We start from the raw sequence: 72,089 nt of genomic DNA, 5'->3' as shown, positions 1-72,089 counted from the left end.
TAAATTTCAATAACTGTTCAAAATGACCTCCATTTTGTGCCAAAGTATTTATCAATTTGTTGATATCGGTAAACGTATTCCTTCCTTTACTCTGAGATTTAAAAACCTAAATTAATCAGGGCTGACATAAGATTTACACTATTTGCTGTTGAAGGTCTCTATAATGCATCATCATTTAAACCAAGAGCCAGCCATGCTTGGGTATTTATATATTTGGGCGGAAATATGATCCGCGCTTGGAAAACTGGCAAGTGTGTCATTTTACAACGATGATGGGGGAGGGCGTAGCAAATGTTACAGGGGCTTTTTAACCTCAAAAATATTTTCAAATTCAAATTCAAAAAAGGCTTTATTGGCATGAGAAAATTAAAATTAAGTTTTGCCAAAGCACTTACACAACAAACATAAACAAAGATAAAATACATACAGATACCCCCAAGGCAAATTCATGGGGCGCATATAGGACTGGTAGAGCCCCTACTGCTCGGAGGACCACGCTCTGGTGGCCTGGATAGACTCAGCTTCCCAAGGGGCAGAAAGGTATCAGACCTGGAAACAGAAAGAGTGAGCCCTGAAGGGACCTGTGAAAAAGAAGACAGTTAAAGGCCAGAGCTGCGAGAGTTGAGCTTGGCTAGTAGAGATTAGGATAGAGCCTATGTAGAGGCAGAGCGCATGAGCTGTGAAAGTACAGGTGTGGCCAGGGGTCCCCTCTGGCTTCCCGTGAGAGCCTCTGCCATATAGGCATATGGGTGGCGCAGCCAGAACCCGAGGCAGGGGGAGTGAGCTTCACTGTCCCCCCAATGATAGGACCCCAGGCTTCTGTAAACCTAACCATGAAGAAAAGAAATGACAACATAAAAGGTTAGTAAAATGACTATGTATTGGATGCCGTCTGCACTGTGGAGAGGAAAAAACCCTTTCTTTAACTTTTTAAAAGGGGGAAAACCTCTGGTGGACCTGGCAGAGAGGGCACCCCCACATCTGGGCATGCTAACAATTAATTGCTGGGCTACTGCAATGCCTGAGGAAGATGTTCTGATGTAAGTCTCTACAGCTGCTGAAGATCAGCACCCCATGTTCTTGATAGGGTGCTGGTTTACTCCTGCTCTTGCTGCTGAGGTAGCTACTCCTATCCAGAAGGAGTGTGGTGTATAGAATTGAGGGGACAAGCCTTCCCTTGAGGTGAGTACAGATAGATGAGAGGAAAACCAGTGTCTCGTGATAATTGTCCTGGATACATCCGTGAACAGCGGGTCAGATGGGAGAGCATAGTTCCTTGTGGCTAGATATTTAGATAGGGATGAAAAAGGGCATTTTTGAAAGTTGAATAAGCTGCCCTTGCCGGAGTTAATCAGTCTTGAATATTCTGAGATATAGAAGGATGTGGCTGTCAGGGACCAGTGACAAGTCAAAGATGGAAAACTGTTCATTGATGGAACTGTGAACTCGGCGCATCGCATGAAGCCGAAAAATGCTGTTAACCCTTTCCGGTCCAATGTCAGACCCTGTCCGACATCATCAAAAAGACGTAAAAAACAGGCCTCTAGTCATTTTTTTCTCCAGAAAAAGCCAAGAAAACCATTCAATGGCCAAGTGAGACCGATAGGGACCGAGAGAAGCTAAAAAAGGGCCATATCTGAGATAACATGGACATAAACAAACAAGATAGCTGCTTCTGCATCCAGCGCTCAAAGAATATCACAGACATTTGCAGAGCTTTTTGAGATGTTATAGTAATAAAATAATGACTTGGATCGCATTATTGAGGAGTTTGGTGATAAAACAAGTGATCAGGAGATAATTTATCGATATGCACTAATATGAAGATGTATGTGAAAAATAACGGACAAGGGGTGGGCTGGGGTGGGCGATGCAGTACTGAGTGTCCTGTTGATATGCAGTGCCTTTTAACCCTTTGCGGTCCATTTATTAACTGCGCGTCAGGCACGCCAGGTCTAATTAATTTTCACACGCGCAGTTAATTTTATACGCGCTGTTTAAAAGTATTTTTTTTCACAGTCAAACGGGTTTAAATGGCCCTGCATATCAACAAAGCACTCACTAGGCATCTCCAGCACTGCCCCACCCTTTTGTTTGCTATAGCGTTCACCTATGTAAGAAATAAATAATAATAATAATAATAGTCGTACATACCGATCGATCATCTCCGGATCACTCGTTTTATCACCAAACTCCTCAATAATCAAAGTCATTATTTTATTATTATAACATCTGAAAAAAGCTCTGCAAATGTCCATGATAGTCTCTGTGCGCTGACGCACTCAGCCAGCTTGTTTACTATGAACACCCCATTATCTGATACCTGATACCATGTATGACTATTCATGAGATATGCTTTTTTTTTCCGACTTGTCTCGGCTCCTGTCGCTCCCACTCGGCAATTGAATGGTTTTCTCTGCTTTTTCCGGAGAAAAAACGACTAAACACCCGTTTATTGCGTTGCTATAATGATGTCGGACCCAGTCCGACAAAGGACCTGTGAGGAATAATTGCAATGTCGGACCCAGTCCGACAATGGACCGCAAAGGGTTAAACCTGTTTTACTGTGAAAAAAATACTTTTAAACAGTGCATCTAAATTAAACTGCACGTGTGAAAATAAATTGGACCTGACGCGCCTGAGACGTGCTGAATAAATGGACCGCAAAGGGTTAAGCATAGTGTTTCCATCGTGAGGTCGTCAGCTGAGTTGAAGCAACCACTTCACAATGTATTGATCAGTTTGGAGAGAATGTCCAACGTTATCGGCTGTCTTGTTGGAGAGGATGCAGGAAGGCTCATTTCCATCCCTCAGAGCGTTAGGCATACTGCTGGAATTGAAAGCAAGGGAGGAGATGAAATAGACTTGGGGCAATACTGGTACTGGATGCTGGAGATATATGACTGGATTGATGATGGAGCCAGTTTCAGAATGTCTCTGAGATAGACTATAAATGCTAACAGGATTTCTTGATTCTGAGCGCAGACGTTGGAGAAGGCTGCCCATGCTGTCGTGTAGGTAGCTCTGGTGGATGGAGCCAGAGCTGTAGCCATGTATTGGTGTGCCGACTGAAGCAGGTTGGATAGAGTTGAGTTCATCAGAATGTCAGACAGCTGAAGGGGGGGGACATGGAGTGATGAGGGATCTGCTGCTGGAACCAGGCTGAGGAATTTCTGGATCTGAAAATGGGACAAAGCATTGGCAGCGTTATTGAGGATGCCCGATATGTGGCGAGCTTGAATAATAAAGTTATTTGCAACTGATATCCAGACTAGGCGTCTTTGTAGTTGCACGATTATAGGGGAAGAGGAGTGCCCTTTATTGATTATGTGCACCGTGGATGTATTGTCACTGAAAAACAAAATTGATTTCCAGGGGGCATAGATGACCCCATAGAGAGACGGCCATGACAATGGGGCATAGTTCCAGCAAGGGTGATGATTTTTGATGAGATGGGAGTGATTGAATCTCCTGTGGCCATGAAGAACCATTGGGACCCGAAGAGACCCTGTAGCCAGGCTGAGGTCAGGAGCTGCTATGAGTTCCAGTTTTCAAACAGTGTGATCCACATCTCTATGTCCCTCCTGGCTTCTGCGGGGATATGGATGGAGGCGTTGAGATTTTGCATGGTTGTTGAGAGGGTAGGAGATGTGATATGAAGGTCATGCCTTGGGGGATGATGCGTATTGCATAATTGAAGTGTCCGAGGAAACTTTCTTTTTGATTGTTTTTGCTTTTTGGAAAGTTTTGATGAGCTGGCACAGACGTTCCAATTTGTCAGGGGGAGGCGGGCCTCGAACTTGATTGTGTCGAGGATAATTCCAAGGAATTTGAGGCAGTTGGTGGGTCCAATGGTTTTCTCTTCTGGCGACCAGTCAGTCTTTATACATGAATTGTTTTGACGCTGGAGCTTGTCTTTGCCTGGAACCCCATTGTTTTGGATGGGACAGCGCCGGATTGGGGCTTGGTGTTGCAGGTGAAAGACTGTATTGGACCAGCCGTGGTGTTAAGTTGCCGGGTGGAGATGGCTGCTCGGGCTGGATATCCGCAGACTCCACCGAGGGTAGATCAGACAGGTTGTCCATATCAAGGTTTGGATATTCAAGATGTTATTCGATAGGAGATGTTGTTTCCACTTATTTTTTAATAGCTCGGCCGGTCAAGGCAAATTGAATTGCTGAATGCTAAAAGACAAACGCAAGACGAAACCCGGGAGTTGTGATCAAGCTTTTATAGGAGAGTATAGATTGACAGGTGAGACAGCCAAAGAGAGTCCCTGCTCGCCCCCTCCCCCCCGAACTGACATTTCAGCAGGCGTGTACCTGGAATCAGGAATAAAAGATGGGGCTCGGGCACGAGGCGGACCTTTCGTCTGGAAATGCATGCATTAACTTGGCCAGAGTGTTTGGGAAAGGCTGCATCAAAGCAGAATTGAGGTAAGGATAGGAATCACAGTGGGAAAGAGTCCCTCTCCTGTGCCCTCCGAATTATGCCTAAGGCCGACACTAAAATAAAATAAATTAATAAACCAGAATAATAAACAGACCCCCCCCTTCAAATAAGAAACAGAACTGGAAAACCCCTTCCCTAAAATAATATAACCCCTCCACCCCATCCCTCCTAATGCAGTGTGTCTTCATACTGTTCCTCAGGCTGTGGCAGGCAGACATGTATGGAGCTGCTACCTCTGCTCTCCGTTCTCCCTCTCCTAGCAGGGTTGGCAGTTTCTTTGAGTCAGGAAGGTGTGGAAACTCTTTTACCTGACTTAATTTTGGAAAATATGATTCCCTTATTTTTGAATATTTGGGGCAGTGTAATAGGAAGTGCATCTCTGTCTCGACCTCTCCTCTGTCTCGACCTCTCCAGTGACGGCACAGCCTGTTTTCTGTGGCAGTCCATGATTTTTTGTGCCGTCCAGTTCTATGACCAGGCAGTTAACGTTTGTTTTTATTTCGAGTCTTTTGCCTTGACCAAGTATTCTGCCAGTTCAAAATTTCTATTCAGGGCCCCGATATGATTCAAGTTTATTTTGTGATTTTATTTCATTATTTCATTGTCATGTATGTTTTTTTTATTATTTATGTCAATTTTTGTTATTAATGTTGGGAGTATTTGGTTGGTATTGCTCTAAAGCTCGTTGGCTTGTGATTGGTTCAGATCTGTAAGCCTCAATACTAGTTGGCCAAGGGGGTCATTCTTTGGTGACAGCTGGTTGCTCTGTAGTGCTTTCTTGTGGAAGGCATTTGTGTCAGACTGGTTGAGATGGTTCCAGAATTTGGCTGCTCTTTTTTGTATTGGCAGTATTACTGGGAAAAGGCCCAGTTCGGCCTAGCATACGGTATTTGAGATGTTTCTGTGAACTTTTTTACAGAATTCTAATTGAAAAGTTTCAGTTGGACTTTTTCCCAGTTATTGTGATTAAAATTTGTGAGTGGGCCCCATACTTCACTGCCTTAAAAGGAGAATTGGTTGAATTATGCTACTATACATTTTGAGCCAGATTTTTAATGGGGATTTTATACCATGGAACTGGTTCTTTATGGCATAGTAGGCCCTGTTTGCTTTTTCTTTGAATGCTTTGATAGCCTAGTTGAAGTTCCCAGAAGCACTAATGGTCAGACTCAGGTAGGTGTAACTGGTGCAGTACTCCAGTGTGGTGTTACCTAGGGTGAAGTGGTACCTGTTTCCCAGAGATCTGGATTTCTTCTGGAATACCATAACTCTGGTCTTGTCCAGGTTTACTGTCAGGGCCCATGTCTGACAGTATTGCTCTAGCAGTGATAGGCTCTGCTGCAGCCCCTGTTCAGTGGGCGATAGCAAGATCAGGTCATCTGCTTAGTGCAAGAAATTAATTTGTGTGTCATGTATAGTGAGGCCAGGGACTACAGACTGCTCCAACACTGTAGCCAACTCGTTGATGTAGATGTTGAACAGTGTTGGGCTCAGGCTGCTGCCCTCTCTCTCCATGACCCTGTGTGAAGAATTCTGTTCTTTTGTTACCAATTTTCACACCACACTTATTATCTGAGAACATCAATTTTATGATGTCATAGACTTTACCCCCTACACCAGTTTGAAGAAGTTTATAAAATAGTCCTTTGTGCCAAATTGTGTATATACTGTAAAAGGTTTTGCTGCACAGGGATAATAATATATATTTTTTAATGGACTAATACATCACATTTTAAACAAGACTATAATAATTGTGTTTTGATATATAGTATACAAAACCAATGCCTTTAAAAGTGACATAGAGTAGAGTCCTGTATCGGGTCGAGTGCCCGCGGGTGACACGGAAAAGTGGTTTGTGGTTCGGGTGCGGGTCAAAAAAATTTAAATTTTGGGTCTGAATTTGAAACACCAAAAACGTCCTTTCAGTGTACTCGTCTGTAACTCTTTCCCAAATAATATATTAGAAGGTAAATGTACTGGTATTTTCTGCACTAAAGCAGGAGGGGATTAGCTGACTAAGCAGTGTTCTTGCTTGTTTGATACGCCACAAGGTCCTTTATCATGTCTGCTTGGTGATATTAAACATGTTTGTGAATGAGGTGAAGCAAAAGATAGCACAGGGTTTATATCATGTAGTGGATAATAGTTTGAGAGGTAAATCAGAAATGTGGAATTCTTTTGGAATCATAGCGAATGAAAATAATGAACATGTGACTGGATTCGTTGCTTGTAAAAACTGTCATTATGTTTTTGTGTACGACAGCCACAAAACTGGTACATCTGGTGGCACGAAAGGAACAAACAAGTATTTTATAGTAAAGTAAGTAGAGATAGTTAATGTTACAATGTTAAAATATATCCAGACCACTAGAGAAAGCTATAGCCTATTGTATAAACTCAATCTTTGGAGAATGGTAGAGATATCTGCGTGTGAATGTGAGAGCGTGAGAGAGTCAGTTGACACAGGCAGTAGGTAAAGGACAAACACTTACGGGTTCGGGTCGAATTGCAGCTCTTATTAAAGCTAGTCGGGTCGTGGGTAAGAAGACTGTGTTGCAGCAGGTTGCGGGTTCGGGTCGGGTCCTGTAGTAGCGGGTCCGGGTCGGAAGTGGGTAGTGCCCATGACATGCCATCCTTGCCAGTCTGGCAAGATAGCCACCTGATAAATTTTACATGATTTCAGATATTTTTAAGTTAGGTAAAAACTAAATGTAATAATCTATTTTGAATTTTGTTTGTTGAAATCTAAAATTCTGTTTGACCACCCTACTTCTAACCTTGACTGCCATTAAATTAAGCGCAGTAGCTGGTTGGTTAATAAGAATTAAATTAGGTTTCAGTCAAAAAAGCTTCTTGTTTAAACCCAGAACATAGTGATAATTCCGAGTGAATGAGTTCCTAGCAGGAATTATAATCTTATAAAACTCAAGTACACCATCACCATAAGGTGTGTTCTGTCAACCACAGAATGTGAGACCTACAACGGGAAGTGCAATGAAGGTAGGATTTGTAGAATTATCAGCGTTGTGAACTTTAGAAAAAAAAAGGAACTCTTTACAGTTACAGTGCAGTGCAGTGCATTTTGCTTAAGAAAATGTGGTGTCTTTGTGAGGATTAACTGTACATGACACACAGAGAGTGTTGTTTTAAACCAAGTACATTTTTATGTTTATATTTACAGGAACAATGTATTCCAGACAGAAATGAATACTGTGCCACTGACATGTTAATTCATTTACAGTACATGGAGCGCTTTGCTTTGTAGGCATTTTTCCCATGGATTTGCTGCACCTTGCATTCATTATCTTCCTGGCAGAGGCAACACTCTTTGATTTCCACATGGCCACACAACAGCTTCCAAAATGATTATTGATTTATCCTACTTTACTAAGTTCTTTCAGCAATACATAATGCTTGTTGAAAGATGTAACACTGTTTTCATATGTTTTCCCCTCATTTTGCTCAAACTACATTACATACTGTACAGTACTTTATAATTGAAACACCATTACATGTTTTAAACAGCATCTCATGGTTTCCTGTATTAAAAATACTTTATATGATGGATTAAAGGCATGGTTCCAGAAAATGCTGCACCATCATCATGGTTTCCTGAGATAAGGCCTACATGGCCTAGATGGGCAGGAGTGTGGAGTAGTGGTTAGGGCTCTGGACTCTTGACCGGAGGGTTGTGGATTCAATCCCTGGTGGGGGACACTGCTGCTGTACCCTTGGTACTTTACCTAGATTGCTCCAGTAAAAAAACCAACTGTATAAATGGGTAATTGTATGTAAAAAAAAAAAAAAAAAGTGATATCTGTATAATGTATAATGTGATATCTTGTAACAACTGTAAGTCGCTCTGGATAAGGGCATCTGCTAAGAAATAAAATAATAATCATAATAATATGTAGAACACACATTGCTGTAGATTACTTTCTGGTTGGACATTTAAGCATCTAACGCTTTCATTGCCTCTGTATACCTTCAGTTTCTTAAACATGGTAGAACAACATGACCATACAGCTACAATCAATTTAGAAAATGCATTTTTTTAAATAAGTTGTATCTATTTGACTTCTAAACCCAGGCTTCCATTACTTATGTTTATATAGAAGTACAGTATATTTTACACTGCCTCAACTCACTAGGGCAGTATCATGTGTTGACCTACTGAATTAGGTTGTAAATACTTATCCTGGCTGTGCCTGTCCAGCTGGGATCCAAACTCTGCCTAGAAATACAGCATTGCTGCCTAAACATGGCAGGAGGTTAACATTGATTGGGGGTTAGTGGTTGCCTGTTGGGATAAGAAAAATACTTAAAACTGCAGCACAGTTTACAAGGAATGTGTCAAAGAGTGCTGTGTAATACCTGGGAGTGGGACATCTCCTCTATAATAACTGATAACTGGTCTACAGTGACAAGTGTACATTTTGTTTTATTATATTGCATCTATCTAGAGTGGCAGTAGAGGTAATATCAATATGTGTGATCATATTACTTTGTACAAGGTTCAATACAACATTTCACAAAATGTACCACCAAATTGTCCACATATATAACTATTATATAGTTCCATATTAAGAAGCAGTGTCCTTTGGATCAAAGGTGGCATTGTATATGGAATTTTGTAGTAAACAATACAACTCTTCCCAAAATAGCCTAGCTATTTTTAACAAACAGCAACTTGGTATTACATTAAATTACCTCAAACTTCACTTTGTAAACTAGCTTTATAGTTCATGTTGTGGGAATATTCAGTCTCCATCCATATTTTGGTATTGGAACCAGTCATTGTGTGAAGGCTAGACTTTTTACACAAAAGTAACAACATGCTTCAAGATGTGTGTACAGGGATATATATTGCAAACCTCCTGTTGTTCTCACCACATCTTTAACATGCATGTTTCTAATTAATTTTGACATATTCCATAGCATCAGGGGTAGATTACAGTCAATTGATAAAATATTAAATGAATATAACACATGTATCAAAATGACATGACCTAACATATGGTCACTAATTCCATGTATACTTCAATTAATAATTCTCCAGGATATAAAATAAAAAAGGGAATGATAAACATCTGAATTGCATTGGATGTACATAATTCTGTCATCTTTTTGATACAATAATGGATGCTTAGCCACTGCTTATCCTCCATCCTTACAGTGACGATAAACCAAATGTCCAAAGGAATGTTTTGAGGAATTCAGAATTGAACCACCTCCCCACGTAGCTATAAGCCTTTTGAAAACTTGTTCTAAAGTCAACATACTGAAATTGAAACTTTAAAAAGCCTGACATCGTTAACATTGAAAAGAAAATTGCTGTAGGATTTCACAGAGTAAAGAAGCTAGCCCCTGGCTGTGTCCTGCAGAGAGAATTTCACTGTGCATAGAGAGGGCAGATCCTTGACAGCATTTTGATGTACTGTTTCCTTGGTGAATTGGAACACCACTAGATAGTTTAAGTGTCCAGTGTTCAGTGGAGCAGTTCTGAAGTTCAAGTTTAAGGAAAGCATTAAAAGATCCCATTGAATTCATAAAATGGGTAACTTTCTATAGCATTTGTGCTTACTGCATTCATTAACGCAGGGTATGATGACATGACATGTAAAATAAATAATTTAGTGACATTTATTTTACTCAGGTGTCTCATTTGTATCCAAAGTTCATTTCTACTGGTGTTTCTGCACCATTGTCTTGCTTTTGTGGTACCACTAAAGACTCAGTTTTTATTCCTTATTAAGGGGGTTTGTCTGAATCTGAAGTACAAAATGGTGTTTTGAAGATTTTATAGTTTTACAGACAAATACACTCAAGAGATTTGTGCATGGTTAAATGTAATTTTTTTCTTTACATTGGTCTTTTTTAAATTATCTAAACATTTGTTTACTAGGTATTTTAGATCCCAAACTGTTTAGATTAATTGAGTAAGATACACCGAGGACTGTTTGGACAAGGACATTTTTCTCCTGTGGCTACACCAACATTGTTTTTTTAAAGTGGCATAAGGTGTGAATGCCAGTAAGACATTACAGACCACAAGACAACATTAAATATGGGAAGAAGCAGTCTGGTGCTTTCCATCAAAAGTAGACAGTTTACCTTTTATATTACTGTATGAAGTTTCCATATGGGCCCATTGAATAAATAAAAACACACCCAATTGCAGTGTAGGTTTATTATTATTATTATTATTATTATTATTATTATTATTACCTGTTGGGAAGCGTTTGTTAGAATTTGATTGCTTAAAGTTTTTTTTTTTTTTGGCGTTTAAACAAAACAAAAATCTGATTGCAAATGAGTTGCAGAATATTTGTTTTCAGTACTGTAACTGTTTAATAGATTTCAGACCACCTACGAATGTATTTATGTAAACAGACAAGTGTAAACAAATTTGATGTATAAATTCACAAGATGATTGTGATGAGGTTATATAAATGGAGGTTTCTGTTACAATTTGATCATAAATATCCCTGCCAATGAGAATAGAGTCATAATTCAAGTGTGTATGGATGTGACATTTTGCTTCAGAATGTCCATCCAAATTTGAAATATAAAATGATTAAACAGTGACTCTGTTCCATTTTGCAAATACAATTATGTGAATGGGAAGTTAATTTGGGACTAATTTTCATGAAATGCAAAAAGTAACTTAATAAATTCAATGGCAGATGTTTTGACTACAAGCCTGTCTCGGTTGTCTCTAAATTGTTGTTTCTTTCAGTATTTCTAAATGTAGCCCTATTTACGCAATAGAACCTGAAGAAGAGGGTTTAACCGTCTGGCAAGGCCCGTCTCATGCAGTTAAATGTCCTGAGCCAAAGAAAAATGGCTGCGTAAAAAAATTAAAAGCATTTTAAAAAAATGTTATTTTTCGTGATTTTATGCTGCACTGGTTTTTGTTGCTAATGAATACAGACATTTTCCTCAATATTCCATGTTTAAGATGTTTGCTCAGAATTCTATATGTTGTCTGGTAGTCTTCAGGCTTCTATATCCCAGCGTTGGATGATGTTGCATCGTGGGTATTTCCAATATCCTAAATAATAATACTAAAAATAAATCTTCTGCTTATATGGAGCTGTTCACTTCAGGTACCTCGTATACAAACATGGTTTGTGAAATATTTGTTTTTATCTACCTCTTTAAAATAATGTAAAACATATAGAATAATAAAAGTATATGAAACTTTGAGTGAAAGGATTTGAGTGGAGATTAGTCTATTTGTGTAAGTTTCAGTATTTAAGTTAGTGTTAGGTCCTGAAATTTAATAGAAAGTAAAAATAAATCAAATAAAAATTATAATTAAAAATATCTAGTAATGCTGATTGCGGATACTGTTTGTTCAGTAACTTCACAGTGTGTTCATAAAGTTTATTCAAAGCCTCCTGGCTTTGTTAGAGAAGAGAGCATATTACCTGTATGATATGTTGACATAAAGTTGTTGAAAATAATCAATCTGCATCTAGATGTCTAATTTCTACATATCATTCAAACCGGCGACTAGTTGCTATTGCTGTTGTGGTTACTGTATTGCTGCTGACAGCAAACACAATTCTCAAATTTTGCTATTTTTTTTTTTTTAAATGTTGCTATACTAAATTTAAATACCGGTAGGACAGCGAAGAAGCAGGCTTTAGTGTACATTAAAGTAAACAAAGTAAAACAGATGTTTATAAACATTCAATATGGTAAAGCCAGCTATCATCATTGCAGAAATTCATTTTTATGAGTAAAATGTCCCACCCAGTCATTCTGCAATCATAGACAAGTGCAGACATTTTGGGATATAACTACTAAAATATTTTGCATAGATTTGATTAAATGAATATATATTGAGGGATATAAAGCTGCTGGGTTTGGTATGCAATGGGGCAGAGTAGGGTAAAACGGTCAACAGCTGCCTATCTCATCCCAATACTTGTGTATACTAGTATTTAATTAAGAGTGGCTCGCAGGGCCCTAGGTAGGTGCTGTTACCATTACTGTTCAGATCTGTATTCAGTATGTTGAGCAGATTTCCGCACTGAAAGGCAACAGACAGGGGCTGATTTAAAGGAGTCCAGACATGCCCTAACAAAAGGCTCATTTAAGTACTATATGTGTGATATTTTCAAATGTATTACCTTATGAACAAAAATACTTAAAACTTGAATATTACCACACTGGGTAAAGTGTAAAGTGGGTAAAGTGTTGACATCAACAACCATTATTTATGAAAGGAAAAGTGAGATTTTTTGTCTCCTTAGAAACACATACTACATTGTGTTGCTACAACATGAATGGAAGCTCTATGTTCTTCAGCCCTGTTCCCATGTAAATGTAGCCATGCTGTGGAGTCACTGGGATGTGATAAAATATGAGACCCCCCCAGAGTAAACTCCTGAGCACAAGCACACTGCTGCCTTTCTCAAATTGCAGACCCCAAGATCCTGAAACGAAACAACAACAACAAATTATTTTAACCCTAGATTTCCAAATAATACTTAACATAGCATAGCATGCCTCTTTAGTTGGTGTAGTGTGGCTGGAATAAGTAGTGTGCTGCCAGAAGTTGGGGTTAATTGAAATGCAAGATTGTCAATTACTTAAAGCAGGATGGGATACAAGATATAACTGTTGTAATCCTAACTTGTAGCACCCTAGTTCATATTGTATTCTCGTAGTATTGCTGCACTTATTGTAAATCTTACTATATTTAAATATCAATCTCACATTGTAATCCTGTACTGCCCCGTAACACCTGTAAGTCACCTTGAATAAATAAATAATAATAATATTTGAAAAACGTAATATTATTGTATATGGAATCTATTAAATACAGTTTCCAATACTGCAGAATCCCAATTTCCAAAAAAATATTTGTGTAAATAGGTCTGTAGCAGGGCTGGGGCCATGCACATAAGGAGGGGCTTATTAGTGTATAACTAAGAGTGGGATTGGTTTTAATGGGGAACCTGATGCTCTGTGTAGCAGCCTGCCTGCTGTGTTTAGTTGCGGGAACGAGCAGCATGTGTGTGTTTACCAGCTATGAGCTCCCAATCAGCAGAATGGTAGCTCTTCCTTCTCTCGGACATCAGTTCCTTGTTTCGGCCGGCAGCCACGCCTACTTTGGCCTTCGGGACCAGCAGCTCCGCCTACTTTGCCTTCGGGGATAGTAGCACCTCCCTTGCCTGCTTTTGGGGACAGTAACTCCTCCCTCTGTTGCTCTCGGGATGGCAGCTCCTCCCTCTCTCGCGCTCCCTCAGCAGCACTGATGACATGGATGCGTGTTCGCTGTGTGAGTAACAGGAAACTGAGACTAGAAGGTTGAGATTGATACAGACAGACAGAAACCCCATGTGACTCTACCACGTGGGACATAAGGCCCGGCGTACAAAAGGTAAAATAACATTGTACAAAAACTATCAAACAAAAGGTGCCGTGAAGACGGCTCATGCTACTCCGCTAACAAATGGAGGTCCCACTTACACACCTGCCTGCTATACTGTGTGGGAGCTATTATCCCAAAGCTACTGAGCTACTGTCCCTCAGGCTATTCACCCAACTCCAACCTTGGAATATCCACACGATCGTTGATTTTTGCAGCTTCTCATGGAACAAAACCCCCGACCACCTCCCGACCTCGGTATATACACACGATCGTCGTTACAGGTGGTCACTTTGTTTCCTGAAACCAGTCGTTCAGCAGCACAGACGGACCGATGCTTTGGCAGCAGTAGCGCTCTGACCCCTATGGCAGCCTTGATCTATATAATCGGGACCCTTTTATTCTTGGTGCTCTGCTGCACCACGCCTACCTCCTGATTAGGAGCTCGCAGCTAGTTAACACACACACACTGCTCATTCCCGTAACTAAGCACAGCAGGCTACAAACAGAGCGTCAGGTTCCCCATTAAAACCAATCCCATTCTTAATTATACAATCGCTACATTCTTATTTACAATACACACTCACAGAAGCCCCCTCCTTATATGTATGGCTCCAGCCCTACTAAAAGTGCACATAAGGGTAAACTATTGAAGAATGCAATATCAAATTGAACATTGTGGATAGTGTTTAACACTTTCCTGTCTAAATAGAATGAAAGGCATTAAGTAGCTGTTTCCAATGATATGGTGTATTTTGTTGTGGAAACATTTGTATATAAGCTACGCCCAACAAAAAATCATAGCAACATTTATAATAAATAATATTTGTAAAAACTGTCAATTTCGACCCCTCGCTAAGTTAGAAATAGAAAAAAATATTGTGACATTACAGTTTTATGAGGATTTAAAATAAAAAAAATCAGATTTGAAATATCTTCTACCGTTGTGGAGCTACAAGATTTTGTCCGAGCCATGGTCTGTATGACAAAACGGCCCTAGTTACAGGCAATCAGCTTTCTTATGGAAGTAGCCCAGATTAAACAAATTACATGGGTGAAAGTGAAAGTGGGGGGGGGGGGCCTTGCAGCAGCTGACAAATATTTGCAAACTAGATTCTCCTGGGCCATCTGGGGGCCACAAGGAGAATTGTCTCTTTCTCTCTCCTGACCTTCTCAAGGAAGGCAGGGAGCAGCGGTATCGGCGGGAAAACATACAAAAGCGCTTTCTTTGGCTAGGGTGTCGACGTCTAGTGGACCTCCACAACAGTGGAGGGAGAACAACAGGGGGCAATGAGTCGTCTCTGCCGAGGCAAAGAGATCGACTTGGGCTTTCCCTGAAGCGATCCCAAATGCGCTGCACCACCTGAGGGTGGAGTTGCCATTCTGATGGGTGAGGACCTTCCCTCGAAAGGAGGTCCGCTGCCCAGTTCACCACTCCGGGGAGGTAAACAGCCCGGAGGGGTAATAAATGCTTCTGTGCCCAGATCAACAGCTGAAAGGCTGTGCGGTCTAACCCCTGGGACCGAAGTCCACTCTGGTGGTTCACGTACACCACTACTGACATGTTGTCAGTGCGCACAAGGACATGTCTGTTCTGGAAGGAAATGCTGGAGAGCAAGGTGCACTGCTCGGAGCTCCAGTGTATTTATGTGCAGGTAAGTCTAGCAGCCTGTCCAGGACCTGTTGACTCTGCCTGCCCGGACCGCACCCCAACCCAGGTTGGATGCGTCTGTTGTCACCACTTGATGGCTGTGTATCACTCCCATCACTACACCTTCATGTAGATGGGAGGTTTGTCTCCACCAGCGTAAGGCTTCCCAGCATGAGTGAGACACTGTCAGATGACGGTGTCTGTCTCGCTTGGGGTGTAACCGAAAGGCACTGAGTCACGCTTGAATGGGGTGCATGTGCAGTAACCCCAGTTGGATAGCTGATGAGGTTGCGGCCATCAGACCCAATATTTTTTGACACAACACCAGTTGCAGTCTGGACCCCTGTTGATACAGGGCCAGACAGTTTTGAATGGCCGCTACTCTGTCACCTGACAGGTAGGCTCGCAAAGTGAGGGAATCCTGCCAGAGACCCAAAAAGACTGTACTCTGCACCGGTTTTAATTGGCTCTTGGCCTTGTTAAGAGTGAGACCTAGTCTCGCTAGATGGTTTGTCACTGTTACCATGTGGGACACTGCTCCTTCCTGCGACTGGGAAAAGATCAACCAGTCGTCCAGGTAGTTCAGCACCCTGATCCCTTGCAGCCGCAAGGGAGCTAGGATGACATCCATGCACTTCGAAAAGGTGCGAGGGGCTAAGAAGAGGCAGAATGGCAACACAAAAAACTCAAATACGCTCCCCTGAAAGGTGAAGCGGAGATATTTCCTGTGCGCTAGATGGATAGGAATGTGAAAATATGCATCCTATCCACTGCTGTAAACCAATCGCCCGGCAAGACAGATTGGAGGACATGGCGATGTGTGACCATTTGGAACATCCTCTCCCTCAAGAAACCATTGAGGTGTCTCAGGTCTAGGATGGGGCAAAGGCCGGTGTCCTTTTTTGGCACCAAAAAGACGGATGGCTTGTTTGAGAAATAGTTTCTCTACTTCTTGCCTGAGGGCCAGAACCTGGAGAGGGTCATTCATGGATGTATTGTGAGCCCTCAAAAGAGAGACGGTCCCGCATGGAACTGCAGTGCATAACTGGTGTGTACGGTGGTGAGAATCGGAGGTGCAATTGCGCCAGTATTGCAGCTGATGCTGTGTGAACTGCTGGGGCTGCTGAAGTCGGGGCGGAGCATGTTTGAGGCGGCTGCCTAGGGCGACAGCCCTGGAACTGCCTTCTGGAACGCTGCTGTTTGGGTGCACCACGCCCTGCGTTCCCTTTTCCATGCAGAAGGGTCAGGTTGCCTTCAGGCGGTGCCTCAGGTCACCCAGTGGAACCGTGGGAATCGTGACTGTCCGGGTTATCGTGTGCCTGGGGAGACTGCCAGCTGCTCGACATGCCCCACACCGGAGCACAGGGAGGGAGTAGCGCTGCCACTTGCCGAGATGCCCACTTGCTGAGACGCCTTGTGTTCTCCATGGGAGCACTGCAGGATCTCCTCCACTGCTGGCCCAAAGGTATGCCCCAGGGATATCGGTGTATCCAACAGCGCCGTCTTATCCGCATCGGGAAGCCTCGCCTGTGACAGCCATAGCTGTCTGCAAGCCACCACCAGGCTTCGACCTAGGGCTTGCCCTTGAAGGCTAGAGATCTGGAGCAGCGTGCCTGAAAGGAGGCGTAACTCGCAAGCCACCGGCTCAGGGAGCGGGGCTTCCAGTAATATGCCACCCATATAGGCGGTCAGGATACTCAATGTATTCTTTAGCGAGTCATCTGTGCTTCCGTTGCGTAAGCCCTCTTCAAGTGTGTTTCTGTGACCCTCCATTGCAGGTTCAGGCACACAGGGTCCTTGGGCAAGCTCCCCACTGGCGGAGCCTTGACCAAGGCCACAATGGTGGAGTCCACTGGGGGAAAACCCACCAGGCCCAGCTTGTCCGCACCTTCTAAGGAAGAGAGCGTGACCACTTGCTCCAGAACACTGGGCGCTGAGGCCGAATGATCCCAAGAGAAGTGTACCTCCTCCATGAAACCTCTGAACGCTGGGAAGGGCTGAGGGTGGGGAGCTCGAAAACGGGGGCGCACTAGCCTCCGAGGCATCCTCGGAGCTGGGCTGTGTCTCAGTAGAGTGTGCAGGCTCCTCTCCTTCCTCCATCTCAGTGGGGAAGGAGTCCTCGTTCCAGGAGGCCGCTATCGAGAGCACGTCCTCCTCCTCTGCCATCCGTACAGATGACTCCAGCTCTCTTTGAACTCCTGTGGGGGAGACAGGGGCTGTGTCACAAAGACGGCCGGAGTGGGTGGCGTCAGACCAGAAGCAGGAAATAAACAGACAGAGATTTGGGGTTTGGTGAAGCTGAGCGAATGCTTTCGCTCAGCATTTAATAACAGAACAGAAAATAAAAGGTTTGAACAGACAAAAACACTGGACACGGCACTTGCGCCAAAATAAATAGACAAACAAAACGTACTAACACACAAACGGTGCACGGAGACAAACACGGTGAGTAAAGCCAAAACAAACGTTACGATCTTTCTTTTTCTTTCTCCTCTCTCTCTCACCCGTTCTCCACTCACGAACACTCAACCCCGACTGAATGAAAATGTGCATCTATATATACTGTTGTGCTGGGATTCAATTACTAATTAATTATTCACTTGAATCCCAGCACGTGAATTAATTCTGTGCAACCCCGTGCTCACATATTACATTTAACCAGCACGTGAAGTGATTTGTGCCCTCCTCGTGCCTAAATACAAATCTACCTTTTAAATCACACGTGAAACACAGACCCGTTTATATCCCGTGTATACACCGACATTTACACACAACACGTAACATACAACACATAATAAGCACACAGGGGTGGGGCACATTGCCACAGGCTGGTATTGGGACGGGCGCTGGCGGAGCCCCGCCAACAACTCCAGGACCTGGGCCATCTGTGCATTCAGGTCCATTATGTCCCTCGTCTGCCTCGAGCGCTTGACCCGCTTCGCCACCTGTGGAGATGGGAAATGGCTGTGAGAGGGTGGCGGCTGAGCCTGTGCGCATGGAATACCCTGCGAAGGGCTCTGGGACAGTTGGAGAAGGGGGGGGAGCCGGGGCTCCTATGGCCTCTGATGGCTCGGTCACAGGGGCTGAAAATTCTCGTCTCGTTCCCTAGGGCTGAAGTGGTGTGCTGGATACCCAAGCACCGCGCGCACAATGTATGCCCATCCTCCTGGGGCATGTTCTCCCTGCAGGACGTGCAAACATGGAACCAAGACATGCTAGCTGGGGTATAACCCTGGGCACTGCACACTGTCTTGCACTGAGTGCAAAGCCCATGAGAGCCTAAGCCTGCGTGCACCGAGGTACAGAAGCTTAGAGGGCACCATGCATATCAAGCACCATGTGCACTGAATGTACTGAGCACCATGCGCACTGAGCGCATCGAGTGAACTGAGTATCATGTGCACCGAGCACCATGTGCACTGAGTGCCATGTGCACCGAGAACAGAGTGCACCACGTGCACCGAGGCGCTATAAGCACCGAGCACCGTATACACCGAGTACCATGTGGACCAAGTGTACTGAGCACCGAGTGCACCAAGCACACCGAGCACGAGGTGCTATGCGCACCAAGGCATCGAAGCACCGTGCGCACCGAGCACCATGTTCACATAGTGCACCGAATACTGTGCACACCGGATGCACCGAGCACCGAGTGCACCGAAGTACCAAGGGCTGAGCATGCACCGTGGTACTGAAGCACTGGGGGGGCAGCTAATGCAGCGGTGCCTACCCTAACTGCGTGTAGTCAGCTACCTGGTCAGTGCGCAGCATGCACCAGGGGAGACACACGGGCCGAAGCCACGGAGGACGAGAGCTCAGTTAGTTGAGAGAAAAAAGAGAAAGGAGAACACACTTTTTTGAAGGCCGAGGCACACCGAGGTGGGAGGACCGAGGCAGCCGGCAAGGTCTACTCAACAGCGGGGCAGGCTAAAACACAGCCCCGGTGGATGAATATATGGCTGACTGACTGTTGTTTATTTTGCCCAAGCTGCGCGAATGACAACTGGCAGAGTCACTCCACGGCGGGGGCGGCAAACCAAGCCCTGGCGGAGGAAAGGTATTCTCCCTGAAGGTGTAGGTTGAAAGACAACACACCCACACACCAATACTGCACAGGCAGTCACACATACGATGGACAGCCGAAAGAAGACGGCCTGCGACACAAGCGAAGCAGACCGTGAAGAAGAAGGAAAAAAAGACACTCAAAATGGAGCTGCTGATTCTGCGAGAGTGGCAAGCATGAATGCAAGGGAATTACAGTCGACTCAGAGGAGCTCTTTCAAAAACACACTCGGGTTAATGACACAGAAGCGTACCTTACCGTTGGTGAGAGGCAAAAGAGGAAGTGGGCTCCACGGCAGGTGGGACCGAGGACATCACTCCACGGAGGGGCCTATTGGCAGGTCTGACATAAAATGCTCAGCGAATTGAAAGGGAACTATATATTTTGCCACTCTACTTTTTTTGCTCTTTGTAAAAACAGTATTATTCTATGTTTTGTTATGGTTTTGCCTATTAACAGTTTAAAATGTAAAAATAAGTCCAACATTAAAAATAAATAAATAAAACTCCACAATAAAACAGCCCCTACATGAACATTGGTTTGACCCACCATAGTGGGCTCTGCACTATTTACAGCAGCTAAAGTTAGCAGCGGTGTGACTGCAACAGAAGATGCTGGGCAGTTTGGATACTGCACAAAATTATTAATTAAATATATGTTATGTAATTGTTAGTTTAGTTTGTTTTATTCTCTATTAATTAAATTATATTCAGAGGGTTATTTATGTATTTTTTTTAAATAAGGACATTAGTAGGTTTGTGTTGCTGCGGGGCTATGAATGGCTTTAAGTTCAACAACAACTCTAAATAAAATGTTACTGCTATTAAGCACTGATAATAATCTGAAGCAGTGGTATTGCAAAATAACAGAATTCTATTTTTACTTTATAAATGTTTTTTTTCCATTAAAAACTTGTCATTTCTTGGTTCAAATTAATTTTCAGCTTTCATATTGAAGCTTGTTGTGTACTACTCATTAAAGCAAACCAAGTAGGAATTTGCTTAAGACGTTTTTCAAGTCAAGTAAGCTTATTTGTGTATAAATAATGACAACAGTTTAATCTTACTTTAAAGGCACGCACCTGAATTGTAAGGTAATTAAACTGTTTGCTTATACTCTCCCCGCTGTTCTGTGCACTGTCAGCCCTGGTTAAAGATATAAATAATGTACCCGATCCGAAGCAAGTGGAAAACTTGCCTAAATATTAAAGTAAAAAAATATATATTTTAAAACTAGCAAGAAATGACTTGTTGCACTAGCAGCAGTTACATATACACATTTATATACAAACGTTATAGAATTCAATATAACCATGAATAGCAACTATAAAAAAAATGAACTATAACAACTACAAAAAGTATATAGATGGGCTCCTGAGTGGCACTTCCAGTAAAGGCACTCCGCTCAGAGTGCAGGATGTGCCCTATAGCTTGGGGATCGCCAGTTCAAATCCAGGCTATGCCACTGCCAACCGTAGCCGGGGCGGGGAGGGTTTAGGTCGGCTGGGGAATCCTTGGCTCACTGCTACTTCAGCGACCCCTGTGGCTGGCTGTGTGCAACTCAGAACTTGTGGTCCTCTGACACTGTAGTTCTGTAATGGCTTCATGGCAGGCTTGCAATGAAGTGCAGGGGTTGCCAAGGGCCCGCGTTATGGGCGGGCCTTAGGGGGGCTGGCCCGTCCAGTTTAGGTCCAGTGCACCCCCAGTTTCAGATTCTAAATTGATTCAGTACCGTCAGTTTCCAGTTCTAGCGGTAGATGCCCGCTGGAATGTCTCAATACCAACTGTGAATCAAATTTAAAATCAACCCGCACAAGTGCTAGCTTTTTCTTTTTGACTTGCTGTATTTTTAAGCGTAGTTCACTATTGGACAATAAATACTAAACAAAGACACAATTGGTCCAAATTATTATCCATCAAAACCAGCCAATCAATACTTTGCATCGACGAAAGCAGCCAATACTGTACCTGCAACTGCAGAGAGCCAATCACAGACTGTCAGCTCGACTGGAGCACAGACACAGCATCTTTCAACAACAACAAAGTGAGACGCGGACAGTTCAGTAATATTGCTCCATTCATATGTAGATTCAGGAGAGAAAGGTTTTGGCTGAAGGTAGAAACATGGTGAGGTAGGAGGCATTTTAGAGTGGTATTTTTTTTTTTTAATTTAGTTGTCGCCAATTTTTTACCCCAGTTTTCTCCCCAATTTAGTATGCCCAATTATTATCTGTATCCTCCGATCACCGCTCGCAACCCCCCCGCCGACTAGGGAAAGGCGGCTGGAACACACGTCCTCCGAAACGTGCTCCTGCCAAGCCGTCATTTTTAGTCACGGTCGGCTGTGACATAGCCTGGATTCGAACCTGTGATCTCCAGGCTATAGGGCACATCCTGCACTCTGCGCGGAGCGCCTTTACTGGATGCGCCTGGATTGCGCTAAGTAGGGTACATCTCTGGGGTCTTCAAGTGGGCACCTTCCATCCTCGGTGTTTCGTCGACTAGCCCACGACACCTCAAGAAATAGATAAAAAAAAAAAAAGATCACGTCATTGGGGCTTAAGCTCCGAAATAAGAGCAGTCTGGCGCATAGGGGTTAAACAATTTAAACAGTACAAAGTGAAGCTTCACATTTGTATTACAATCAGTGATCATATTTAGCAATTTGACATCCAATTAATTGTGCATCTAGTTGCTGACTAGGCATCTAGATATAAAAAAAATAAATAATAATAGCAGCATCAATGGTGGAGTTTCCATACTTGTTTTGTTTTAGCTCGTGACATTTGCTTGAGAAAAATGACCCGATGTCATGCAAATGAAGGGGAAAGGTGGGGGTTGATATGTAAATTAGCTATGCATAAAGTACTTGTGCTGTTTTTGAAGATTACTAGTGAAATTTTGTGAAAATGTGGTTTCCATGCGCAGAGAACTGGTACATGAGTGAATCTAAGCTTCTGTAATAAAGCAAAATACATTGTGCCTGGTTTGTTAATAATGTGTTTTACTGCTCTTGCTCAAATTGTTTTTTAAATGTCATTGGAGGGGTGGCATGTCTTTAGTATTGAATCCATTTCAGCTAATTTATCTTACGACTCATTTATTAAAAATTGACTGAGAGGTATTAAATGAAACTTTCCAACACGGCTATTGCAGATCACCATGGCTGAAAACCGGTGGAGACGTTATATATATTTCTTCTCTTTCTTTCAGAACAAAATCGTCAACATCTATTCTATGCTTGCCCACCACAAACCCAGTTTACTACTTGACCACCTTGACGCTCCTCCGGTTGCCCTCTCCTCTATCCATTGCTGATGGTTTCGGCTTACTATTGAAATCAACTACTGCCACGTGCCCCCTGGACCCCTGGCCGACTAACCTTGTCCGTCTCTGTGCTTCTGATCTTGCTCCTTCCATTATGCACACTCTCAACCTGTCATTGGACTCTGGCTCGGTTCCTGCTGCCCTTAAGCTTGCATGGGTTACGCCGGTACTCAAAAAATCCTCCCTTGACCGGCTGACTTATCTAATTTCCACCCTATCTCCAATCTCCCATTTCTCTCAAAAACTCTCGAAAGGGCTGTACCCAGTCAGCTGATGAAACATCTCATGGACAACAATCTGCTTGAATCTCTACAGTCTGGTTTCCGGCCGCATCACAGTACTGAAACTGCGGTGCTCCGGATTGTGAATGATCTGTTGTTCAATGCTGATGCTGGTGCGCCCTCTGTCCTTGTCCTCCTTGACCTAACAGCTGCTTTTGACACCATAGATCATGGCATTCTTCTTGACCACCTTCAGAAATATACTGGGATCTCTGGAACCTGTCTCCCCTGGATGTCCACTTACCAATCTGGACGCATGCAGTCTGTTTTCTATGTTGGACACAGTGGTGTTGCAAACCCAGTCAGTTGTGGTGTCCCCCAAGGATCTGTTCTTGGGCCCCTTCTCTTCAATATCTACATGCTTCACTTGGGTCACCTCATCCGCCAACACAACCTCATGTTTCACCCCTATGCTGACAACACCCAGCTCTACTTAAAACTCGACCCTGGAAGCCCCTCTGCCATGGCTCGGCTCTCGGCTTGCATTCAAAATATTGAGGCCTGGATGTCTGCCAATTTTCTTCAGCTGAACACTACCAAATCTGAACTCCTTTTAAACTGTCTGCTGCTGCCTTCCCCCACAGTACGAAGCCTTGGTGTACTTCTAGACAGCAACCTCTCCTTTGATGCCCACATCTCCTCCATGGTCAAATCTTCTTTCTACCATCTTCAAAAGACCTCCAAAGTCCATCCCTACCTTTCCCTCCCGGATGCGGAGATACTGTCATGCATTAGTCTCCTCTCGACTCAACTACTGCAACTATATAATGGTCTCCCGGCACGCACCTCAAAACGACTGCAGCTAGTTCAGAATGCCGCTGCCAGGATCCTTAACAGATGTTAAAAAATGTGATCACATCACCCCCCATCTTGCCCAGCTGCACTGGCTACCTGTAAAGTTCAGGATTATTTTCAAAACTCTCCTGCTCACCTACAATGCCCTTCATCACACAGGTCCCGAGTACCTCCTCAACCTGCTGAGCCGCTATGTCCGTGCCCTCAAGCTGAGGTCCTCCAACTCTGGCCTGTTTGTTATCCCCAAGCAAAAGTGCACCACACTTGGAGAACGCTCGTTTAGCTTCATGGCTCCGACTCTTTGGAACTCTCTCCCAGCTTTGGTGCGTGATGCTCCCATCGTCGCTTGCTTTAAATCAACTCTCAAGACCCACCTGTTCTCTCTTGCTTTCCATGCTCTTTAAGCCTGGTATCTGCTATTAGCTGCTGTGTTGCAAATACTATTTCATGTATTATGCTACTATCATTTACTATGCACTTTCCACTGTATTTAATGTATTATGCATTGCTTTTTACTGTATATCATGTATTATGCATTTCTCTGCATTTCAAGTATTATGGATTTTCTTGTTGTTACTGCATCTTGTAAAGCGCTTTGTGATGGTGGTCCACTATGAAAGGCGCCATATGAAATAAAGATTGATTGATTGATTGATTGATTGATTGATTTCTCGTTCATTCAGGCAATATGGCATATAGGGGATCAGGTGATGCTGCGTATACTACCCTGGCTTAGAAACCCTACCCGTCTGGACGGCTGACACCTCCTGAGGAAGCATTCAACACCACGCTTGGGCAAATACTGGTAGTGGGCACTTGAAAGGGAGGTGGTGGATACTGATGAAACGGACTGAAGTGCAGCATTAGTTAGTTCCCAAAATTCCCACTGCCTGTTGTATCCTGCACAAAATCTTGTCAACAACAAAATGAGGCATTCAGGAATCAGTGGCTGCCTGTGAGACAGACAGGGAAGGTTACCAGTGTTGCCAAATCTCATGAAAAAAAAGCGGCACTGCCTTCCAAAAAAAGCCCAAAACAAGCACAATCCATGTTAGATTGTGGGTGTTTATGCAAATTCCAATCCGCGATTCTCAAAAAGCAAGCCCAATCCCGCTTATTATAAGCGGACTTGGCAACTGTGAAGGTTACCTCAGCCAGTTTCAATTGGACAGCAGCGATCGAGGAGGCTCGTGCTGTCAGAGATTCTCTCATTTTTTAAAATTGTGTTGGATTTACTGTTGTGTTAAATATTAATGATACAAGCAAATAAAACACAATCAATAAGGTCATTTGCAATTTTATTTGATCAGTTCTGAGTGGGCATTAACAACTTGTTGGTATATATGTTGTTGTGCTGTTTTGGGCGATCGAGCTGGCTCATGACATCCAGTTCACCAACTATATTTATTAATGTGGAGGGCGGACATGCGTTGTCTTCGGACATAGTTGGGATAAAAAAAAAGGATGTGAATTAATTCAGTTAGACATTTAAGCAGCTCACTTGCTCTTCGTGCTGCTTTAATACTATAACAAGGGCATAATGCAGTTCATGGTACATGGTTTTATATAGAACTGTAAACCCACAAGAGATGTACAACATGACAGACCAGACACAGCAAAAAACAATATTAAAAAAGCCGCCCGCATTATCTAAGGTGAAATACAATTGCTAACCATAAAACCGCCCATCAGCCACTTACTCTTAGAATCCACAGTAACAACTGACCTGCTTCCTTGCAATATTTATAGTGATGTCACTTAAGGGTAAACAAGCCCATTCACATTTACACGTAAAATGCAGGTTTCCATGCAAAACTAGGCATGGATTTTCCAGTTTTTCGTCATTTCCACGAGTAAATGAGATTTACCCTATCCCTCTCTTTGGCCGTTTTTTTTGGCCACAAACCCCATTTACAAGAGTAATTCTCCCAAACGTTCACGCACATCGCCATTTCACATGTAAATTGCCCCGCATGGAAACCCCATGATTGTAACTTGGGTGGACCGGGCTCCTGCCGCTCGAGCATTCCGGCTGGACACTCCTCCCTCCCAGTCCTTCGGACACGACGTTCCACCCTCTCTGACGCTCGGATTGAAGCTGATGGTCGTTGGCTTGCTCCTGCTCGCCTCCAAAAAAATTCAGGGGTTTGCTCCTCAATGTCTCTCTGTCACGGGTCGATTTTGCATTGCGCAGGATACAGCAATCCCTTTCTGACACCAAATTGTGGTAGAGTCCTGGTATACTTGCCTCAGGGCAGCCAAGGAGAACACAGAAGAAGAGGTAGAGAGATTGACGTTGATACGCCGACACAGACGCACAGGATTTAATCAATAAACATAAACAAAAAGTAAACAATAATGTCATGCGATGCTACCAGCGATGGTAGCGCACAGAGGACGATACATGACTGTACAAACACTCAAAATAAAACACAATACAATAAACTATAAATCAAAGGTGCCGTGAAAACAGCAGGCCTTGCAGCAGCCCCGATCACAGTGATCGCTATGTTTTTATACTGACGCTCCGCTGAGACACGCCCACCTGCCTGCTGGAACAGCTGATTGCTTTCAGCTGCTGCTCCACGCAGACAGGTAATCGTCCCCAGCGGAGCGCCACAGCAGTTAAACAATTAATTGAATCAATTTACAACAAATAACGCAAAAATATACAATAAAACTACATATTTCCCATGTGTAGGGCTTCCGCCCTGCCACATTGAACTGCAGGGCAACATCCGTTAACGTACACCTAAAATGTATAAAGGGAATAAAACAGAAAGCCGTAACAGTAATCAGTTCATTCATGCCTTTACATTAAGTTATTAATTACCTGTTTCAATATACTGTAAATGCACAGTGCGATGAACATACAGCTGTGGCCAAAAGATTAGCATCACCAAGAATTTTATGACTGAGAAAAAGAAAAAGAAACTATATGAATATTATTTAGATATTTTATTTAACATCATGTAACCAAATAAACAACAAAATTATATTGTAAAAGTCTACCGGAAGCCATAACAGCAGTACAGTATTTCATGTTAGATTTCAAAATTATACATTTCATTTTTTGTCAGTTTTTCATTAATTATATGGAAAACTATACAAAGCAGTATGTAGTTCAATATGTAAAATTATTCAGTAAGTTTCATTTGACTTTATGAAGCTAAATTAGTTAATTATATCGGGTTAAGCAAACATTTTGGCCATAGCTGTACATTAAATAACATTAGAACAAAGATATTTTGTAAATTATTAACATGTTAATTATTATTTGAAGATGTGCATAACCAGTTAATTCAAACTTACTAAGTTAGATTTTTTTTTACAATGTAAATAAAAAAAGAAAAATCACAAAAAATGAAGAGCTTTCCATAGATGGCATAAACTGTAACCTTAATTCTGCTCTCCCCCCTTCTGACTGCTTTGAAATTGACACAGTAAGACATCAAAAAATAAAATAAAATAAACAAATAAGACACTAGTGAATTTTCTGACAGCTGTAAGAGTTCAAAGATTCTTGTTTTAGGTACATACTGCATAAACACTGCTTGGCAGAGTGTGATACAGTATCTCCACACTTAAGTTTATACTCCTGCTGTTTTTACATACTTGCAAGACTGATATCAGGAAATGATAATCTTAGCTACATTGTGCCATTATGTCTGAAGAATTTCTTGGAAAATAATGTTTACCTTTAAACATGGTAATGTATTTAAAGTATTACCAGTAAATGTTTTAAATAAGAATGTATTAATAATTAGAATACACAAAAATGAAGACGGTGATATCCATGGTTGCCAAAATAAACATTTTATAATCAGCTTTTTATACTTTATGAAGAGATGTTGAAAAGGGATGAAAGATGACATTTTATCAGATAAAAGGCACAGAAAAAAACCCGACTGAATAAATGATATGCTCCATTTGTTACCAGAGTAGCTTTTTATATAAAATATGCCACCCACAAACAGAAACAAACCAGCAACAGTAATGCAACAACATAAGTAATAGTTATGATATTAAAGTCAAGTTATATTAAGTCAAGTTGATGTGGAACACAAATACCTTGTTTCCATGAGCATAGATTGACCGCCAGTCTGGGTTCTCATGCATTCCTCCTGATCTCCCTTTGATAGTCTACCCCAGTTGAGACTCAGTTTCCACGCAATGCGAGTTTCATTTATTTATTTACAACAGCACAAGGATGGAAGCTTTTCTTCCGATAACCCAAACAATTCTTTGGAGCTTTTTGTTACTAACTCGTCTCTTGATTGGTCAGTGGTGTGATGTACTTCCATTCTGCTTTGGACCGCTTTGGGAAAGGGTCTGAAAAAAAATCAGGGGCAGCTCGAACTGGCAGCCAATTCAAGTTGGCTTAATTAACATGGAAATGCAGTATCAGGGGAAGCACGGTTTTCAACCCGGGTTGAGTGGTCTAAAAGGTGCTGGTCACTGGCTACGCAGTGGTTCTGGCTGTGGTGTTCAATTTGATAATATTACCCTGTTGGAATAGTTTGGCAAAATAAACAACAAAAACATTAAAAGCTAACACCTCCATGCTTTTAGTTCCAATCTAATCTGGACTTCAAGAAATCCAAAGTTTGAATTGAATTTTTACATTACTGCAAATCTGCATCTTCAGCTTTTCATGTAGGTTTATTACTACTTGGCCATCACAGGAAAACAGATTATGTTTATCATTAGAAGTTTGGAGAGGTAGCTTGAGAAGAGCTAGGCTAAACATCTGTATAATGTTAGAAATCGGTGAAAGTCGGTGGGCTGCCAAAATGCAACGCTTCTTGGCTTTAGTGGGATCACTGGGGGATTGTGGACTGTTTGACCCTGATAAAGTGAGCATTATTGCTGTAATTCACAGGGCTGTAAATGCCTCATTCATCAGTCTCTTAGGTAATTTAATTTTCTGTACTTGATAGGGAGATTTAGGTCTACTTTTGTACAATACTTACAGGGTATTAATTAGCAAAGCAAAAGGACAAGCCTGATAAGCAAAGAGACAGGATTCTGCAAATAAAAGAATTCTGGTCCAAACAGTTGACATCCCCACAACCACAATCAGTTGTGAAATAAACAATGTGTTCCACTGATAAAAAGTTGTTTTTGTTTGTTTTTTAAAAGCCACATGATAGCAGAAAACCCTACAATATCTCTAGCAAGGAGGTTTGATTAAGTGGTTTTACAAGTTGAATTCCTGAAAGATTAAGGCTGCCCAACACAAACATTATCCAAAAAACAAAGGGCCCTATTCTCACTTGGTTTGTGCACTATTTACACCCTGGAAGGGCTTACGCACCCTCTGAACTGCTACGCGCGCACAAACACACACACATCTATCTATATATCTATCTATCTATAAGACAATATAGATAGATAGATAAGACAATATGTGATATCTATAAAATCTGAATCTACAAATCATTTTGTTGTAAGACTACTATAATACTATAGGCTACTATAATAGTGTGTGTGTGGGTGTGTGTGTATGTGTGTATTATTCACAGTGAATGTGCACAAAACACATGTCTAATAACCTCTAAATTATTTTTCAGACGATAAAGGCTACTCACTCCTACCTTGACTGATGACCCCTTTTGCATCCCCATCTACCCGACTGGAAGAAAACTTCAACACCGATCACTGAGCCGCTAGATCGGTCATGGGGAGAAGTTTCTAGACAGATCTGGTGGTGCAATACAGCTTGTATATACTATGTGTGCTGTGTGTTTGTTGTGTGCTGTATGCTACACAACATTGTCATACAATACCATATTCCTATTATGGATAGACAGCATGAGAATGAAGTGGAGGAGGATGAAGGATTTCTGCCCGATGACCAGGCGCCAGTTGAAGGAGCTGAACGATATTTCGAAGAGGTAATATATTTATTTATCCTTCTCCTGACCAACTTTAATAAGAAAAAAAATTGAGTCAAGGCTCAGGTATGTGAAAGGTTTTTATTTACAACATTAAAAAAGATCTCTGTCCACAACCTCGTCTCATTTGCATTCGCAGACCCTTTCAATGCAGCGGAATGTCTTTGCTTCCAGGGGACGCTGAACTCTCTCCCCGCTGTACAAGTGACCCTGGGGCTGTGCTAGGTGGATTCTCACTGGACCGTAGGATCGGCACTAATTCGCTCAGCTTACGGTCAAGGGTGGTATTCAGGTTTTGAATCCCCCTGTCAATTGATTGCAGTGTTTCCTGGACAAATGTTGTAAATTGTTGCATAAAACATTGAATCCACATTTATGTTAAGGACAACTATTAAGGGGAAATATCTACATCTTGTGTATATATGTATAACAATGAAAAACAACAGTTACTAGTACAATAATAATAGTGTACATCTTTTGTAATACAGTGCACTCCATTTATAAGAATTACTGATATAAGAATCAACCGCATATAGTGATCAAAACCACTGGGACAAAATCATTCCTATACTAACCATGTTAAAATACTCTGCTTGTAAGAATCAAGAAATCCGCTTATAAGAATAATTTCGGAGCAAACTGACTACATGTAATACAGTACTGTATCAAGTGAAATGACATGTACAGCCAGTAAAGCTGTTTTTGAATTTTAATTTGATCACATCTCACGTGATTAGGCACTTATGCAGCGTGGATCGTGCAATGATGCAGGAAACACTGCATGTTTGTAATAAGACATTGTGCAGGTATGTTTTTTTTGTGTTTTCTGTAAGTGAAAATGAGTTTCAATAAAGTGAATGCACATTCATTGAATACATACAGAGTACAGCAGTGTTATTGTGTGATATGCATGTAGAGGGGGGGCGGGGGGGTTGCGGCGTGGTGAGGAGGAGGGGAGGGGGGATTGCAGAGCTTTGCATCTCTGCTTAGTGAAAAACTGTGAGATTTGCATCACAACTGAAAATAAGTAAGCCACAGATGCTTAAATGCTTAAGGTAGTCCTGGCAGTAAAATACTGTACTGTAATGTCATTTTAATTAAAATGCCATTACACGTAAGACCGCACGGCAGTTTAACTAGGCACCCTCATGAGACGATCGCTTCTCAAGTATACTGTAGTAAAAGCCTTGAGTAAACATAATCGTGATCATATAACAAGTTGCTTACCCACGAGGACTTGTCCTCTGAGGGCAGTGTAAATGATCAGGCTAGTGTTTGGTAACCTATTGCTCCAGCAACTCAATCTCCTCTATAAAAAATGGGGCTTACTTTTTTTGTTCCTGCTCCAGTTAAAGACTTTTTTGCATACATTATCACATTAACTAAAAGGCTATATGTGGGGTTTTCATATAACTAAAGACCAATTACAGAATTATTGTAGGGGGTTCCAATTATTATATAGGCTATGAGGCTATGTGACAGGACAGCGTCACTGTCAATGTTGTTTTCACCAGGAAGGGAGACTCAGACACAGAAGATGCAGGTTAAGTCGGCTAATGCCCACTTCCATTAAACAAACAAATACACTAAACACTAAACAGACACGAACAAAAACACATTAACAAAGGGCCAAAACAAAAGGGCCCAAACAAAAAGGTTGATACATAAACATTCACGGAAAACACACAGGACACGAATCATACGGTCAGCTCTGCTTCTGGTCTGGCTGTTCGCAGTCCTTCCCGCAGTGTTTTACTGCCACCCTGGTCCTTGCTAGCAGTGCCACTGCGAAGGCTGTCAGGGCTCTGACAATAGGCTTCCATCAATCTTAGGACTGTGGCGGTTTGCCAGAAGCGCTATATATTGCCTCTTCAGTAACTGTAGGTTATTATTATTATTTATTTCTTAGCAGACGCCCTTATCCAGGGCGACTTACAATTGTTACAAGATATCACATTATACATTATTTCACATTATATAGATATCACATTATTTTACATACAATTACCCATTTACACAGTTGGGTTTTTACTGGAGCAATCTAGGTAAAGTACCTTGCTCAAGGGTACAACAGCAGTGTCCCCCACTGGGGATTGAACCCACAACCCTCCGGTCAAGAGTCCAGAGCCCTAACCACTACTCCACACTCCTACCCCATTCCCAACCCGGTATACGTACCGAACAGCGAGCAAGGTCACCTGTCACATAAGCGGCATTGCTGCTTGCACTGTCTGACACAGCACATTTTTGGTTACGAGTACTGTATACTGTTCTTGTTACAGTAAGTACTACCATAGTAGTTACAGCTGAGCGGTTGCTCAATTTTTGTACACCACTGCTGTTACACTATGCCGGGTTTTCATTCTTTCGATATGCGCAAGACTGGTCTCCTCATGGAGGATAAACACTGCAGATGCGCTGCCTGGGTCCAGAGAATGCAAGAGAGGCACTCATCATCCGTAAATCCTGCAAGTTCTGTGCGTCCTTTTCAAAACGAATGCTGGAGAAGCGAGTGTCTCGCTTGGACAACGCTCCCCTCCCCATCTCAAAAAGAAAGGGCTGCATCCTCCCCTGATGGCTCTGTGGCAAGGGAATGCAGGACAGCTTCACGTAGGAGACCACCTTCACAGTCTCCTTCATCTTCCTCTAGATCTTCTTCCCTTCCTCCTGCTCCCCCTCCAAAGAAAAGGAGGAGAAAGAGCCACTGGTCTAATAGATCGGCGAACTCTGACCAGCTGGATAAGCTCTGGGCGGCAGTCTCCCAGCAGGTGCCTTTAGAGCAGAAGGGAGTAGCAAACGGAGAATGGCAGCAAGAGGATCTGAGGAGGTGGGTGATCATGAGTTCCCCTCTGAGGAGGGAGACTCAGATAACGCAATACCAGTAGCGCATTTTTCCTTGTCAGCAGGGCTCATGCCGCTGATCAAGAGGGCCACTGAGGCTTTACAGGTTCCATCGCCTGTAGATGATAATATGTTTTTGAGGATGATCCCACTCCCTCTCAGGTGTCTCCCCCAGTGCACCCAGACTTTCTTTTTGAGGTCCATTCTTCCTGGGGTCACCAAGCTACAGCTCCTGCTGTTTTACGTTCCATGGGGACGCTGTACAGAGTGCACGATGCAGAGAAGCTTGGCTTGGCTGATTTTCCTTCGGTAGATGGCGCTATTGCCTCGCTGGTGCAAGCACCAAAATTAGCGCTCCTCAATAAGGACGTTATCTGCCCGCATATACAGTGCAGGGTTTCAGACAGCATTCCCAAGCGGGCTTACTCAGCCGGTGCATAATTATGGCTGGGTAATTACAACAGCATCTTGGTAGCCTACCATAACTGCTTGTTAAAGTCTCTGTCCCAGAGCCACAGACCCACACCACAACAACTTGAGGAGCTGCGGTTGGTTAATAAGAACCTGCTCCGTATATCTAAGTTGAATGGGCAGGCGGTGGGCAGGAACCTTGCTGCTTTAGCAGCCGCAAGCACGAGTGGCTAATAGGGATAATGCACTACTGCTTGATGCTCCCGTTACACCGGGACATACTTTTGGCCCTGCAGTGGATGACATGCTGCATTGCTTTCACTGCACATGGGAGTCTACAAAAGAGCTGGTGCGCCTGCTTCCCAAGCGGCCTCCTCCAGTACACAGACCAGCAGCAAACTGGCGGCCAAGGTTCCAGCAGCCTCAGAGATCGGCACAGCCGGCTCCTGCTAAAGCCAGAGGGGGTCTTCACAACGACCCACGGCTGCACAAAGGGGAAACTTCAATAAGTTCTGCCACCAAGTGCAAAGGCAAAAGCCTCAGGCTAAGCCAAAAAGAAAGCAGCAGCCCTAGCAATTTGCTGCCACAGGCCTAGGGCCCCATTTCAGGGAGTCACCTGGAGTACTGGCATCAATACACCACAGACACCTGGGTGCTCAATACTGTACAGACCAGCTATTCTTTACAATTCAAACACGGTCCCCTCCCTTTCGGGGCGTGACTACAACGTTAGTCACGGACCTGCAACCCAAACGGGATGGTGGCCTCAGACCAAATCTCAACCTCAGACAGGTCAACCTGTATCTATCGACAGAGGTTCAAGATGTTGCAGCTAATAAGGCCAGATGACTGGTTCACCACGGTGGACTTGAAAGACCCTTTTTCATATCCCCATATTTTTTTCATATCCCCATAAGACCAGGGCACAGGAGGTACCTGCGGTTTGCTTTCCAAGGGACAGCGTACGAGTTCCGGTTACTGCCATTCAGCCTCTCTCTAGCTCTCTGTGCCTTTTCGAAGTCCATGGAGGCTATTCTGCCCCATTGAGACTCATGGGTATCTGAGTACTCCATTACCTGGATGACTGGCTCATTTGTGCTCAGTCTCCAGTGCAGACAGAGGCCCACACAGAACTTATCACCGACCACCTTCATCGGTTGGGCCTGTTGGTGAATCGTGCAAAGAGCCAGCTCATACCCTCGCAGACTGCCTCCTATTTGGGAGTGGGCCTGGAATCTAGGTCCACTCTGTCGGAGACTAGCCGCTTGTCTGAAGCTTTTTCAACTTAAAACAGAAATCTCACAGTGGTGACGTTCCAGAGGCTTCGGGGCTTGATGGTAGCAGCTTCCCAGACCCTTCCTTTGGGTCTTCTGCATATGCACCCTATCTAAGCCAGGTTCAACAGCAGGGTTTTTCACCCCACATTGAACTGCGGCCGCCTGCTGACGGAGTCTCTACACTGTCTGGAAGCACTATCCTGGGGGACACAACATGCTCACCTGCGCTTAGGCATAGCGCTGGGAAGCGACATCAGAAGGGAGGTCATCACCACGGACGCGACCAGCCTCGGCTGGGGTGCCGTGTGGAATGGCAGGGAAGTGCAAGGGGTATGGAACTCCCCATGGCGCCACTCTAGATCAATATTTTGGAGCTTTTTTAAAGGGAGACATGCGCTTGTCCGGATGGACAACACTACCATGGTGGTTTATATAAACCACCAGGGCACCCTCAGGTACCCCAGTCTCTATCAAGTAGCTCGCAAGCTGTTGCTCTGGGCGCACAATCACCTCCTCTCACTGCGAGCAGTACATCTGCCCGGGGTGATAAACTGAGCGGCAGACCTCCTCTCAAGGGGAATTCCCAGTGCCTCAGAATGGAGGCTGACAATAGATGCCATCGCCATGCTACTGCTGTGCCTGGAAAAGATCAGGCACGACCGGGCCAGGGTGCTATCAATAGCCCTTTACTGGCCCAGGAGACTGTGGTTTTCAGCTCTGATACAGCTCCTGAGCGGCCAGTCGTGGAGCTTGCCAAAACGCCGCGACCTGCTGAGTCAGACATGGGGGACTGTGGCATCCCGACCCATTGAGCCTGCGGCTCTGGGTCTGGCCCCTGAACAACAACATTTGAGCCATCTGGGGTGATCTAACAGGGTCACTGACACCTTGCAGAATGTCCGAGCAGTGTGCATGCGTTCCCAATATGGGGCGTTTTTCAAATGTGGTGTCTGCCTAAGGATTCTGACCCCATGACCTGTCCCATGGCAGTCATACTGAAATTTTTACAGGACCTATTTGATGAGGAGCTTGGCAACTTCAGCCACCTATGAAGGACATTGTCCTTCGTTGGAGGCTTAAAGGGTACATAAGGACCTTTTTATTTTATTGTGTTACATGTTCCCATGTGTTTCTATAAGAGTTTACGTAAGGTGTGTATATTGTTTTAATTTTTTTTTTTTTTACATTTTGACTTTTTTAAACTTCTAAATTGCATTCCCTGCCTAAAAGTATATTTATTTATGAGCATAGAGGTCACAAAAATAAAGAAATACCACACAGGATGTTGAATAATTCAATTTTTTTATTATTCAAAAAGAAGCAACTTACAACTTGACAAAACTTTGATAGCAGATTTTTATTTTCAAAACTAGAATAAATAAATCACACACAGAAACAAAGAAAGTAAACTAATAATAATAATAATAATAATAATAATAATAATAATAATAACTACAGCTAAATATTGACTCTCCATCCTGCACACATAGAAACAAAAAGTAAACTAATAATAAAATACACAGCGTAATAATAATGACTACAGCTAAATAATGACTGTCCATCCTTTTACACACACATACTGTAGATACATGCACACAGAAGCAAAGAAAACACAGAAAAGGTAAACTAATAATAATAATAATAATAATAAAATACATAGCTAATAATAATAATGACCCGATAGCTAGTTAGGCATCAGATGCCGGTATTTAGTTTTGCCTCCGTCCACTTCCTGAGGAAAAACATTTTCAAAAAGGAAAACAATAAAATATGTATATAATTAAAAATAACAATAATAAAAATAAAAATAAACGATCAGATGCTGGTACAGTAGTTACTCTTGTCTCTATTTATCTAAAGTTATCTCCTCTCCTGCCTGGCTCCCTGCACGCACACACAGAGAAACAAAAAAAACATTCCAAAAGTGTTTTTTAAAAAGCAGATATAACATTTAAAAAAATAAAAATAAAATAAAACAATAACAAAACGGCTAGTTAGTCCAAGTACTTACCTTTCAAATGAGTTGTAGATCAGCGCCCCTGGACCTGTAGAACCGGAGACACAGATGTTTTAAATTGCTGAGTGTCTAGATGAATCTGCAGTGAACTCAGCTAAAATGGCAGAGTCTGTGATGTGTCCTCATAATTATAATATTATACGTTCAACCCATCCTAGCCCTAAACCAATTACAGAGCCTTGCATAAGTATTCACCCCCCTTGGACTTTTCCACATTTTGTAGTGTTACAACCTGGAATTAAAATGGATTTGATTAGGATTTTTTGTCACTGATATACACAAAATAGTCCATAATGTCGAAGTGGGGAAAAAAATCTACATATTTTTCAAAATTATTTAAAAATAGAAAACTGAAAAGTCTTGATTGCATAAGTATTCACCCCCTTTGCTATGACACCCTGTGGCAGTCTGGCTCGCAGTGGTGAGGTTGATGACGTCACGGACCAGGAAGTAACTGAAACCAAACAATGGATGGGCGGGTGAAGCTGAATGCTATTGCACTCAGCGTGGATTTATGAAGTAAATAAACAGAAACAAAAGATTTAACAAAACACCAAACAAAAGGGCACGAGGGCCAAACGAATAAACAATCAAACAAGTAAGTGTCGTGCTGGATAATCCAGCACGTTTTAGCAATTGTTTTTAACTGTCCTTCTTTCTCTCCGCTCCCCGTACTCTCCTCTCTACACTCAACCCCGAGTGCAGAGAGCTGCAGGTTTATATACTCTGGCCGAGGGATTAACTAGTTGTTAATTATCTTATTATCCCTCGGCCAGAGTCTGCACGTGTTTTGGTAAGGATGCATGACTGTCAGCTAGTTAAATAATCAGTAGCTGATCAGCCATGCATCCTCACGGGGTTTTTAAATATAATAATAAAAGACGCGGCGATGACTCCTCTCCCTCTGGCGCTGGAGAAGGCAGCGATGACTCCTCTCCCTCTGGCGCTGGAGACGGCAGCGATGGCTCCTCTCCCTCTGGCGCTGGAAACAGCAGCGGGGCCCCTCCCATATCTGCAGCCAGGTAGTTGAGCACCATGGCTGCAATGTCTGGGAGGGATGCTGGGTGGTGTGTCTGTTCCCAGGCCTCCCAGCGCTCCCCATCTCTCGCCCACAGGAGGTTGATCACAGCAGGGAGGGCCACCATTATATCCCTCTCAGGCTCCGCCAGCCAGTCCCAGATCCCCTCAGAGGAGACAGGATTCTTCCGCCTCGGAGGATGTGGGTCCTCTCTCACCCTTGCTGGATGCTCAGGCTCCTTCCTCTCCTGCCATGGAGGGGGTTGGTTCGGTGCCACGTGCCCGACCTCACCAACCGCGAAGCACCACTCCTCACCCTTCAGGCAGGTGAGGCAGACGTCCAGCGTGGTAAGGTAAGGCTGCTGTTGTTGCTGCTGCTGCTGCTTTCTCCTCCGGCTACTTTTCCCCATTTTTATTTATTTATTTATTTATATTTTTTTCCAAAAAAAAAAAACCCACACAAAAAAATACTTTTTGAAAAAAACGTCCTTATCCTTTCCTGGTCCGACTGTTGGAGGCGTTGTCTGTCCCACTTCGGACACCATATGTGGCAGTCTGGCTCGCAGTGGTGAGGTTGATGACGTCACGGACCAGGAAGTGACTGACACCAAAACAGTGGATGGGCGGGTGAAGCTGAATGCTATTGCACTCAGCGTGGATTTATTAAGTAAATAAACAGAAACAAAAGATTTAACAAAACACCAAACAAAAGGGCACGAGGGCCAAACGAATAAACAAACAAACAAGTAAGTGTCGTGCTGGATACTCCAGCACGTTTTAACAATTGTTTTTAACTGTCCTTCTTTCTCTCCGCTCCCCGTACTCTCCTCTCTACACTCAACCCCGAGTGCAGAGAGCTGCAGGTTCATTTACTCTGGCCGAGGGATTAACTAGTTGTTAATTATCTTATTATCCCTCGGCCAGAGTCTGCACGTGTTTGGTAAGGATGCATGGCTGTCAGCTAGTTAAATAATCAGTAGCTGATCAGCCATGCATCCTCACAGGGTTTTTAAATATAATAATAAAAGACGCAGCGCTTTTATCCGCGCCGCAAACAAAAATACAAATAATAATACATAGGGGCGGGACACTCCGCCACACACCCCTAAATAAGCTCTGGTGCAACCAATTGCCTTCAGAAGTCACATAATTAGTTGAATGGAGTCCACCTGTGTGCAATTAAAGTGTTACATGATCTCAGATTAAATACACCTGTTTCTGGAAGGCCCCAGAGTTTGTTAGAGAGCATATCTAAACAAACAGCATCATGAAGACCAAGGAGCTATCAAAACAAGTCTGGGATAAAGTTCTGGAGAAGCACCAATCAGGGTTGGGTTATAAAAAAATATCCCAAACTTTGAACATCCCCCGGAGCACCGTTAAATCCATTATTAAAAAATGGAAAGAATATGGCACAACCGCGACTCTGCCTAGAGAAGGCCGTCCACCAAAACTCAGTGACCAGGTAAGGAGGGCATTAGTCAGAGAAGCAACCAAGAGGCCAATGGTAACTCTGAAGGAGCTGGAGAGATCCACAGCTGAGATGGGAGAAACCGTCCATGGGACAACTATAACCCGGACGCTCCACAAAGCTGGGCTTTATGGAAGAGTGGCGAGAAGAAAGCCATTGCTGAAAAAAACCCATATCAAATCCTGTTTGGATTTTGCCAAAAAGCATGTGGGAGACACAGCAAACATGTGGAAAAGGGTTCTATGTGTGGCGCAAAGCCAACACTGCTCAACACCCTGAGAACACCATCATGGTGGAAGCATGGTGGTGGCAGCATCATGTTATGAGGATGCTTTTCATCAGCAGGGACTGGGAAACTGGTCAGGGTTGAGGGCAAGATGGATGGAGCCAAATACAGGGAGATTCTAGAGGAAAACCTGTTTCAGTCTGCAAGAGACCTGGGACTGGCGGCGGAGGTTCACCTTCCAGCAGGACAATGACCCTAAACACACAGCCAAAGCTGCACTGGAGTGGTTTAAAAACAAGAACCTGAATGTCTTAGAATGGCCCAGTCAAAGCCCAGACCTCAGTCCGATTGAGAATCTGTGGCAAGACTTGAAAATTGCTGTTCACCAACAGTCCCCATCCAACTTGACAGAGCTTGAGCAATTTTGCCAAGAAGAATGGGCAAAAATTGCAGGATCCAGATGTGCAAAGCTGGTAGAGACTTACCCAAAAAGACTCACAGCTGTAATTGCTGCCAAAGGTGCTTCTACCAAGTATTGACTCAGGGGGGTGAATACTGAGTCAACAAATGTCTTTTTTTTTTTTGTTTAATTAACTTTTGTGTCACAATAAAAAATATTTTGCACCTTCAAAGTGTTAAGTATGTTGTGTAAATCAAATGGCAAAAATCCCAATTAAATCAATTTTAATTCCAGGTTGTAACACTACAAAATGTGGAAAAGTCCAAGGGGGGTGAATACTTATGCAAGGCACTGTATATGGAGACGTGGCCGGTAGTCATGGCTGTGACCCACACACAAAAAAACAAGTTTGGTTATTGGACGGCCGAGATATGACACGAAAGGTCATCGATCATATACGATCAAATTTAAAGTGCTCCAGCGGCATAGGGCTAAACTGAGGCTGTCTAAATGGATTACGGACACAGTCAAGACTGTCTATGAGCTGGCCAACTTTCCCTCTCCAGAAAAGCTCACTGCTCATTCTACCAGGGACATGGCAACTTCGTGGGCTTTTTTCTAGGTTGGATCTGTCAGGGACATTTACGATGCAGCTGGTCTGCAATATTGCCTTGCGACAGCTTTGGTATTTCTACCCATTTAGTAATGGTTACATTTCATACTTGATAGGGAATGTTAGGTTATTATGATAACCCTGGTTCCCTGAAATAGAAATGTAACCATTAACCTCCAAGGTCATTGCGTCCATGATTACAGCAGTCTTGAAGGAAAAATGATAACAATATCTGTGTCTGCAGTCCAGTTATGCCCTCTGGGGCAGGCACAACTGTGTCACAGGCTCTGACATGCAGCTTTGATATATCTTATTCAGGTTATCAGGGTCTTTAGGATAAATACCCATTAGGTAATGGTTACATTTCTATGTCAGGGAACCAGGGTTATGATAATAACCTATCTTTATCTCACTTCAACAGTAATACTGCAACTTGGAAGACATTCAGACCCATTTACCTAACCACACTGATTGTATTGTTATTTACAGGTTGCTGTTAAATGTCTATGGATGTTTTTCAGTCCAACTCCTATTAAATATAAGTCGCAAAAGGGGTATTTTCCAATTGCATGTTTGTTTTCTTATACCTCAGATTACAGGATCAACATTCTGCAGAATAAAAGAACTGAAACCAGCTGTTTTATTATTACTGAGTTTAGTGTCCATGCTGTAAGAAAAGAACAGTAACCTGCAACTCTGTCACTGTGATCGGGGTCTTAATGCTGAACTTAAATTAATCACCAGAAATGATTTTTTTTTTTTTAAGGGCAGCCCAAGTAATGTTCAGTTACAGTGCAAAATCATATCAAGGAATGTTACTGCAGTGTCTGTATATTGTGTTTTCGTCCTATTAATATTAAACATTGTAATATTAAAATACATTTGCTGGCATTGCTTTGATGCAATGTTCTTGTCTATTCCTTGCAAATGAAACAAACCAATCACCCAGCCCCAGGGGACCAGGTTGGGGGTACAGCCGTCACCACAAACCTCATACAGAACCAGCAGCTTCTGACAGATTCATGATGTCCCCCTCGGCTAGATTGATGGATCACAGGGCAACGTTCCAAATCAGTACTACTTGCAAGTACTGATTAGATACAGACCATAAATGGCCATCTCCTGAGCAATGAATACAATTAAAACCAACAGAAAATGCATATTGTAATATCTCAATTCAGTCCAATATTATGACTCAAAACTTATCTGTGAAACAAATTTAAGGGTAAAATATGGATAGAATTGATAAGAATAATAAACCCTGGGCAGTGCTCTATGTTAATTTAATCAGCTTCTTACTGGTCTGTGACATTGCTTAACTGGCTCTGAGCCTTTCAAATTGAAAGAAGTGGAGTTCTACCACTACTTCCTACAAGGGTCATTTAGGTTTACAATTGGCTAAAATACTGGATATACAAAATCTCCAGGTTGTATATTTTTTATTGCTTATTTGTTTCCTACACATACAGAATTATTTTTTTTTAACACTGTTTGTCCTTTAGCACTTTCCCCAAATAGTTTTGATTCACCCAGTTTTATCCATACTGTACTGTTTCAATTGTTTTTCCACGGTCAATACACTTGTATAGTAGAAATATGACATACTTTAAAATGCAGTTTTCAACTTAATTATTACCATTTAGTATATCATTCTCCAGTGAATCCATGAAGTCAATTGATGGATCCAAGTCAGCTTTTTCCAGAATAGATTTTTGCTTAAGGTGAACAGGTTCAGCAAAGTGGAAATAGGAGCTAGCTTCCCTGCATCTGATACAGTTTTACCTAAGCAATCCATTGGGATATATATAATAAATGGATCTTGTCTTTAGGAATGCCAGAAAACATTGATCTGAAACATGTAATAAAAATGAAGCTTTGCAGACATGCAAAATGCTATTTAAATATGTGCAGTAGTTTATGATTTGGAATGCCCTAAGGCTACCAACAAAGAACTATTTTTTTTTTCTGAACCATTTACTTTCTTGTTAGTCATATAGGAAAAAGCAGCCTCAAAATGTACCCAATGAAAGCTCACTGTCAGTCACACAACTTAAAGAGTAAGTTGCGGGGTTCCAAAAAATATTGTGTTACATGTCCCCACGTGCTGCTACAACTGTTTAAATAACTTACCTGTATTTTTTCTTTTCATTGTTAACATCCTGACAATTTTTTACACGTATATCTTTAAAGTCTGTTTCAAAGCTCTTTTCAAAATGTCCCCTCTAGTGCACTGATAGTGTTAGAATTATTGCCCACATTGTCAAACAGGTATGAAACAGAAAAGAGCACATGTTGTTGTTTTTTTAGAGGACAGATCTCAAACCCCAGTGCACTAGAGCGGAAATTTTGAAAAGAGCTTTGAAATAGACTAAAGTTATAAGTGTAAAAAGTTGTCAGGATGTTACAATGCAAAGAAAAATTACAGGTACGTTATTTAAACAGTTGTCACAACTAGGAGTGCACTGATAATCGGTAGCCTATCGGGATGTCACTGATATAAGGAAAAAAAAACACAATCGGCAATCGACAGTTTTTGTTATTTTAGCAGATAACGTACACCGATATTCATGTTTCAGTTTCTTCCAGCACAAAATTTAATGTTTGGTCAGAAGCGCTATTAATTACGCAAGAACACGATCAACCTGCAGTAAATATGTCTCAAAAGAGAGGTGTTTGGATTTTCTTTTTAAAAAAAAAATATCCTAAGACAATAGGATAGCCGAGTTGTGAGCAGCAGAACAGAATTTATGCTACATTAAATCCAACGGTGAGTAGAATATTACTCTGATACTTTTTAAAAACAGTATTTGAATATCTAAGATTCTGGAGTGTTCGCATGCCACGTGCTGCTCAACACTCTCCGCGTCCAAACAGCAAAGCAAGTCTCTTAGTTAGCGCAGCCTGACAGGTTGTTACATTATTATTATTATTATTATTATTATTATTATTATTATTATTATTATTATTATGATGATGATGATGATGATGATGATAATTATACAATGTACTTCAAAAAGGCCATTGGCCAAAAAATTTTGAAGCAGAAATTGATTATTGTGCCGTCTTGTTAAGTAACAAATTCAAGTCTGACTGAATTTTGTAACACAAAATTTTATATGTTTGACATCTTGTTTTTTGATTAAGTGAACAATTTGATTTGTGCTGCATTTTTAAGCAGTGTATGCTTAAAATAAGAATTTCATGTTATTGTAGTTGACATTGCGTAGGCTAAATTTTTATTTTCTACTGTACAGTATAGGTAGAATTTATGATATGCAATGCTTGACAGCAAGTGGCTATACAAGTTAATGTCACATTATATATTTTTTTCTACAGAATTGTTTTTACTAGTACAACTACAAAATGTTATCTGTGTGCGACTGTTGTAAAACAAATGTATAAATTGCCGTCAAGCACACAATATAGCCTAATACTACATTATTCTTTGTATTCATTTTCTGAAGTAAATGCAACAAGTAAACAATAACTGTTCATTTTTTATATAAATGCAACAAGTAAATGATATCTCTTCATTTTGTAACATGTATAATTATAAAACAGTTTAAATATAGGCCCTATGTCTTGTTCTAGTAGTTTACAATAGCTTCAGCAGCTCAACCTGGATTCTGTGCTGCGAGTGACACACACACAAGAGAAAACATGTTACTTTTGTTTTAGATTAAAAACTACTTTTGTTTTTACAGTTTTGTATGTACATAAACCTGTTTAGACACTAGTTTCGTTTGAAATGTTTATTTTATTATAGTTCTTCATTTTTTGAAGTAGTGCTTAACATGTTTTAAGTTAGAAAATAACCCCTTTTATGTTGAATTGTTCATTTAAATATGTGTTTCGACTTTGCAAATGTTTGATATGATGTGCTTGAATAAAACTTTTCAGTTGTATCCGATAGTTTGTCTTTCATTTTAATATTGATGATGTTTAAAATGTACCGTGATAATGACTGCCGTCAGCGGTTGTAGGTATGAGTATAACCGCGGCGGTTCTAGTGTTAAAGAAGTCCATAAATGTACATTGTGTGTGTGTGTGTGTGTGTGTGTGTGTGTGCGTGCGTGCGTGTGTGTGTGTGTGTGTGTGTGTTTTGTATGGCCTTTCTACTGAAGATTACGTGAGATTAAGTCAGAAGAACTGTCTCTTGACTGCTGAAATCTCGTGAGCCACAAGCACGATTCCTGCTCAGGTTTACATGGGTTTTTGCAGCTATTTTTATCGTGAGAAAGCGATTGACCCTGCCCTTAAAGTTGCACTGACCAAAGGACGTCCTTTTGCTGTTTCACAATGTATTCACGTGACAACGTCACACAGTCATGACTGTAGAGTCGATTTTCACGTGCATGTAAACCCAGCCATTGAGGGCTAAATAAAATACTTCACAACCCATTAAACCTCAGAATGTTTCTCACTGTTTAAATTAGATGTTTTGTTAAATGCATTTTGTTGCAAGGGTGGCAACAGAAAAAACTGAGGCCACTAATTTGAAGTCAAATTTTCTTTGCAATACTTTTAAAGTTATTTTATTCCTCACACAAATGCCTTTGCTTAGCACTTCACGATAGGGTCTTGAATGTTCAAATTGTTTCATGTTTGGGAGGGCTTATTCTACCACATGTCATATAATTTCCTGAACTTAAATTAGCACAGGTTACACTATGTTCCTTTTGTTCTTTAATGTGTCCATGATTTAATGTAATAAATGATTCAATATTATTAGTAATAGACTGAGTGTACCATGGGTAGGGTACTTTATTTAGGATTTTGGGAAGTCCTGCTTGCTACTATAGCCTGTCAAAAGATCCATAATATTACTTGCTGACTTAATAAACTATACAAAATCATAACACACCTCGCCCAGTACACCGGATATGAGGAATTTTAATATGCTTTCCTAAGACTCTGTTACTGGCAAGAGTGTAATATAAAGGGGGCATGTATGGGAAATAGGCCTAACAATTTTATCACACAGATTGTAGTGGGAAAATAATGGCATGTGGAGTGTCCATATATGAATGTTTTAATAACTTCATAAACAATACTGTATTGCACATCATGAAAAGATAGCAATACAAATGCCACAGTACAGAAACCCGTCACATATCTATAATAATTATGACTGACATTTAGTTTTTGTTCTTGTGGGCTACATATTGTACAGAATGGCCAGATAATCTGTTGTATGTCTACATATTTTGGCATAGTATAGCAAAACAAACTGTAGATTGGTATTATCTGATACAACAGCAGCCCCTTGTGCTTAAAATAAAATATAAACTGTGTCTATATTTTGCAGCACGTTCACTGGAAGAAACAAAAAGCCAATTGGCTCAATGTCAAATAAACCAGGGCCCCCTGTAATTAAAATAATGTTATTTTATCACATATGTAAAATGTCAGCTTAATGTGCAGTTAATGTGTGAAATACATTTGTCATTTTATTGCTTGAGACCCACCTGCACAGCGTATTTTCAATAGCTAGTTAAAACCAGATTGTTTTTATTTATTTTGGCAAGGGCTAAGACTAATCAAAGGTAGTTTAATGTACAACACTCTTCATAACAACAGCAACAACAATTACATTTTGGTAATCATGATATCCAGCATCTTTCTCCCTCTTCTAAATTACTAGTATGAGTTATAGAAAGAAAAAAAAAACCTCCAGCATGGGGAATTATAGTAGGTGGCAGAAATGAACACTATAATACTGCTTCTTATTCTGTTCCATGTAGTGGAGTTGCCTTGTTTTGTTACTTGAGCGTGAGTCCTTTTTTGTATCTTTTGTTGGTACATTTGTATTTAGAAACAAGCCTGTAACATGTGTCTAATTCGCATGTTAATGTAAAGTAAATATATGAGCATGTAGAAATTAAAACCTTCTTAAATGTGTTTGTTTCTTACCTGTACATCGTATGTTTATCGCTCACCTCGTCATGTCCTATGTCGGCTTTTATCCCCAATATTTTCCCCCAGAAAACAACACGGGTAAATTTATAATGCCTCTTCAGAATTACCAATGAAGTCTGCAAGGTTGCTTTCTGTTCTGGACAGAACCAAACCACTGCCTGCAACGAGGTCCAAGGAGAAATGTAGGCATCTAAAATCCATTGTACACTTCAGGTAACAGGTTTAAAAAAGTCGTACATATGTTATTATGAATTTAAAACGTGACTTGTGAACAAGAACAAAGCATTCTTCTTCCCCAAGGCGTTGTTTGTGATAGTTGCTAAGGTAAACAGAGCCCTTGGTAACTCGTCTAGATGGTACCAGTGTCAAATACTATGCTTGTATTTTCCTTAAAGTTTTATATTGTGGTATTATTTCAAACTCAATTACATGGGCAGCAGTGTGGAGTAGTGGTTAGGGCTCCGGACTCTTGACCGGAGGGTCGTGGGTTCAATCCCTGGTAGGGGACACTGCTGCTGTACCCTTGAGCAAGGTACTTTACCTAGATTGCTCCAGTAAAAACCCAACTGTATAAATGGGTAATTGTATGTAAAAAATAATGTGATATCTTGTAACAATTGTAAGTCGCCCTGGATAAGGGCGTCTGCTAAGAAATAATAATAATAATAATAATAATGTATTACATGTAAAATAGTAATATTTAAAAAAAAACTAAAACATTTGTAGGACCCTTTCAAATATTATGCATGCGTCACAGTCTATTCCCCAAGGCGAGGTTAGGACGGAAAAAAGTAGTGATGGCCTGAAGGCCCGAAGAAGAATGGCTGATAACCAAAAAAGATAGGTCTTGAGTACACTTTCATCGTGCGTGTTCAGTGCCAGGCTGCACCAACAGTGGTTACAAAAATCCTTCCATTATCTTTGTGTACCAATTTAACAAGTGCTATTGTGAGCCTTACATATTTTTTGATACTACGTGTGTAAAACGTAAGGGAAATTCCTATGGTAAGTGAAGGTGTCCACCTTGCGGGCACATTAAATTCACACCAAGGTTCATTGTTGATCTATTTATTATTATTATTATTAATTTTAAGAGAAAGCGATTTTTTTTTACTTTGTAACTGCAATGAGCCATTGATGATGATGATGATCATAAATACATAATATTCAAGCCAAAATTTTATATTTACATTGGATTTGGGGTAAAAGCCAGAACGGCATTATAATTAATTACATTACATTTAAAAACAGCAGAGAAAGTTACACACACTTGAGAGACTATTTTGGGAATGAGAACCAATTAATTATTAATTACTTGTCATCCCTAAAATATTCTTCTGAAGTGTGTATTACTTCTCTGCTGTTCAATCAAACTAACCGTGTTAAAAAAAAGATTTCTTAGTGATGACTGAAGGGGGAATGTCCTGCCAAAAATGTCAAAGCAGGAGGGGGGTCACAAAATGTATTATATCTGTGCAGTTCCGCTTGTTAAAAGTTTACAGTTCAAGCATAGGAATACTCTACAAAAGAATGTCACTTAGCGACTTTGATAGATAGTGACTTTGTACATGATTACTTTCACTTACTGTCTAGACTTCACAAACTGCAACCAAGTGTGATAAATCCATGCCGCTCAGGTTGTGTTATAAATCGCAAATTAACTCACCACTGACTGAGCGCATGTACATAGACCTCCTTGTAGTACTGTACACCCTTGGAAAAATGCTTTTGTCCAGAGTTCTTAGATTTAGTTTTTAATGTAAGTTTCCACTATTGAAAATGTTAATTCTGGCACAAAAGACAGATTTCGATCGCTATAACTAACGTTAGCCGCCATGATTGTTTTGATTTTAACCCCTACTAGCCTCGTTCTGGATTGGCTCATGAATATTCAGGATACAAAATTAAATGTATCTTATAGTGAATTTAACTTAGTGATAATTCACTCACTGCGCTGTGGGTGGAGTCAGTGTGACTTCAGGTAGAGAAGATTGGTATATGTTGTTATACCTCTTACCATTGCATAAAAATATTTTTAGTAGGTAGAATGAAGAAAATCTATCAACCAGTCATTCTGGTTTGGATGGCATTTGAGGTCCCAGTATACTTGTTGTATGGGTGGTTGAATAGTTTTATGAGAACTGACCCTGTTTTAAAAAAAAAAAAAAAAACAATTATAATGACACCTGTATTACCTTAAAGCTAATGGTATTATAGATCTCCTTATTATTATTGTAACAAAGGGCTGACGCTGGGACTTTCTCTGCAGCTGTGCTGTCTGTGTACATAAATTAGTCTGTCTGCAGCATGATGTTTTACTGTTCTGGACTATGCATGCAGTGCTGCACCAGCAATAACCCCTGCCCAGCGTGGCAAGGGATTCAAGGGATTCAGGGGATCGTTGGGCGCACCTGACAGGAACAAGGGGAAGTATGCACAGACAGCCTCTTGATTGGACGCTACTGTTCTCCCTGTATTACATTGCTGTAGGGTCTGCAGAATTGCTGTAACCTGCTCTACCCTGCTGTAACAATAAACAAGTTATTGTTTTGGAAGATTCCTGTTGCAGCTGTTTGTTCCTGCATTGCTAATTCATTACATTATATTCTTCAGGGTAGACAAATCAGATTTCTTGGCGTCATTTACAGGTGATTCTTCAATTACGGGCCTTTCAATTTCCCAAAGCAATATTTTTTTTAAATGCGTTCATTATACATTTTTGGTTTGCCAAATAATAGAAGAATGTTTGTGGATCTAGGCCAAATAATAGCTTATCAATAATAGGTGTTTTTATATTCTTTTTCTATGCTTTTGTATATTCATGTCATAGGTTTGTGCTGGGCCCTTTTTTTATTTTTTTGTTTTATTTTGTACATTTTCTGTGAAAATGTAGCATTGATGTAACTTTTCTGTGTGTTTGTATTTACAGTTAATAAAATATTTAATGTTGTATGAATGGTTTGAACGATGTGAGTTTTTTATTTCCCTTTGTTTTGTTGTCATTACCATCACAAAGCAGAAATGACAGAACAATAAAGTTTTATTGAGCTTTATTTAATTTGGTCACATGCAAATGACCAATAAGAAAGCACAATGAGCTGATGGAGGGAGCTTGATCTTTTGGGGTCGATTGCAGTGTACCAAAGTTAGTCCACTTGATGCTTCTAACTAGTGGATTAAGCAGGTTAGTGCACTTGTAATCTCGATTGCAGCATACCAGTCAACAATCACCATAGGTGGATCATCCGCTAAATTTGACTAAACTGTATCGTACCAAATCGGACGTGAGTTGATCCTGTTCAGGTAGACTAACTTAGTACGCTTGCTCATCCTACGTTTATACAGCACATTTTAAAACAAAGACAGCTCCGTTATTCTCTGAAATGACGTCTGAAAATTATTAAAATGCAAAGTGAAGCCTTTTGAAGCATTTTGCGCTTCATGTTCAGTGTAAGGTACTGTAGACCCGCATAACCCAGTGACTCAAATGAAAGGCATCACTAAAATGTAAAAGAATAATTATTATATAAAATTGACAATTGCACTATGTACATTATAGCATTACATTGTATCATTGATACACAATATTAAGCAATTATACATTTCTAGGTAGACTGAGAATGCTGAATTTAAATATGCGGCACCTTTTTCCTTTTTTCTCATTTATTATGGTTGAGGAACAAAATATTCTGAAGAGACTGAATTTGTTTTATTCATAAAAATGTTATAAAGTGTAATAAAGTACCACATAATAAGATACTCCTATATTTAAATAATAATAATAATAATAGTAATAATAATAATAATAAATGCACGTTTGATGCATTCAATTAAACCGACTGAAATGTCACATATACAGTTAGTATTATATAAACAACAAATTTAGAACTTTACGTTCAGTGTCAATGCAGCAATAGGGTACCGGCGACTTAAAATGCAAGTGTGATCCGCTAGTGTGGAATGTGCACAGGAAGACAAGTACAAATAGGCCTATCGATATAGATTATGAATATGTATTTTAAATGGGTTTGCCCGAATCACGCCTAAGTAGCCTAATAAAAATGCTTTTGTTTTTAGAAAAGTGACATTTCTAAATTTTGCTGCTAATTTCTGACATATTTTCTTATATTTTTCACCTCTGTGCGTCATGTAGCATCTTCCTGGTTTTATAAAGCTCCTTATATACTTTTGCTCGATCTCTAACTTTTTTTCCATCCTCTGGCAAATGGATTTTCTTAATTTCCCCCAGCTTCTTGATGGGCAGGTAGACATCTGCTGAGCACTAGTATTTTGTATTTAATTATATCCTGATGTAACTATCGTTGACACTGTTATCTGCTCTGTTATTGAATCGTATTTTGTCATACTTGTACTTGCTAGAACCAAAGTCATTGTATTTATCTTGCTCTTAATTGTATTATTACTTGTACTGTGATTCTTGAAATGTATTTATGGATAAGGGCGTCTGCTAAGAAATAAATAATAATAATAATAATAATAATATATATAATATATATATATATATATATATATATATATATATATATATATATATATATCATAATTATAATCATAATACACTAATACAAAATAACACAGGGGCGGAGGGGGAGACCCCGTTCTATAAATAAATAAACAATACATTTAAACAGCAGGGTTTTGCCCTGCCCATTTTTCTACCGCCCTGCTACAGCATCATACACATGGGAGGGGTCATATGCAAAAAACACTCATTATCATATAATAGATGTAACCCCCCCCCCCCCCCCAACACAACACGACACAGCCATCATGACAGTAAAAATAGACATAATGAAGCATTCTTACCTTTGTATTATTATCTATTTTCTTAGCAGACGCCCTTATCCAGGGCGACTTACAATTGTTAGAAGATAGCACATTATTTTTACATACAATGACATTATTTTTTACACATTATTTTTACATCCGATTACCCATTTATACAGTTGGGTTTTTACTGGAGCAATCTAGGTAAAGTACCTTGCTCAAGGGTACAGCAGCAGTGTCCCCCACCTGGGATTGAACCCACGACCCCCCGGTCAAGTCCAGAGCCCTAACCACTACTCCACACTACTGCCCCACTGCTGTATAAGTTAGTGATCAGCAGGTGAGTCAGCCGCACGAAGAGCACAGCGTGTGGTTATCACTAACTACTGTGCAGAATAATTTTTTTTTTTTCTATGGGTAAATATCGGGACTTTCTTCCTGTGCATCGGGACACGGGACATTTGCTAGGAAATCGGGACTGTCCCGACCATATAGGGACTGTTGGCATGTATGTCTACCTGCCCATCAAAAAGCTGGGGGAAATTAAGAAAATGCATTTGCCAGAGGATGGAAAAAAGTTAGAGATCGAGCAAAAGTATATAAGGAGCTTTATAAAACCAGGAAGATGCTACATGACGCACAAAGGTGAAAAATATAAGAAAATATGTCAGAGAATAGCAGCAATATTTAGAAATGCCACTTCTCTAAAAACAAAAGCTATCCAGCAGTTTGGATCTAACCAAACTATTGACAAACTAAATTGAAAAAGAAAGGCAAGTTGCAAAGATTATCAATGGGAAGATCCTGAAGAAATACAAGCTAATGAAAGAAGCAAAAATAGCATTTGGATTTTCCGCTCAACGTAGAAAAACAAATGAAAGAAGGCCACAAAGTCTTCATCACAACCAAAAGAAACAATGAAATGCTATTGGTCAAGAAAAAGACAAAGTAATTAGAAGATTATTTGAGCGTGATGATAACAGTAGAACCACAACAGGAAAAAAAGAAACCATAACATAACACGCATACTTTGCATAGTAAAAGTTTGTGCGTCATTAATGTTAACCTTTAGGTGTGGTTCAGGGGGAGGTACTAGGCCCATGTGCCCTATCATCTTCTTCCACTAATTAGATCTATTCTATTTAAACCTCAGTCACTTCCTTCTAGTTGTCTTGTGTTTTTTCGTTTCCTCCTCCTCCCTCCTCCTGCTTTAGAATCTTAAACCACCTTTTCCATCGTTCTCCTCTGGGGGGTTAGTTATTCCACTTTCTCCAACCCTTTGTTAAGCATCACTTCATTTACCTCATAGAGGAGGGTTCTCTGTGGGTCAGAGGGGACCCCCAGCCAAATCCCTCCTATAGCATGCATGATCCCTTGTCTTTTCTCTTTCAGGTATTGATGCCTCTATTTATGTGAGGGCCCCAAGCAGTGGAACCCCTCTTGTTTGTCGGGCCTCCTGAAAGACAGTGACCCCTCTCCTGTTTTTCGGGTCTCCTCAGCGGCGGAACCCCCCTTCTATTATGTTGGGCTTTTGAAAGAGGCGGATCACCCGGCTCTATATGTTCTAACATCTACTAACTTGTTTTCTTTCCGGTTCGCAAGCCTCTTCGTATGTCGGGTAACCTCAAAGACAGTGCCCCTCTTTTTATGTCGGGTCACCTCAAAGACGATGGCCCCCCTCCTGTTTGTCGGGTCTCCTCAGCGACGGAACCCCCCTACTGTATATGTTGGGCCATTGAAGAGCCGGAACCTTTTTTCATGTTATTAATACTAATGAATGTTTTTCTTTCTGGTTCGCGAGCTTCTTCGTTTGTCGGGTCATCTCAGAGACGGTGAACCCCTCCTGTTTGTCGGGTTTCCTCAATGATGGAGCCCCTCTTTATATGCGTAGGGCCTTTGAAGGACGGAACCTCTCTTTTATATGTTATACGTTACTAACTTCATGTCTTAAATCACCACAGCAGATGGCCTAGTTCCACCCCGTGAACCAGAATGCTCTTGTCATTACCAAAACAGCAGTGTCATTTCCATCACAATTGATTTTCTTTTATATTTATCAAACTTGTGCTTATAAAAACCTTTTGGCTTAGATGTAAAGATACTCGTAAAGTGATTTGCAGGTGCAAAACCCCCATAATGCGTCCGTAAATCGTGTTTAGCAGCCATAAAGTGATGTTAGTGGCCATTAAAAATGCAGAGTATGTAAAGAATGGTGTTCATCTGGCGTTCTGCACCCACTTTCAAATTTGCACTTTGCTATCATTAATCCATTCAAATTAAATTGAAATGCATTCAAATGAAGAAAAGAGCATGAAATTGAGTGGGTTCTGGATACTAAGCAGGCGCAAACATAATATATTGTAGCGAACCGTGGTTCCCACAGGCAGGGGTTTCTTATGGGCGGAGTTGGGAGGCAAACCTGGGAACTCCCGCTCTGAAGCACAGCATCGATACCACAGTACAAAAGAGCCAGCTCCTTTGCAGGAGCTGGTATCGGGCTTATGTCTTAATGTTTAATTGCGTCACCTACCAGCCCTGACCCCCTGCCCCTGTGCACACTACACTCTCCTCTGCCAGCCTCAAGTCCGCCCTCGGACTTGCTCACCAGGCTACAAACTTCCAAATGCATGCCAGGGTACCTGTGTCCACTTCTGACACCAATGTAGCGAATCGCGGTTCCCGCAGGCAGGGGTTTCTCACAGGCGGAGGTGGGACGCGAACCTCTGAAGCATAGTGCCAATACCGCTGACAGCCTCTGCCTGTGAGATATGTATATATATCAATCAATCAATCTTTATTTTATATAGCACCTTTCATAGTGGACCACCATCACAAAGCACTTTACAAGATGCAGTATCAACAAGAAAATCCAGAATACTTTAAATACAGAGAAATGCATAATACATGCTATACAATAAAACATTTTTTTAAAAAAAGCATAATACATTAAATACAGTGCTGACATTGTGTTGGATATATATAAGGATTTTGCCTTGCACTTAAGCAATTGTTGACCCTCCAAAAACTTTACACCTCTTACAAGGTGTAAACCATTGTAGAAGCAAATAATTAAGAGCTGTATAAAAGCACACACCTGCAGATACCTGTCATTGGCTTCAGGGTGGCTGCTGTGGTACACTTCCTGCTGCGGGAAGGAACACATTCGGAGGAGAAGGGCATATTCAATCCCAGGGTCACTTTGTTTGGGATGCTAGAGGATAAAGCGTAATCGTCTCACTCCACAGGTCATCCTAGACCTAATAGCTGAATTGGGGGATGAGCTAGAGCCCAGCGTCATCTAAATGATACTTTAGTAATTTTCCAAATTTGATTCTCAAATGATAGATCAGGATCAAAGATGACCCCCAAATTTCTAATTTAGTAGATTGATTGCCTGGATCCAAAGACAAGTATAGCTATCATCTGCGTAACAATGAAAATTCATTCCATGCCTGTGGGTAATATCACCTAATAGCAGCTCATATATATAGTGAAAACAACACAGGACCTAAGATAGAGCCCTGCGGAACACCACAGGCAACTTCTGACAAATCAGACTTCATCTACCCAATAGAGACAAACTGGAAGCTATCAGAAAGATAAGACCTAAACCAAGATAGAACACCTCCTGACAAACCCAATAAACTTTCAAGACAATGCACTAAGATCTAGGAGAATTAAAATTGAAGGAAAGCCAGAGTCAGAGCTTATCAAAAGATCATTTAGTACCTTAACAAGGGCTGTCTTGGTGCTATGTGTAGCACGAAATCCAGACTGAAATACAGTATTACAAGTTAAAAACTTGTGTAATTGATTAGCAACAACTTTCTCTAGAGCCTTTGATACAAATGGCAGATTGGATATTTGCCTATAGTTGCTAAGGGCTAGGGTCAAGGTTTTTTTTGGAGCAAGGGCTTTACCACCGCAACCTTAAATGCAGAGGGAACTATACCAGAGGAAAGTGATTCATTCATAATTGTTAAAATGCTTGTACTAATAACACAGAAGACATATTTTAATAATTTTGTAGGGATTGGAGCAAGTAGTGGTCTCATGTGCAGAACTAATGCTGCCAGGTATTGTAAGGTAATCAGACAAAAAGTCTCCAACGTCGCTCTATCAGGTCTAATAGGTTCAGAAGAATGGTCTATAATAGAAGGGGTCTGTAAAATCTGATCTCTAATGTCAAGTATTTTATTTTGGAAAAACTTTAAGAAGTCATTGCAGCTAAAAGAGGAGGCAATTGTGAAGGTAGAAGTATTAGAAGGTAGATTTATCTATGGAATTAAAATCTAAAACCTAGGATTATTTGTATTTGTTTCAATCAGATTGGAATAGTATGAAGGTCTAGCCTGGGACAGAGCCTTCCTGTATTTAGCTTGATGGCTTTTCCATGCAGTGTAATGAACATGCAGATTAGTACCCTTCCACCTGCGTTCCAGTTTGTGACCCTCACATTTCAGCTTACGAGTCGTGTCATTAAACCATGGTGTTCTTGTTTTGTTAGTCGTAATGATACAAACTGAGTAACTGGCGGTAACCATTTTTTTAAACTTCTGATGTCATTACGTACAGCTGTTTGTTCACCAGAATCAAGTTTGATGGAAATTTGTTCGCTAGAAATTTGTTCGTCTTGTTAATGGTACTGACTTTTTCTGTAAGATCCTCAAGAAAATTGTTTAAAATGTAAATATTATAAAATAAATCAGTCGCTGTTGTAATAGTTTCCTATTTGTAATAACTGAGGTAAACATATGAACAGGTAGATTCTATTTTGAATCACTTTGGATTTTAATTATTCTGTGAAGAATCACCCTTACACAGTATGATGCTTTCTGTTCCCCTATGCCTCAATGTTACATAACAATCAAAAGCTGTGCACTTATCTGCAGAATATCGTTTTCTTGGCACACCACACGCATCTGTTCAATACAGGCCTAATTTCTTTTTATCTCTTTATGGACAGTGCTTGCACACAGTAAAGCAATGTTTAGCTTTCGTACAACATGCTAAGCCACACACACATTACCTGATTATCATCAAAAGGTAACATTGCCATATTAGACAATAAATGAATAACATCTGGTCTCTAGACCTTTCTTAGACACGACTCTCCTCCTCATTTTGCTTTGCTCTTTACTTCTCTGTACAAACCTTGATCTTGATAACTGTTTGCCTTATGATGTTTTGTCTTATGATGTTTTGTCTTGATGTTAGTCTTTGTATCCCTCTTACAAAGAGAGCTTTTATATATATTACATGTTTTTATTGAGAAATATCAGCTGCAACTTGTCTCAGTTTTTGGATGTTTAGCTCATAAAATGACATGAAACAAGTCAACCGCGCCTGAGCCTTTCTGAGTGTGGGAGTGGGAGGGGGGGAGGGGGGGAGGGGGGGAGGGGGGGAGGGGGGGCAGGTAGCAACGGTTTTCAGGAATAAATGAAAATATTATTTTGAGAATGCACTTTTATTTCGATCAAACATCTCACAAAGTAAAACTGGAAAATAACCAATTACAAAATGAAGCCATAGCATAATATTATTCATTTTGTAAAAAACAAATTCAGTTGAAAACCACAAACTTTACCAGAACCTACGCTTATTTGCACTGTATTTCTAAACAGCATTGAGGAGGTGAATGTTTTCCCCAGGTAAGAGCCATCAACCAAAGTTATTTTTTCCGACAATATTTTATTAGAAAAAACAGCATTGACATTTTTTGAGAAAATCTAAAGAGTTCACCTTGGAGCTTTACTCTTGAAACTATTTACTCTGCTCTTCATACACCAACACGGCCGGTTGTTACAGACAGAGGCACAACCTATTAGTAAACTGCAGTATACAGGCTTTGGCAATGCCACTTGTACATAAAACCTTTATGTACTAATTAACGTTAACACAAAATTGTAAGTTTTCAGTTCTTTCCAAAACACTCGCAACTTGTGTCACTGGGAACACAAAAGTTATGTAAAACATTTATAAAATCTACAGAATCAGTAAATGTTCCTGACTGTGGAGGCAGAGGAGGTGGTTTAAATGCTGTTCAGTTATGGATAGGGTGGTATTTTTCTCACAGGTGAAAAAGTATTTCATGATCTAAAAGTAGGTATTTCAAGATATCCATGCAAACCGTGAAAAAAATACAGTCTTAGTCATAGATGAATGATTGTACGCATGTTGTCAGCCATTGAAGGCATGAAAAGCTTCACTCAGCAGTAACATTAGACATCAGGATAGTAAGGTAGGTTATTATATGATATAATTAGTGACTCGCTTTTATGTTGGATGCAGAGTATAACTGCAACTAAACATTGTGTGCTATACAACAAGTGCCTTTTTCCTGCTGTGCACATGTCATAAGATGATGCCCCTTTTAAGTGCCATCATTTTATGGTCTCATTACTCTAGTTCAAAAGGATATAGTACAAAACCTTTTAGAAGAGAAACAGATTGCCAATTACTTTTCTTACATAACCAAGTTGATTTCAGAGTTTCAAGTGGCTAGAGATAATAAGGAACTAGTTTATAGGTATGTTTCAGTGTATATCACCATTGAAAGACTAAAGCAAAGTAATGCAGTATCCCCATCATACAGTTTTTATGTGAATACAGTTTACTTGCTATCCATGGCAAATAGTGATTCGAAGTTATGATGGTGATGATGAACAACTAGCATAGCCAGACCTTTCACGTGTCAGTGTGGGTCGGGGAGGTCTGGCCCTTTATATTAAAATTATATTATGCCAAATAATCTGTCAGTAGCAAACGTTTTATGGAAGGTCACATACAATCAACTAATACAGTTGACAAATCTGGGAGTAGAAAATAACATCAAAGATTTGCATCTGTAACTTTAATAAAAAAAAATAGGCACCATAAATATACTAGAAAAGTAGGTGCCTATGGCCACTAATGAAGGCTTTCAGTTCAACATTCAGCCATACAAGGGAAAGTCTGAAACTATTGGTGGTTTACTTCTTCACTGAAGTTACAATTGAAATAATGGCGGTGTGGAAATTGTTGAAGGGCCATGCAGCTGTTTACATGAAACCTTAACTTTCCCAGACCTTTAAATGAGAACATTGACCACATAGGCCTCAATCTTAAGATAGTTTTTTGTTTTGTTTTTTTAAGTGTTACCAGATGATTGCTGAAGTAATACTACACCCACATCAAACTTTAATTCAAAGATGTATGTGGAAAGAAGTAGAGGGAGTTTTCATAAGGGCTACTTAACAATACAACAATTCCATTTAAAAAATGCATTTACTATGTTATGTTTTCTCTTTTTTAAAAACCTGTATGAAAAGACGATCCCTTTTGCCTTTGGTACTACTTACAAATACTTTTAATAATAATAAGACTTAGAAAACGACAGCACTTTTCTTTGATCCTAGGATTATACATATTAAATACAGCTCATTCAAGATGGAAACTTACTGCTGCCACTAATGTCTTTTCCTAGCGACTTGAAAATCTACTGTGTTTTTGCTCAACAGTTCTACTACAGTGCACTAAGCATGTGGGTAACGTTAGACAAATAATAGGAGTCCTGGCTTTCTTCTAAAATATTTTGTTCTATTTCCTTTTGAACTACTAGAAACTGCAGTTAAAGATAAAAAGTATCCTCTTATAGTAAATCCAACATTCTCCTCAAGTTTGCATTTTTAAAAAATCTTCTTAAGAATTCTTTTTTAAAAAAAATCTTTATTCACTTGTATTATATTACTTAAACATAATTGTAATGTAATTTCCATAACCTCCTGGTTACAAGCCCTTTTCTTTAACCACTGGACCGCACGTTTAAACCATTTGAATTTGTTGAAAATCAATTGGAAAATGATTCTACTGTACTTCACATAGTCCGCTAAACTCATCAGAATTACCCATCATAATCTCATGATACGCACTATACACTCTACAGTCACATATAAGTCAATTCTTCAAGTCCCACTCTCCCCGTTAGCTCCCATTATGTCTACTGCCAAATGTACAGGTTGTGCCATGTTTGGCGAGTAACTTCTTCACAGGTAATGCTGACCACAGTGGATAAAACAAGCATTATTAACTACAAAAAAGGAATGTACAGTAAAGAAATGAATTGTAAGACAAACAGAACCATTTGAGCACAGATACTCAAATTAGATTTCTCAATTGCCTTCCTTTAAAAATATATATAATAAGATGATGTTCAGGCATACTGTATAATTATGAAATCAGGACTGCCATAAACCAGATATAGAAACGAAGTAATTGCTATGTCTTTGTACACAAGCCATTTTTAATAATTGAGGGTCACCTACACCTACCTATTGAATACCAGACCACAAAAATAAAACAAAAATGTCATAATGAGACAGCAATTGATCTTAATGCTTGCCTACAATAATGCATTTTGCACCAGAAGCTGTTGATAATTGTTTTTCTTTTTTTTATTCTGCTTTTAAATGCAAAAGTAAGGACTTGGGGGATTTAAAAGCTCATGTAGATGTTTCACAGCAAAACACTGTAAATTAAACTGATTGTATTACTATTATTATTGTAGTATTGTTAATACAGTACCTTTTATTTCACAAATTTCAGGAACATGGGCGTTACTACGAGTAAAACCAGACCGTGATGTAAACAAAAATGTATACCAAGGCCGTAGCCAGCTCTGTGGCATCCGAGGCACGGGCCTCGGTTAAAATCATACAAATAATTGTTTATTTACGCTCTCTTACACGTTGCTTAGCCGCAGTGCATGGGCAAGTGCCTCTGTGATTTTTCATGGCTGGCTACTGAGCGGTTGTGCGAGACTGCGAGTGACAGAGTCTGTCTCAGAGAGAGCAAGACGTAGACTGGAATTTAGCACAGAGAGATAGTTTTTTATTAGTTTGTTTTGCTTTGGCATAGTACTTAATTGTTTATTTGACCTGTGCTAATAAACTGCTGAATTCAAGCATAAACGTTGCAATGTTACAGTCAGCGTCGTAACCAAAGCTGACATTCTACCAAGGTCAAACTTAGGTTTCAAGCGATAGCTGGCAGTATTTATATGAAAGCTCTGTATCTGATCTCTCAGGTGGTTTTGGGATTTTCACCATTTCCCTACAAATCCTTCTTGATTAGAAATATACAGATTTAAAATTTGTATCATTGAGATACCGCTGGGACCATTTTGTAAGTATTTCCTTGACTACAAAAAAAACATTATTTTTGGCAATATTATTTAGTTGTTTTTTTTGACTGGAAAGGAAAACAATAAAAGTAAAATGAATGAATGAATAAATGAATAAATAAATAAATAAATAAATGAGAGAAATAACAATGTCAAAGGGAAAGTATATAATGTATAGTGGTGTCAAAGACAGAAACAAGCCTTCAACTCAAGAGGTCTGCATTGCAGAGTTGCATAACTATAATTCTGTGCTTGCAAATGATATTGATGTGACCTCACATATTACAGTAGATACATCTGATGTAGAGTGTGCTGGATGGTCACTGTCTGTAACCCCTTCTAAATCACCGGCTTATAAAAAATGAAAACAGTTGAAGACAGGGATATGTCTGAGTCAAACAATATCTCAAATGCTGACATTTTGAGAGCAGTTAACAGTCTTGGATCCCGGTTTGTTGCAGTTGAAATTCTTGTCGATCGCAAATTTATCAAAAAGTTTTGATTTTGTTTGTGAAGAAATGAAGGGATTGGGAGTGAAAGTTAATACAACTATTGAGAAAGTGGGTGTTCTCGTGAAACAGATCACAGCCACACAAGAAAGATGTTCTAACTGGAATGCTATTGACGGAGATGGGATTTGCGAGTTTCCTTTTACCCTGAAAAGGAGAACAAAGATACCCGAGCCGAGATAATTGCCCCGATCGCAAAGATTTTACAAGAAGACAGAAGTAAGCTGGACTTTGCAGTGGAAACGGTCAACCGAAGAGACGCTCAGAGCAGTTTTCAGAAGACGGCGAGTTGGTGAGAGCAGAGGCAAGAGAGACATAATTTGGGACAGATAATTATAATTTTAAATTAGTTACATTATTTTAAATAATTAAATTAAATTAGTTAGATAGGTATTAGTATTATATATACATTTAAAAGAGAGAGTTGGAAAGACAGACAGAAGAGGACAGAATTAAGGTTTGGCTAAACTCCAAGTTGTTGTCTATTTTTTTTCTTCTTTCTAAACAGTAAACTGTAACCCATACGTCTCAACCTGGCAAACCGCTAAGTCAAAGGTTCTCGATTTACTGTTTAATCCACTAGCGCAACTACTCTCTAATACATTCGCTCTCTCTTGCGTCTTCTCTCAACTCCCTTTGTCTCTCTCCCGCTTCAGGCTGCACGCACTCTAACTCTGCCCCCTCAGTCAAAAAAGCAACATTTTCTGCAATCTTATAGGGTAAGCAGTTTGAATGACAGCATAAATCACAATAAGAGGAGGTCTTTATTATCACTGTCACCTGCAGTGCACACAGGGTCCATGTGATAGATTTGAAAGTCAGTCTCCATGCATGCAGGGTCCACGTGATACGCTTGAAAGTCAGTCTCCATGCATACAGGGTCCACGTGATATGCTTGAAAGTCAGTCTCCATGCATGCAGGGTCCACGTGATACGCTTGAAAGCTCAGGGTCTCCAGGGATTTTCAATTCGAGCCTGCAGGCATATATCAGACTTGAGTAGACGGGTTACACTCTCCCCTCAGCAGGAAACTCAGCGTCCCAACAAGCCTTTAACCCCAAAAGCCATAGGGTTGCAATCTCCAACTTCCTCAACATAGGGTGTACATCCTATCTTCTAGTTAACACCAGCAATGTTAATGCTTTAGGGTAGTGATTCAACACAAGATACATCATTAATTTACAATATCTCCCCAGTAGAAACTCTCATGACACTAGGAACAGGCGTCACTCTCCACCAGGTATGTATCAAGTTAGTGAAAACCGTGAGTTGTCTATGTGCTATAGGCAAAGGGGTAGTGCAAGAAATCCCAGGCTTATCATAAGTGAGTCCGATGACAGGCTTTATGGTTCTCTTGGCTCTCACTGGATCTTCAACTGAGACATCACCACTAACTTCAGGTTGCGCCGTCTTGGCAGCCTCTGATTGAGCTGCCTGTTCTGCAACATCAGCATTGGGTGTTACTTTTTCTCGGTCTGAGCGAGACATCATCGGAATATCTTAATGGGGGAAATCAGGAGCACTTAACACACCAGTGTTTCTATTTTCACCTGCAGCAACATTTCCCTCAATGTTTGTAGGCATGTGTGAGCCATCTTTCAACTGCAGTATTTCAGGACTCACATTTTCAAACCTCAAAGGAGTTGGCTCAGGGTAGCTCAGAACTACTAACTTTGAGTTCTTGGTGCCTTGTTTTTTCAAACTGGGGCAGTAATTGCTCTCCCTTCCAACTGTCCTATAGGCAGTAAGTGATTTCGATGAAGAGTCTTTTGCACGCCTCTTCCATATTCAGGTCTGACGCAGTATGCTGGTATACCAGGCAGCTTCTCTTCAATCAGGTAAGGTTCAGGTTTCCACCGATCAGCTATCTTATGCTTTCCAGGCAGTCCCAAGTTCCTCAATAGAACACGATCACCAGCCCGGTCATAACAAACTTTGTTCCCTTCATTTCGTTTAGCAGCTGTGGCGGAAGCTAAATTGTAGGCCTTCTTCAACTGATCTCGCAATTTAACAGTATACTGAAGATAATCCTCGGCAGTGGTTCCATCCGGGGACACTCCAAAACATAGATCAACAGGGAGACGAGCTTCCCTTCCAAACATTAATTAATAGGGAGAAACGCCCGTGGCATCATTTCGGGTGCAATTGTACGCATGTACCAAATGAGCCACGTGTTGACTCCACTTTGTCTTCTCTGTTGGATCCAGGGTCCCTAACATATTAAGCAAGGTTCAATTGAATCGTTCCGGTTGTGGATCTCCCTGTGGGTGGTAACAGGTTGTTCGAGATTTTCGGATTCCGACAATGCTCAGCATTTCACGCAGTAACCTGCTTTCAAAATCTCTCCCCTGATCTGAATGAATTCGCTGAATTTCTCCCACAAAACTCTTGCCACAGTACATGCACGAGTAAAATGGTCTGTGACCACCAGAATGTTTCCAATATTTTTGCAGTCGTTCTCCAAGCTCAAAAAGTCAATGCATACTAATTGCAAGGGGGCTTCAGTGGTGATATTGACTAATGGCGCTGCCCTTTTAGGCAATGTCTTACGCTATACACACCGAGAACATGATGTTCAGTGTTGCTCAATGTCAGCAGCCATTTTGGGCCAAAAGAACCGAGTACGGGCAAGATCTTGGGTCCTCTCAATGCCCAGGTGTCCCATGTCATTATGCAGGGACTTCATAACCATTTTAAGATATTTACTTGGCAAAACCAACTGCTGCCTTACAAACTGGGAGTTTGTTTTCGGGCATCGATACAAAACTCCATCTTTCAAGGTCAACATCAAAGTTTCTTCCCAAGGAGAGTTCTTCACAGAAACTGGCTTCTTCCCTTCTTCCATGGCAGCTACAACTTTTGAGAGGATGAGGTCATCTCTCTGAGCAGTATGAATGTCATGCTGACTTAGCTGGGGTAGCTGGGAAAAACCAAGTGCCACAGTGTTCACATAAACATCAGGCAAGGCCTCTGGGGATATTCCCAACTGGTGCACTGCTCCTTCCTGAACAAAGGATGAAGAACACTGCTCTTTGGCTTGTGTAAAGCGCCTTGATACTTCTTCGCGGTTGCTGGGGTGTTGGCACCCACGTGCTTTGTGACCCGTCTTCCCACACCGCTAACAGAAAATGTCATCACTCCACGGTGATGGTCTCCCCACAGGCCCTCGAGCTGAGGTCTCTTTCAAAGGGTCTCCTTTCCCGCTATCCTGGAAAGCCTTCAGGGTAGCTTGCATTTTCATCATCTGTGCTTGCATATCCTGTAGCTGTTGCATAACCCGCTGCTCTAATGATGTGCTTTCCTTTTCCCGAATAGTGCCTCCCAACGGGTGGGTGGTGGCTATCGGCACTTTAGAGGCCTTACGTTCCGCCTCCCTCTCTTCCTCTTCCCGCACTTCCTTTAACAGGTCAGGAAAAAAAGGTGGGTTTTCCCGGCATTCCTGGAGATGTAAATGGACAACTATCAAATCATCATTTATGACTCCTTTAATTAACTGCTCCACTCTCAATAGAGGGAGTCGTTTCTTCGCCACTCCACGGCTAGCAACCTTCTAGAGTAGCTTCTCCAAGCGCAGGAGGAAATCGGACACCTTTTCACCAGGGTTTTGTTTCAGACCCTTGAACTTGAAGTAAAGGTCTTCTGCAGTATCAGCAGTGCCATACTTATTCTCAAGGATCTCTAAATAAGCAGTCACTGGGGCATCAGGACAACTGGCTCAGAGCATTGGCCAATTCAGCAGCAGGAGGCTTTAGGCTCTCAACCAAAAAAATCGCTTTTGTTTTTCTTGGTCTGAGCACTGCCACTCTGGTAACATCTGAGTTGCATGGTCTAACCAGGAGTCGAAATCATCTTCACCTGCAGGGGTGGGGACAGTTCCACTGAATGGTCGCAGTCTTTTATATGGACTGGTTTCATAGTGAGGCTTCATGGCTTCTTTTAGCACTTTCCCCATTGCCTCAATGAGGACTTCAGGCGTGGAGGTGGTTCCAGCAGTTGCAGCAGCTAATCGCTGTACATCTTCTACCGTTCGACCTTCAGATGCTAAAAAGACATGTAGTTTATCTTCAAAATCATTAGAATGTGCTGGAGTTGCAACTGGTGGATCAGCAGTTTCCATCAAAGCAAATAGTTTCCAGCAAATATCCTCAGCTGTGTTCCTAACTTCAGAGGGCACAGTCAGGATGGTGACATCGGTGGTGCACTCCACCAGAGCTGTGCAGTCCCCAGTTGTCGGTTGTCGCAGCACTGACCTCACCCTGACCTTTCCAAATAGCTTGAGGTCTTCCAATACAGCAGAGATGGTGTCAGTATTTTTGTCTTCTGAAACCCCAGCCACCATGACAGCTTTGGCTGGGTCCAAGCTTTCCAACTTGCACCACTCAGTCAGTCTTACAGCTTCCATAATGTAGCAAACAGTAGGCGAATAAGCAGTAATGAGAACTGGCTTGATTATTTGCCCTATTTGATCAATTGCAAATGCTGTAATGTCTGTAAAATGTCTTGATTTTTTATTTTTTTATTTTTTTTTAAATAAAATGTGCACAGTCAAACAGGGTTTCAGACTTGAAAAATTGTTTGCTATCCCAGCGATGCCTCCAAATGTAACCCCACTTCGATCAGGGTCTACAGGGATTTTCAATTCGAGCCTGCAGGCATATATCAGGCTTGAGTAGACGGGTTACATATTTATATAGCGGGAAGAGAATCGCAACACTTAAAAATCAGACCAAATTGGCAAAACACGGTATTTAAAAAGGTGTTTTTTTAATGTCTTTGAAAAAATTGGTATGTTCAAAAAGCTGCATGATAAAAAATTTTTATATCTAAAATAATATATAACTTTATAACTACAGTAATGTATACTCTCACTCGTGAGCCACAGAGGTCTCTCAAACTGTCATCTCTGAGTAAAGCAAGAACAGCCGCTCGTGTCCGCTTCAATCGTGCCGACTTTCTCTCTCTGTGCCTTCTTGATTAGCCCGCGATCCTGTCAGCTTCCCTCTCACCCAATTAGCCTTCTCCAGCTTGCAAGAGATTGAGAGTATGTGACGTTCCGTGTTCCACCAATAGAGGAGGAGCAATGGGGTGTTTAAGCAGCTGTGTGCGCGTGTGAGAGTAGCTCCGCCTACCCTAGTTACTGTTGCTAAGTCTGACAAACAAACCGTAAATGACTGCCGAGAAGGCTTCTTGACACTGCGTCGACTTTCTCTTCTAGTTTTCTGTCTTATTGTTCGAATTTGAGACAGAACAGAAGACAAGGTTGTATGTTATCTCGATACGTTAAAATAGGATGTTAAAGCTAAATAAAATGTCTTGTGATGGTAAACAATAAATTAGTAGTCGTACTGCAGGTGCGAATTTCTTTCGGATGGCGCTCCATCAACAAAATGCAACAAACAAAACATGTCCCCGATCCAAGTTTTTTTTTATCATTTCGTACTTTCGTACTTCACAACCGTGTTTCCTGGTAAATAAAAATCTGTTGTTTGTTTCCCAATTTAACAAGGGAGCAGACAGTACTAGAAGACTGCCTAAAGTAATTGGACACATTTTCGTTATAGTAAAACAAAATGCCCATGCCATAAATAATAATTAGATTTAGCACATACACTGCTCAGACTTGTTGTGTTACATATTTGTAAATGAGTTAGTTTGTGGTCACGTGTTTAACTGCTAGTCCTACTGATACATCAATCGTTGCACTTTTTATGTTTAGGCCTAGTAGTATGTGTGTTAAGTGCAAATAATCAGTGGCGCTGGAACTATTTTTGTAGTGGGGGTGCTGAAAGCCATCCAATAGCCATGTGTACTGAGGGATGCATCCTATTGGTTATTAAAGTGCGAAACGAAGCTAGGTTATAGTGAAGATACCAAAGAAAGGAGCAGAGATTGTAATAACTAATGTTGTAATAAATAATGTATAATGTGATATCTTGTAAGTCGCCCTGGATAAGGGCGTCTGCTAAGAAATAAATAATAATAATTAATAATAACAAAAATTGTGTTTTGCAATATCCATAGATTTATTTGATCATCTTTGTTTTCACGCTGTTTTGAAAATGACTCCTTATGCAACAGTGGAATTCACAAATGAGAAAACAGTGGAAGTGGTGCCAACAAACTGGATTTCAAGTGAGGATGAGGTATGTTAACTTAAATTTTTTCCCCCTCCTTTTAAGAAATAGCAAATTGCAGTTAGGAAAACCTAGAAATCCATGCAATCAGTATAAAGAATACATCGTTTTTTGCCCATGAACAGGAGGGGCAATTCTCCTTGGGTTTTATGGTGATCTATTTAATGCCAGCAAGGTTTTATTTTTTTTTGTTTATCTTCAGATGCTTTACAGTTATTGGCGAGGAAGCAATCCATCAAAAAGAGCAAAAAGGAAAGAGAAGTGGTTGAAATACCCTATCAGGGTATTTGTGTACACAGGTAAACCATATTAGTTTAAGGCCCAAGTGTGTTTAAGTTTGCATATAGTAAATGAATACACTTGGCCTCAAGACTTAAGTGTCGCCCACTCCTTTTAATAATGATTTTAAAAATAAATGTTTAGATACTTATGAAATAACCCATAAACTAAAACTACAGCATTTACATTCTAGATTAAAAAAATAAAAAATGTATGAATTCGGTCATTTGGAACATGACTTTAAAATGATGTTTAGAAATAATTTTGCTCAATTTATTTTTTCATGGAAACCTATGAGAAGGCTTTGAAATATGCTGATCGGGCAAGGGAGACATCAAATGTTGAGACGGATACATAGAATGATTGTGGGCGGATGCAGGTTATTAAACCCATGAGGTATCGACAAACCAACAACGAAGGGACTGATGCTAAGTTCATATGCTGAACTGATTTATATTTGACAGATGAAGAGGAATCTCTAGTCCAAAACAGACAGATGAGGGTATGTGAGCCATCTGCTGTCTTGCCTACCATCTTTCCAGGGAACAACACAAGACAGTTTCATCTGTAAGTATAGTGCTATAGCTCACATGTATGACATCATGAAAGGTACTTATCACCACCCTATCCTAGGAACCGCACAGCCCGTCGTGGTTTATCCCTTACATATATCCATAAGTTATTTCTTTAACCAAATAATTGTAAGTTGAATTAATAGCAAGACCCTATCATTCCACAATCCCTAGGACACTTTGAGACAAGACACATTTTTTGAATTATGCAACAACAGTAATCTCCGCAAAGGTATAACAGTTTACATGGTGTGCCAAGGGTTATGGAGCGCTAGGTCACCATAATCTGTGGTAATTATGTGTTAAATTGTTTACTGACGGAAGCAAACCATCTTTCTGATTGACAGGGACTAATATGGAACCAAGTAACACCCAGAAACATCAAAGCCAGAGATTTATATCTCCTCCAGCTAATTCGTCAGGTCAAAGTTTAACACACTGTGTATCAAAAAACAATGTGTACATGATTACTAAATTCATAGTCAATCTACTTATGTATTTAGGATGTTAACTCTCTTAAATTGTAACTTATTTTTCTCAGATCCCCAGATGCAAGTTTTGGTTAAGATGGACATGATTCTAGAAAGACAGAGAGAGCTAAGAGCATTAATGCAAAACATCGTTGCAGGGCTCGGTGCTTCCACCAATGTTGGGGCTCAAGAGGAAGTTCTGCCAGATCCTCTGACGAGCTGGCTTTCATAAAGCATCCAGTCTGCCGTGTTGTGATCAGTAAGTACACATAGTAGCACTAGTAATAAAACTGCACACTGAAAAGTATGGGTAAAATTTAATTATTGGTTAGCTTAATTTGCTTGATTATTTGTTCTGGGTGAGTTGACACGGAATGACCCATAAGTAAATATTTATATTTTGGAAGAGAACTAGCAATGCAAGGATACTGTGCAAGCCTAGAATATAGCAGGGAGAATAGATCAATAATTCTATAGATGCAGTATAAAGACATGGATTGTAGAAATGCAGTAGTACTAAGGAATGACAGAAGGTAGTGTAAGATGGAGCAGTCTTGAGATGCTCTGGCAAATGTTTCCATCAGATCCAAAAATAAGAAATAAGCATGAGCAAATGGAGAGTGATGAAAAGGCATGACCAGCAGTCAGGCCAACAAAAAGAGCAGAGAGGGTAAAAGTGCACATAGGGTAAAGGGAACTGTAAGGAGACACAAAAGATTTGAGATAGGAGAGGGATAGGTGGTGAAAACAGTAGTAGGCAAGAACAAGGAATCATATCACTGGGGCAGGAAACTCGTAGTGGCATGAATTAAGCTGGACATGAGTTTGTGCTATAATGACCTGTTTTATTTTGATTAATTTATTGTCTGTTATAAAAAAGTGTACTTAAATTATACCTGGGGTTAAAATAGTATGGTATACTATATTATTTTGACCCCAAGTATATTTTATTTTCTGTTTACTTCTTTTTTATAGGTGGTATGACCATTAACAAGGCAAAACTAAGACATACCACAGCAGATTTTGAATTTGTCTTGCAGGGTCATGTACAATGACCATAAAACATACAAAGGAGGCTGATGATGAAGTGGAGATTGCGGAATTTCTGAAGCACGTACCCAACAAACCAGGAGGTTCCCGCTACAAAGATCAAGTAAATAGTCACAAAAGTAGCTAAATTAATATTGATAATGTTTATTATAATATGGTAATATTAAGAAGAATAAATTGAAAGTATAAAAAACAGTGACCACAATTATGTTAGAATTTGTCAGTAATTTATGTTTATTTGGTTACGTAGTTGGGCAGCACGGTGGCGTGGTGGTTAGCTCTGCATGCTGTTCAGGTTGATTGGTCACTCTAATTTGCCCTCTGTGTGTGTGAGTGTGTGTATGTGTGGTGCCCTGCGATGGACTGGTGTCCTGTCCAGGGTGTCCAGCCTTGGAGTCCTGCCTTGCACTGTGTCTGCTGGTTTAGGCTCCAGCTCACCACGACCCTCTTAAGGAATAAGCAGTTATGATAATGGATGGATGGTTACGTAGACACTGTACACCGCTCTGTTAATAAATGTGCCAATGAGTGTACAATAGAATCACTAATTTAGATGATTAAGGTAATCAATGAGGTGATTGTTAATAATTGCTTAATAGGTAGTTTAATAAGGGTGCTATATCGGCATCTTGCAGTGCCAAAATACAGCTTTAAAAAACAAGTCACGAAAAACTATATTATAATTAATATTGATGTTGTTATCTTTTATTCTGTTTTCCCAGAGACGCAACACTACAGATAACATGGATGAGGAGAACGTGGAAGATGTCTGAATGTTTTGTTTTGGTTCAAATTTGTTTTGTTTAAAATAAAAATGTGACAATGGCTCACTGTGCGTCATGACAAAACCTTGTATGTCATTTTTTGCCACTTTTTTTTTAAGTAATAGAACGCTCTCATCTATTCTTCAGTCTGTAAATGTCTCAACAACCAATAAAGTTGTTTCAAACACCAAGTGAGTTAACCTTATGTCAAATGGGTAGTACAAAACCTTGTATGTCAACACTGATGTCAATTACTGTGCTATTTACAAGTTTAAGTTGAGGCAAGAGGTTTTTTTCAATGTTTGAATTAATTTCTGTGGCGAAACGGGGTCTCTCATTTTTATTTTAAGCAGAATAAATGGACAGACTCAAGGGTTGCAGATGCAAACGGAATATCCTCCTTTTTTAATTATTTTGCAGTACACTCGGTCTCTATAAGCTAAGACCACGCCAAAACAATAAACCCCCTATTCTCTAGCTATCTAGTTCTCCACTCCACGCCTCTTTTAATTCTCTTAATTTTAGTGCTCCTCCGGACTCGCTCACAGCTCGTACCGGCTCTCTCGCTCTATCTCTCACAGACTCCTGTCGGTTCTTGGTCTTGCAGTTTGTCAGGTCGTTACTCACTGTCACTTTCACTTTGTCTCTTACTTTCATTCACCACTCTCACAACTCGCGCTCCAACTGAAGCCCCTCCTGTTCTTGTACCACCCCTCTGGCATGCTCCCCACCCCAACCTGCTTTCCTCCAATCACTGCAGTGCATCACTCTCTATGACTCCACCCCTCTCCCTCACACACACGCACACACACAGAAACACTACCCTGCTCTCTCAACCTAACCCTCCCCAACGTGGTCCCTGCCTGAACAATACACGCACCTGCTGTGAAACAAACAAACAACAACATAAAGTGTCCCTTCAGGCGCAGTGCCTTAAGCAGTATCCCCAGGTCGCTACACTGCCCCTCCCTTAGTTCCTCGTCCCCGAGGGAACACAAAGTCCCAGAAGCGACCTGGCAGTTGACGTGCCCTCCTGGGCCGGGGTCTCCTGGCCCCCGGTGAGCGATTGGTTTGGGAAGGGCCCAGTTCCACCAGAGAGACTGGTGACAAAGCCTGGGGTGACTCTGGTGCCTCAGACACTGACGGCGGCAGCCGGGGGACATGAGTTGTGGGATTGGGGTCCCTGGCGGCCCGTCCCAGGTAGGGGGCCAGTCGATCTTGGTGGAGAACTACAGGGCGGCCGCGGGGTGGCAGCTTGACCCGGTAGACCACCTCCCCCACCCGCTCCAACACTTCACAGGGCCCAACCCACTTGCTCTCCAGTTTAGGGCTGCGTCCACGGGTCCTCTTCGGGCTGTACACCCACATCTGGTCCCCCGCATCGAACTGGCGGTCCCGGGCACGAAGATCATAGCCCCGTTTCTGGCGCTAACCCGCGGCCTGTAGATTTTTGCGGGAAAAAGGTGTGCGTGATCTCCACGCGGTCCTGAAGTTTCCGGGCGTACTCCGGCCCAGCAGGTGCGCCCAGTGTATTGCCAACCGTAGGCAATCTCCGAGGGGGTGCGGAGCTCTCGCCACAACATGAGCAAAGCAGGCGTACAGGCAGTGGATTCTTGTACAGCCGACCGGCAAGTCAGCAAGACCAAGGGTAAGTGCTCGTCCCAGTCCTTCTGGTTCCTGGTGGTGGTGAGCGCCAGTTGTACACCCAGAGTGCGGTTAAACCATTCAACAAGTCCATCGATCTGGAGGTGGAGAGGGGTGGTGCGGGTCTTTCGGATACCCAGCCGGCTGCACAGCTCCTGGAACACCCTGGACTCGAAATTCCGGCCCAGGTCGGAATGCAGTTTGTCTGGTACCCCGAAGCGGCTGAAGAAGCCCTCCAGAAGTGCCTCGCTCACAGTCTCCGCCTCCTGATACGGTAGGGCGTACGCCTCGGGCCATTTCGTGAAGTAATCAACCGCTACGAGGATGAACCGGTTCCCTCTGGTCGACCGGGGAAATGGACCCAGAATGTCCACCGCCACTCGTTCCATCGGGGCACTGACCTGGTACTGCTGCAAGGGGGCTCGTGACTGACCTTGGGGGCCCTTCCAAGCTGTGCAGGCATCGCAGCGGCGGCAGTGGTCTTCGACATCCCGCCTGCACCAGCCCCAGTAGAAGCCCTGGCGAAGTCAGCGCAGGGTTTTGGTAACCCCGAAGTGCCCAGTGCCTGGCGCCCCGTGGTGCTTGGCTAGCACCTCTTCGGTCAGGTTCCGGAGGACCACCACCTGCCACCGAGCCTCTCCAGTCGTCGGCTCTATCCATCTCCGTTGCAGCAACCC

The 72,089-nt window shown here is 41.3% G+C and overlaps 1 pseudogene; it reads right to left on the bottom strand.

The window, feature by feature from the left end:
• Nucleotides 1–12,687: 12,687 nt before the first annotated feature.
• LOC131737222 (radial spoke head protein 9 homolog) lies at nucleotides 12,688–46,243 on the bottom strand (annotated as a pseudogene).
• Between the last annotated feature and the right edge of the window lie 25,846 nt (nucleotides 46,244–72,089).

This window comes from Acipenser ruthenus, chromosome 5, assembly GCF_902713425.1.
Source record: "Acipenser ruthenus chromosome 5, fAciRut3.2 maternal haplotype, whole genome shotgun sequence".
In the NCBI taxonomy this organism is placed as follows: domain Eukaryota; kingdom Metazoa; phylum Chordata; class Actinopteri; order Acipenseriformes; family Acipenseridae; genus Acipenser; species Acipenser ruthenus.
The sequence above is the reverse complement of the archived record's forward strand: the minus strand, read 5'-3'. Positions and strand labels throughout refer to the sequence as shown.